Source organism: Gossypium raimondii, chromosome 3 (assembly GCF_025698545.1).
Source record: "Gossypium raimondii isolate GPD5lz chromosome 3, ASM2569854v1, whole genome shotgun sequence".
In the NCBI taxonomy this organism is placed as follows: domain Eukaryota; kingdom Viridiplantae; phylum Streptophyta; class Magnoliopsida; order Malvales; family Malvaceae; genus Gossypium; species Gossypium raimondii.
The window spans coordinates 36,803,133-36,875,221 of record NC_068567.1 but is presented as its reverse complement, the minus strand read 5'-3'; the positions used below and the strand labels follow the sequence as shown (position 1 = coordinate 36,875,221).

At 31.6% G+C, this 72,089-nt stretch overlaps 1 non-coding gene across 1 annotated transcript; it reads right to left on the bottom strand.

The window, feature by feature from the left end:
- Positions 1-41,318: 41,318 nt before the first annotated feature.
- LOC128040288 (small nucleolar RNA R71) lies at positions 41,319-41,425 on the bottom strand. Its single transcript, XR_008194944.1, has one exon. It is a non-coding gene; the product is annotated as a small nucleolar RNA R71 (small nucleolar RNA).
- Positions 41,426-72,089: the final 30,664 nt, after the last annotated feature.

Sequence of the window (72,089 nt, the reverse complement as noted above, 5' to 3'; positions counted from 1 at the left end):
AACAAAGATCTATGTATATATGTGTAACAAAGTCGGAAATAAAAAAATATAAATAATAATATCAATATATAACAAGACAAGTATGTATATATATATAAATAAAAACATGCATGTATATATATAAATTATAAATCATAAAATATGTAGGAATGTATATACATATAAAAATTCAAATACGTATAACTATGCAGACATGTATATAAATTATAAAGTCAAAAAACATAAGTAGGTATATATATGAGTAGAAGTATGTATGCAGAGATATATACATATGAATTATAAAATATAAAAATATAAGTATTTACATATATGTATATAAGTTAAATAAAATATAAAAGAAACATATGTATGTATATATGTATTGTAAAAGATTTAAAATATATATATAAATATATTTTAAAATATAAAGAACATATACAAAGTATGCATATATATATACTTTGAAATTATAAAATATGAAAGACATTTATATGTATGTATATGTATGAGTTATAAAATATACATGCATGTATATACATGTATTGTAAAAAGTATGTGTGTATGTGTACATATATGTATATATATAAGGCATAAAGTATAAATAATATATATAAGTATATATATATGCAAATAAATTAAAAATTATGTACGTATGTATGCATTTATATAACCAAATGAATGTATGTATATATAACAAAAATTTGAAATTAAGATAACATAAATAAGTAAATAATAACAATAATGATAATAATAATGTAATGTAGTAGCAATAATAATATTAAAATAATTAATTAAATAATAAAATAAGTAAAAACATGGACTAAATTGAAATAAAAACAAAAAAAACAGTGTAATTTCGAAATAAACAAAAGAGGAGGGACTGGTTTGAACGCGCGAATGAAATGGAGGGGCCAAAATAGCAAATATCCTGCCCTCCAAAACGCATCACTTTGGAGGGACTAAAATGAAACAGAATTAAAACTATGGGGCCAAATTAAAATAAAAGAAAAGAAAGAAAAGGGACCAAATCGCAACACGTTGCAAAAGCGGAAGGACCGCGCGAGAAAATAACCCTTTTTAAGAAAACACGCGGATCCTTGGTGGAGCGGGTCGGGTCGAGCTGATCCAGGGTCAAAACGATGTCGTTTGGGGCTTAAGGACGTCGACCAAAACGGCGTCGTTTTGTTTGGCTATAAAAGACGGATTTTTTTCAAAAAAAATCATTCCTCCTTTCTCACAAAAAAAAAAAACAACTGATATGCTCTCCCTCTCCCCTTCTCCGTTCATCTCTCTGGCCAAGAGTCCTGTCACCAGTCACCATGCCGGCTGTCGGTTGTCGGCGTCAGCACCGCCGTTCACGGTGGCCGGCGAGGGTAAAAAGGTATCCCCTCTTAGGTTTCGACCCCCTAAGTCCAAATCCGGCCTCAAAATACCCAAAAAACGAAAGGAAAAGGACCACCAAGCTTCTCAAGAACCGATTGTCACCGGAGAAGAAGACTCCGACGACAAGGACACGGCACGTTTTCGGTGAGTCCCTCTTTACATTCCTTTTGTTTTATTTTTGTATATAGATAAAACAAAAAAAATAAAAAAAATAAAAAAAATAAATGAATAAATAAAGGTGGCAGTGAACGAAAAAAACCTTGTAAATTCGTTTTTATTTCTTTTTTCTTCCTCTCTCTTTTACAGGTGTAAAGATCCATCCTTAAAACCGATTTTTTCCTCCTTTTTTTTACAATCTGTTTCCTTAGGCTTTTATAGCCAATTTTATTACAATATTTTTTTGCTTTTGTTGCTACTATTTGCTACTGTTCTGCTTTGCGTGTTTGCTTCATTTTCTGTCATTTTTGTAGGCGTTGACGGAGTAGGTTGTGGCAGGTGTGCGGCGCGGTGGCAGAGCAAGCGGACAGAGGGTGCAGCACCACTTGGGGGCTAGGGTTTCCCACTAGCTTAAGATAGTGGGCCATATGGGCCATTAGGGTTTTAATTTTTTTGGGCTGTAATTGGGTTTGTAAAATGGACTGGGACTGTTAATTTTTTTATTTTTAGGTTTTTTCGTTGGGCCCGGGCAAAAATAGGCTATTACATTTACTATTTGCATGTTCTAGCGTCCTAGATAGCCCGACATGATGGTTTTAAACCACTATATCAATGACCCTATGGCATGCCAACTAAAACCGACTCTGCTTGAGACAGTTAAAGGTAACTAACATTTCAACTACATATCATTACATGTTCCATATCATAGTTCCATACCATGCTCATCTTTAACTATATTCAATTCAATTATCAACATTCGATATCATCATGTATAAACTGAGTCATACGACATCATTACACTTACCTCAACATCTCATTTTGCATCAATCATTTATGTATGTATGCATATGTATATGTGTTAATGTATTGAACTCGAATCATAAAAGTAGAAACCAAATTTTTTTTGTCACTCATTTATGACTCTCACTTTTCATTTCTCTCGAGATGGTTCAGTTTCGTCTTTAGTTTGTCAATTTGGATCAAATTGAAAAAGAGAGAAACTTTCTCTTTTCTTTAACCATATATAGAAAGCTTGGAAGGAAGATGGTTATTTCATCTTTTTTTTTCACTAATAATTGTTTTTATATACTTAGTTAAGGTGTTATTAACTTTAATTAACTTAGTTTATTATTTATTAATCTTATTTATTTAAATAATTAACATTACTAATCATAAGTAAGTGAGTTACCTTCAATATCCACTAACTTTTACATAAAATTGGTTAAACAACAATTTTAGTCCTTTGGATAATTGCTATCTAGGTCCCTAAGCATTTCCTTGATTAAAACTCAATAGCGATTGAACTTTTACAATTTAGTCTCTAAACTTTAATTCATGGTTTTCTTGGTTAAATTACTTAACTGATCCTTAATATATTAACCATAACTCCGTAATTATCCCTATTTTATCTTAATAGACTCGGTTTACGGAAATAATATTTTGAAATTGTATTTTTCGACAGTACCTAAAATCATGTAATTACAAAATGCTTAAGAAAAGAGTGTTAAAGAAACACGATAATCATCTAAAAATAATATAAATCAAAACAATCCAAAAAAGCAAACCCCTACGGTGTGATACGCCATTCATAAATAGGCTTTGTATAATTGCATCCCAAGTCAAAACAACCTTAAAAAAATTCAATCATACTAGAAGTAAATCTGATAACAAAATAAGTTCCCCACTTGAAGTAAATCTAAATATGATCAGTTATCTTATCTTTTAAGATAGCAAGATAGAGTCCAAGTCGAATTATAACTCTTTTAATTCCTTCAAGGTTACCACCCCACTTGGATAAGAATTTAAACTTTTTTGTATCTAGTTCATTTGTACATAAAAACACATCATGTCACACCTCAAGTCTGGCAGACCTAAGATTTTGGCGTATAGTGCTAAAATGATTTATTTGACGAAGTGTAATCCGCTCATATGTTTCTTTTGGCATAAAGTGTGGGCATATAGCAATTGTCGTGTAAGTAAGTGAAGATTTTATTTCAAGATATTCTACTACTTAAAGGAAAATATAGTGTTAAGCGAAAAGGGGTAAGTATGATATGAATTATTTCCAAAGCTATAGTACACCTTGTTTGTATAAAGTACTATGCTAGTTAGGTTATAAAGTAACCTGGTTAGGAACCAACTATATAGACTAGTCTGATATTTATAATGTGAGATTCTCATTTATATTTCTATAGGAAACTATAGACCATTAAGAAAACAAATTTTGAAATCTGTGACACTTGTTAAGTTCTACTAGGTAGGATGGGTCATATTTATATGTGTGAGAAAGGTTTTGAGAAAGGTTCTTCTTCTTCCTTCGAGAGTACTTTTTGATTCTTTTTCTTAAATCCAATGGTATCTTTTCCTTATCAAGTTGGATGTTAAGGATTCTTGGTTTAAACAGTGATCATTCCATCTCTAGTTAAGTATTACAACTCTGCATGTTAGATGTTTTTGAAAGAGTGAGTCTATATGTGGTATATAAATAGTAAGTTGTAAGTATAAGGCTTTGCATGGGGGTTATCAGAGTTTGAGATGATAGTAAATTGTATGTAAATGAGTTTTAATAGCGATCCTATGTTCTGTAAGTAGTTGTTGCTACTGGTTCGAGATGGATATCTAAGTTTGGAGCTTCGAACTGCAGTAGGTGACTATCAAGTGAGTCTCAACCTTGACTCTCTTTTTTATGTAAACTTTTCAATTAGAAGAAAAAATATATATAGAAGACGATGATATTTATAATAATCGGTAAGGGTACGAGTATGGTAAAGAAGAGATAAGGGCTATGATGATATGTAATAAGTTCTATTAAGAGGAATATTGATTGATAAGTATGCAGGTAAAGTTTGAGATATGAAAAGTATGAGTCAGTCTGGAATGCAAATAAATCTGGGTAAGTAAATGAGGAGAAATGTCCCTTTGTGAAGCCTCTAGAAGGGTAGTTATATTGCTAACTAAATTGCCAAATCACTATATGAAAAAAAAGTGTAAGACCATGAGGTTGAGATCCATGGCATCTTGATATGATTTGGAAAAACTCATGGTGTAGCCTCCAGTAAGATGAAGATTGGACTGGTAGATCACAATACATGAATGTGTGTAAAACCATGTAGTTGAGACCCATGTCAAGATATGTTTGTATGAATGTTCATGGTGTAGCCTTTGATGATTTGTAAATCAAATGGGCAGATCACGATACATGAACAATATGTATAAGTCCATGAGGGAGAAACCCATGGCACCTTCTGTGAAAGTCTGTCGGGACAATAAACACACGATTTTATATGATGCCCTTATGGTGTATTCTATTTTGCCCTGCAGTGTACTTTGATAAATTTATCGGTAAAATGTACTTATCCGCCTTTATGGTAACTCTGGGTAAATCCTGATTGTTTTGTGATAAGTATTGCTAAGGAGGGTATTCGTCATGATAATCTGTTAGTTTTGAATATGGGCATATTCACAGTTGAGAGACATAAGGAATGTTTTATTCAGATTTTCCTGTGTTGTATAGTGTTAAAATCTAATTATCTAGTATATGTCATATTTGAATAGTATCATGCCTTCTTCTGAAATCTTATGGAGACTGAGTCATCGTATTTCCAGAGTATTTGGGGTTCCGAAATAAAGCGATGTGGAATTCATCTGAATGATCTATATAGTACACTATCAGTGTGAGTTTGTATGATATCAAACCAGAGTATAATTTTATTTGTAAATTAATGGCATGCAAATCTGAATGAGTATCCGCCAAATGTGTATGTGTTTGCCAACGGTTAGCATTTGTAAATAACTATTCTGGAATGAATGTGTTTGCGAAGAGTTGTTCTGTGTAAAGTGGGTTCTGAAGATATATTTTTTGAATGGTACATTGTTATGTTAAAAGTATGAAAGTTGACATGTAAGTGTATGTCGAAACTATAATAGTATCCGCCCGAAATGGAAGTAATTGGTTTAGATGGGTAGTTGGCATACAAATGTTCTTCAAACAAGACAAAGTATCTGCCAATGTATTTTCAGGATAAAGCTCACTATGTTCTCTTAAACTTATAGTGCTTGTTTTTTTTAGGTGTATGGGAAGAGAATGCTCCAGGAGGGACAATACCCTCGGTACGCTAAGGTACCGATGAAGTGGGTTATGATGCATACAGTGGAATAGTGGCATAGTTTAGGGTTATGCCCTAAGAATCCATCTATATTAAACTTTTATGTTGTATAAGTTGTAACGAGTTTGATGTAATGATTTATTTTTAATACTTTCCTTTGTTCTCAAATATTAAGTCTGCCAGTTAAATAATAAGAAAAATGCTTTCGGTAAGAAGTTTATGTCAACCATTTGGATAATTTTGTTAAGTATTCTGTGTAGTAACTCTTGAGATCTGGACTTGGTGAATCAGATTGGGTTTAGGGCGTTACACATTCAATATTTCCTACATTTTTTGCTTAATAAAAATATAAATATCCAACATTCATTTAAGTCAAAATTGCCAACAAAATAATATACACTTGGACTATCACAAATTGTTGTTGAAATTTCTATTTGAATAGAGAATAGAACAACTATATAAAATAGATAGTCAAAGTTCCTAACAATCTCTCCCTTGGCATTTTGACAAATCCATGTAGCAAATTATTAACACATATCAACAAAAGAACTAGATTATAACTCCCCATAAGAAAATGCATCACCAAGTATCATGTTTAAGAACTTTGATTATCTTGAGTTATCAATTCATCACCATGCATAAGAAGGAAGTACGCAACACCATCAATCACAGACAAAGTATATTTGTTTCTAATATTCTTCTTTCCTTTTTTGGTAAAGATGCTAAAGAGGCTCCCTCTTATCACATGATATTCAAAAACAAAAGAACTCCCCATTATCATGGGTTCTTTCTAAAATCATAAATTATTTTAGTAAATTTCATATTATTAACCAAATGCATCTAAATTACAATTTTGATGAAGTTCAACTAAAGCTTTAGAAGCAAAATAATTGAAAACAAAAAATAATTCCCTTTAAAATAACTCCAGTTAAGACTCAAGTAGTCCTTTTCAACCTTCAGTAAGTGTCTCACCTACCTCATCTATGTGTGTAAACTAGCATAATTGATATTAGATTTAGATGGAATTTTAGGAGTACCTGTATTATTTAAACCAAATTTCTCTATAAAAAAAAGGCTCTTCTACTATTTTATGTTTTGTTCCACTTTTTGTTATAACTGGATTTCGAATAGCTATGTTTTGTTTTTCAGTTGGGTCCCCTATTTCTTTATTCATTTCATCATGTGCATGTTGTTCTTCTAAAGTTTATTCAACCATCCTTTCAATTATACCATCAATGATTTTCTTTTGGACAAAAGGATCAACATTTGAAAGGGTTAGTGACAAAATAGAGCTTTTCTTAGTTTTACCAACATCAACTAAGAGAACTTTCTTATCAAAAATATCAATCGAGTTTGAAACTTCTCTTACCCTTATTTTTTTCGTTGCCTTCTCTCTACCAATATTTGTGGTTCTCAACATGGTTTCTGAGAACGTTTCAACAAAAATAAAAAACAATAACAAGCTCTCTTGATACAAAGAAAAGTCTTGAGAAAGTAAAAAAAATGTAAAGGATGTTTCAACCAAATAAATGAAAAAGTTTGAGTTGGGCACCACCTTCTCTCCTCAAAATTACAAATATTCCCTTCTACTAAAAACTTATCCTCTAAAAATATAAAGCCAAAAGTCAAAAGATAAGGCTAATTTAAATAAGCCACAAATTAAAATTAAATAACAACGTTAATCTTCAAAGTAATAGCTAAAAGAAAATTCATCTGTCACAGCCGAACTTTTTAAAGTCTTAAGTTACAAGGGAGACTCAAATGTTAAATTGGAAAGTTTTCGAATCTAACGGGTTCTTTTTGTGAATAAGAGTTTTTGGAAGGTTGGTTGAGAAAAAGTTGGATTTCAACTTTAGTTCAGTTATTTATGAACTAGATAGTTCTTAGTGGGAGACAAGATGATTAATATTATTCTAGGTGGTTGTTGATTTGGCGTTGGTGAAAGATGCATGAGAAGCTTATATATATAGGAGAGGTGTTATTCTCTAGGATTGTTCTTCCATTTTACCTATTCTTTCTTTATCTTGCCTCTAGTTTGCCATGGAAGAGAGAAGGCTTAAGGAGCATTTGTGTATGGAGGAAAAAACAGAGATTTGAGACTCAGAAACTGAAAAATTTTGTAAGTTGGTTAGCTTCTTAACCTTTCTATTCCAACGGATTTAAGAAAATAAAAGAAGGTTAAGGATTTTAGTTATCCGTCGAATATGTTTTGTTTTGGTTGAGGATTATAGTTAATTATTTTAATGGCCTTTACATGTAAGAAAAGTATGATTCTTATGATAATGAATTATCTTCAGTGGAATTCTAAAATGGTTGTTATGTTTGTAAGATGGAGGCTCATGTAGTAAGGTAGAAGCTTAGTAGATGGATTTGGCATCAACTTTCATGTGAGTTCTCGGACTTAGGTCGTAAAAGGATTTTTTTAGTGTTATTTGTGTACTGAATACGTTTGAATTAGTGTTTTACAAATGGTGAATCATCCTGTGGCTAAGTGTTGATGTCTTGTATGTGTATGTGGTGTTACATGCAAACACCTTTTGTTGTGATTCTGATCATGTTGAATAGATGAATGGTTTGGCGTAATGTATGTTGCGTAATGATATGCAATTGTATAAGTGTGAGTAAATATGATTATGATGTGTAAATGGAATGATAGGTGTGAAATATGCCATATGATAAATAGTATTTATTGGGGGAATAATTTGTGTGATGTGCATGTTAATTATAACTGTGGCTTTGCAAAGGTTTGGATGGAAATGCACGAAGACCACATATGCATTGATTTTTAACTGTGGCTTTGAGGGAGGTTCGGTTGGACTGAGTCAGGAAAGAAGTTTTGAATGGTATGGAGAAGGGTGCACCAAAGTATATTAAAGCCCTTAATGGATAGTGTAAGACTTTGGGAGTCTGAGGCTTTAAGTCGTATATGTGTAATCGAAGTCCATGGTCATGGCATTGCCGTAAATGTGGAAGTCCGTTAGGATTATCTCATATGTGGAAGTTCATCAAGACTATCTTATATGTGGAAGTATGTTAGGAACATCTTAATGGGGAAGTCCATCAAGACTAACTTATATGTGGAAGTCTATCAGGACTATCATATAAGTGGAGATCTTTCAAAGGCTATATTACAAATAGGATTCCACAACGAAGGGATCCACTTGTATGAGTCCACCAAGAATGAGTTATATCTATTGTAATCCACTGCTATGTGTGAGCTATCTATTTATGCAAAACCATATATGAAAAATATGGCAGTCTACCACAACTATCTCATATGTATGATTTCGTAAATAAGGGATTCTCTCTTAAGAATCTGCCTACATGTTATCTATTTCAAAGAGAAGACCACCAGGAATGGACTATCTGATTGCTAAACAGAGGTGAGATGAGATGTACCATTAGATTTGTCTACTTGATTGAGATAAGTAAACTTTCTATACTAAGTCGTAATAGAGTCTTCCTTATGAATCCAGGAAGATTGTAATATGAATCTGAGTTCGATAAGACAAACCGTTATTAACTGTCTGCACAGGGACTGTTCATTAATATTAACCTAATGTGAATATCTGTAATCATTGGTGTAAGGAATGTTATGAAAATTATTTATGTATAATCCTTTACACGTTCGCAAGTAAGAATTCGCGAGGATTTCCTTATTGAGGAAATAGATGCATAAGGAGCCATGAAAGCAACTAGTGAAAATAGAATTCATAGGGGAAAATTGCCAAGTAATCATTTAATATTATATCAATATTCTGGTCTTGCATCTATGAAATCTCATCTGAAGAAGTTGTATGTATATTAGGCTTCGTATAGCCAAACATGAAATCTTCTACTTTCAAGTCGTCAACAGTAGATCAGCTGCAATTAAACAAGATGAATTGTTCTTCAAATTGTAAGAATAAATAAGCGATGGTATCATTGAGGGTAATGTACGAAGTATAAGTAAACTAATTCGTGTGATGTAATTACTATGTCAATAAGATAAGTGTATTGTTCTAATACAGACAAGACAACGTAAAGTTCAAGTCATGAAGTGCAAACATGTTAGCGTTGTATTAATAAGGTATGAAAACTCACTAAGTTCTTTAGAACTTATACAGGTAAAGAAAGAAATTTGGAGTTTGAGAAGGGACAAGGCCAGAGTCCGCCGTGCAATGGAAATTTTGTTTCTTAGTTTTAATATGCATACAACGGGGAAACCCAGAGGTGGAGTCTCAGGGTTATAGTTAAGTTTGTAATTAGCCGTAATTAGAATATATTTTTAAACTTAAGCAAATACTCAGCATGTTAAAGACTAGTCTACCGTGTAAACTATTATGTGTGTTAGACCAAAGTATATAATTGGAAATAATTTTGTATACATTACAAGGTTAATTAAATGATTGTGCTTCTATAATATTTATATTATGTGATTATGAACTTCAAATGTATATGGTGAGGTCGATTAGATAGTCATGCTTTAATACTAGTTTCATTAAGTAGGAATGGTGGAATATATATATTTACTAATTAGAAATGTGTTGGAAATTTTAGATCTTGAGTGTAGCACCTTGTAACCCGAATCTGGCGATCAAGTCGGGTATGGGGTGTTACATCATCCTTACCACATGACATAGATTTATCAATAATACACCCCTGTATTCTTTTCACATGATTAAATTCTTCTATTATATTTTTTGTTTCAACATAATCTTCAATAAACTCTCTGTTGGCATAACCACATTTGACCATAGCTCTAACAAATTTACCAACAACATTTGGATATCAAAATTCAAACTAGCCTTTGAAGACAGTTGCCAAGCTTTCTTTACTCCAATATCATTCTCTCCTTTTCTCTATTCTTTCATTGTATGATTGTATCAATTTTATTGACGGGGATGAGGTGTTACATCTTCTATAATAAGGGTTGTTACTCGTGGAATAACAAGGATCTTTTCTATGAAATCTAGATAAAGTATGTTTCGTATTTGATATCTCATGTTTAATATGATCTTTATGAGCTGCAACCTCATGTTTTATTTGACCATCAATGTTTTGCTATTCTTTATAGTAAATATGTGATTAATATTTTCTCACTCAAATCTATTTTTGTTATGGTTTCCTTATTCCACTTGTAATTGCAACAAGTTTGGCAACAACTTTGAACTTCTTCCAATCACGCATCATCATAACAATGAGATTAGGTGTGTCCAGCCACCCTATAATCATAACAAATAGTGTTTTTAAAATTCTTGTTTCCTGCCTCAAACGTAAAAGAAAAATCCACTTATTTAACTTTAACAAAACTTGTAGGAGTGATAAGTTTCTACCTTTATTGATGTAACAAAGTCTTTTATAGCCTAGTTTAAAAGTCAAAATTTCATTAAGCTTCTCACTTTAACCTCCAAATTTCTTCAAAATAGCCTTGGCATCAACTAATTCCTTATCGATTATTTTTAGGGTAACATCTTTTTTTTAAACCACCTTTTTTAGCCTTTCTTTTTCCTCTTTTAGGATGACAATTTGTTCCCTTAAGGAATCATTCATCTGGTAGAACATTTCCATCTTTTTAACATATGAAAATAAGCATTTTCAAGTGAGTCAAATCACTACGATCTGAATCCTCATCTATTGCCTTTTGGAACATAAGTTTGAAAAGTTGTAGAGAAAGAAACATAGTTTTATTAGTTCTTCATCTGAGTCAAAGTTTCCACTTGCGATCTTTTGATTGGTGGATCTGTTGCTCTTAGTGTAGTATATTTGTTTGTAAACTTGTATTTTTTTCGAACAAATTGGTTAATAAAAAAATTTATTGATTACATTAATATACTTTGTAAATTTATCCTCACATGGTTTTTGCACGCAAAGCAAAGTGGAAGAAAATGTTGGTCATTGGTTGTCTAATGTTTAACTAATACTAAGTGATATTACGTGGTCGGGTTGTAGTATGGAAAGACAACTTGTATTAGTAAATAAACCTAAAAATGTCTGTAGTCTAATTAGAAATGAGCAAACTAATTAAGAGACTAATATGTTATCTATTAAGTCCAATTGGGGAGAATCCTTGTCTTGGGCATCAAAGCAGATGACTCCCAGAAGAAAGAAACATAGATGTGACTAACTGGACTAACAGTACATCTAATAGGACCCAAGTAGAATAGATCTTGAATCTGTTTATGGATTTATTCATATGTGACGTTCATAGTGTGGCATACATAAATCCTAAGTAAATAGCAGACTATGCATGTATGAGTCATACACCCTGAATTCAAATATATGAGGAACCAAAAGTTAGTGCATTGGGTGTACGACTTCTATAGTATGTAGCATCATTCAAAATAGTGGAATTCATATCCCAAAACATGGGTTAAATGATATCCTCTCAATGGATTACATGGTTGATGAAAAGTAAATATGGCCACAAGTCTTCCGTCTTTGTGATGGATTACTTGATCACTATTTGATAGTGATTGACTTTTCATGAAGGAAGATGTAATGGGTACCATGAGATAAAACAGGATCATATTGGGAGAACGAATATTATCCCAAAGATATCAAGGATATCTTATGAGAGTAACACACTTATAATAAGGTCATTGGACGAGCACTGAGTAATTTCTTTTGTAATGGTATGTCATTGGGGAGAGCTCAGTCACGATACTATAGTGGAATGACTTCATGAATAAATGAATTTATGATTAATAGGCAAAAATATGGAACTTAATTATAAATCATTTGAGCCTCAACTACATATTTCCATTCGGTCCTTCCGCTAGCCCGTTGAAACCATAAATGAATTGCGTATTTGAATAGAAATAAATAGAAGAAGAGAAATTGGAAACATTGAGGAATGATTATGGTCATTTGAAAATGAATATAGGTCTCCACAAATGGAAATGGAAATGATCCATTTGCAATCCTATATAGATTACTTAGAAAAATATCAGAAGAATGAGTTTATATTTTTAGATTATTTTGAAGCCCAAAAATGAAAATAAATCATTTGGTCATAGTGAACATGTTGGGTTGTGAAATATTAAACATATTTTCTTGAAATTTTACCATGGGCAAAATCATCAAAATTTTACCAAAGATAAATTCGTCAAAATTTTGCTAGGGTAAAATAGGGATGAAAAAATTATTTTATATATAAATATTAAAGTTTATTTTTGGAAATAGAAAAATTGAATCAGTTTGGATCACATTTCAGAGTATTGAGTCAAAAAGGCCCAAGAAATACTCGTAGTTGGACCTATTGCAAGAAAGGCCTAAAAACCTCTCATGGACATGAAAGTGGGCGGCATGCCTAGTAGGAATACTAGGGTGGACTGTCCACCCTAGTCCTATTCTATGTAGGATGTTGTTTTTTACTTTAAACAAACCACTACAACTCAACAAGGGTTCTACCTTCTTTTCATATAAATAGATGACACCGATAAAGTTATTAACACAATTCGAGAGACTGTTATTCTGCCAGAAAATAGAGAGCATTTATTCTCAACTATTACATATATTTTTTCGGAATAACAATTCTATTGATTTCTACTAAGAAGAGAGAATTTTCGTTTTCACCCCAAAAGGAGAGAAAACTTTTTCTAATTCTATTTTTCGATTCAAATGGTTCGAGCCCACACTCAAAGTAGTTCGTGGTACGAGAATAGTGGAGAAGATCGTTTGGTTGAAAATCGGGAACAAAAAACGTCTGCGAAGCCAATACCACATATACAAATTTAGTTAAGATTAATTGCTATAAATATCACAAACTGAGTCTATTTTCAAAATTTTAATTTTCCGCTGTGCAAGAAATTTATTTTCAAATCGAGAGTTTTCCAACATTAATTACTCTAATAATCTGTGAGTGACTTTTGCTTCTTTTTAGTATTAGTACATTGAAATTGAATGTAACCAAAACCCTTGCACTCATAGCATTAAATTGACTTTTTCTTGGGTTAAGAATTATCATCTTTCACATGGATTTTCTTGTTACTGCTTTTTCCAAGATCTGTATTAATTTCTTTCTTAGATAATTCTTTTAAAGCTTTAGTATGTGAAGCTAATTGCTCATTGATCTCACGAATAGCCTCCAATATTGAATTGTCTGTTGTAACAACTTTTTGAACATTGAATGCAATGTTATTTTTAGGTTTATTCTGGTCACATTTGGCCTCCTCCAAATGTAACTCAAAAGTCTCAAGTGAATCCATAAGCTCATCCAACTAGGGGTAAAGATGTCTTTAGCCTCCTCAATCGCATGACTTTGATAGCAAACCATTCTAGAAATGACCTCAAAACTTTGCGCACCAATTTGACCTACAAAAAAATTCACTAAGACTGGATGCTTCATTAGATATCTCACATAATCTTGCATGCAATTCTGAAATAGACTCATCTTCATGCAACTTTAAATTTTTTAACCTAGTTATTAATATATAAATTTTTGACATGTGAACGAAAAAAATTCCTTTTATGTTGATTCTGCAAAATTTCCCAAGCTTCCTTAATATATTCACATGATGAAATCAACTTGAATTTCTCCATATCAACTCCACTAAATATTGCATTTAAGGCTTTGGAATTGCCATGAGTAGCTTTATGCTCTTCAGTAGTGTATTTGCTCATCTTCTTTGGTTGTATGATGCCATCAGTGACAATAACTATAGTTCAAGTCCATCCATCTTCTACTACTAACCAAGCAATTTCGTCTATTGACATTATAAAAGCCTTCATACAAGCTTTCGAATAAGCATAATTTTATGGTCCAATTAGCAACGGGGCCTAATATGCCTTCATGGATTCCATGATTTCAAACCAACCACAAGATCTCCTTCATGTGTGTTAGAAGTCAACTATGATACCAATTGAAATTGCCTCCAATTTGCACTTTTTTCAAGTTAGGACAGGAAGATGGGACAAGGCAATGATGCGAGGATATGCAAGGAAAGAAAGAAATTCAACACAATAAGTTTGTTAATAGTTTGGTTTCAATAATCCTACCTCTGTGAACTTTCACTTAGAGAATGATTTTATTCAATAATTAACATAGTACAACTCTTCATTTAATCTCAACCTACCCTTATACCAATGGATAATTGTAGCCTCAAATTCGAATCTAAATTGTTACAACCACTCTCACTAATAACCTCATTAACAATCAATAAAAACTCTCCAAAGAATCCTTAAGAAAAGAGCATTTAAGAAATAGAATAATATATCACCAAATATGTTGTAAAACACTCCAAAAAAGCACACCATTGTTGTCTGATATGGTAACCTATAAATAGGCTTTGTATAATTTTATCCCGTGTCAAAAAAGTATAGGTCATCAACCTTCAATAAATTCAATTCTAGTTGAATTAAATCTAATCAACAAATAAGTCTCCCACGTGAAGTAAATCTAAATATGACGAGTTACTTATCTTTTAAGATAGTAAGACAAAGTCAAAATAGAATTAGAACTCTTTTAATTCCTTCAAGATTGTTACCCCAATTGAATAAGAACTTAAACCCTTTTAAGTCTATTTCCCTTGTACGTAAAAACACATCCAACATGTCGTACCTTTGCTTCCTAATAAAAAAACAAATATCCAAGATTAATTTAAGTAAAAATTGTCAAAACAACAAGATAGACTTTGATTGTCTCAAGTTGTTCAAATTGATGGTCGAACAGAGAATAAAACAACTACATGGAACGGTAAGTCCAAGTTCATAATAATATTCTTTAATTTCCTTACGTTTCTAAACCTTGGTACCGAATAAAATTTAAAAAGAAATGGTGAATTAGATAATGGAAGGGAAGCAAAAAAGAGAGAGGAGATTTTAGCAATGGGGTATTTGGGTATTGAGCGACCTACACCTGCTACTTGTTGCTAGGAGAGGTAAATTCCCTTTGATTTATTATTTTAAATTCAATTATAATAGTGGGTACTTGTTGATAATCAAAAACAATATTTACTTGTTACTATTACTTGAAAAATTGATCTTCTTTAGAAAAAAAACCTTTGTAAGAGATCTTATTAATTATTTATATTTTTAATTTGTTATAATTTTGAGATGTTTTGAAAATATTTATACATTTTTAATATTTTTTTTATTTTTCATATTTAAGACCAAATTGAGATAATATGTGAATGTTTAGGGTTAATTTTTTTAAAATTATGACTAAACCAACATAATATGTAAAAATTAAGGGCTAAATTTACTATTATATCAAATTTTCAACTGCCATTTCACTCCCCGTCAACCACTTAATGACACTTAATGAAAATGGACAAAAAAAAACCCCAAACCTGATTATTGGGTGATAATTTTGAAAGTTCTAAAAGTTGGGTGGTAGAAAAAACTTAATCATAGTTGAGTGACCTACAGTGTAATTTACCCATTTCTTAGTCCCGTTTGATATAATAAAACACTTAACTCTATAATAATTTATGCAAAACATAAAAGAAATCATAATTTTGCTGAATAATAATCATAATTTTGCTGAATAATTTTAATGTATATATTTATATATGAAAACGCATAAAAGACAATATAAATGTTTAAAATGTGAGATAGATAGCATATTCACGGAAAATTCACATATAAGACATGCATGAATATCTTGTTAAATTAAAAGGATAATCATCAATATTATTCGATCTCTATGTACAAAGTCATATAATTTTGCTATGTTATTAAAACTTGATCCCTTCGTTGTGTTTGTTTGTGGATTTCTTTTATTTGAAAAGGTATATACAAACCATATTTGAAGGCGTGTAATTATCCTCAAATCAATTAGGACAAATGGATTTTTTATGAATAAATTTGAGACATGCAAGTTAGAAGTGAATTCTAAATTATGCATTTCTTAACACTATAATGATTTTTAATTTTTTAGGGTAAACTATACCATGGCCACATTTGTTTACCTCAAGTTACATTTTAGTCACTTATGTTTGAAATGTTACGTTTTAGTCACTTACGTTATCATGTTGTGACATTTTAGTCATTGAGTTGTTAATTGTTGTTAATGGTGCAACGGTAAGCTGACGTGGCACGTTAAACTATCATTTCAAATAAAAATTTAGGTTAAATTATACAATTGGTCCCCATATTTTTCATTTTCAGCAATTTAATTTTTTTCTTTTATGATATTTTAACTTTCCTTTTTTTCCATTCTCTTCTGCTTCTCCCTCTGTTTTCCTACCTTCTCCATTTCTTTTAACGTATCAGGAAGTCGAATTGGCAATGAAGAAAAAAGAAAGAAGTTGAAAGCCATCATTGCCTATAACCAAAACCCATAAGCTCATACTATTTGGTAACTATCAAAATCCTCCACTACCACCCATCATCTTCATTTCATCCACTAATGCCTTCACAACTACCAGAACCTTATTCATGACAAACCCAACAATATTATCCCCTCACTAAATAAACTCACGTTCAAATCAATCAAGAATCCAAGTAAACAACAATTAATAAGCCCTTAAAAATCACAGAAAGCCAAAGATTAGACTTGCAACAAAGAAAAAAAAGTGCAAAAGAGTGAGAGAGAGAAATGGAGAAAAAAAGAGGAGTTAGATTCAGGTCAATGGGTTCGAGGTACTATGACAACTTTCTTATCCATCTTCACAATCTAGGAGGTATTGGTGAGGAGGAACACATATCAGAAAATCGAGCCGATCTAAAGGTCCATGATGGAGATTCAATCTTGGATAGTCCAAAAGTTGGGGATTTTTTTAGATGTTTTCGAAAGGAGGTCATGGTAGTGGTGAATGTGTTAGTGGATGAAATGAAGATGATGGGTGGTGGTGGAGGGTTTTATAGTTAGTAGATGGTATGGGTTTAGGTTATAAGTAATGATGGCTTTCAACTTCTTACTTCTTTCTTCACTATCAATTCGACTTTTTGATACGTTAAAAGAAATGGAGAAGGTAGGAAAATAGAGGGAGAAGTAGAAGAGAATGAAAAAAAGGGTTAAAAGAACATAAAAGAAAAAAATTAAATTGCTTAAAATGAAAAAATATGGGACCAATTGTATAATTTAACCAAAATTTTTGTTTAAAATGATGATTTAACGTGCCATGTCAGCTTACCGTTACACCGTTAATTGCAATTAACGGCTTAGTGATTAAAATGTTACAACACGATAACATAAGTGACTAAAACATAACATTTCAAACATAAGTGACTAAAATATAACCTGAGGTAAACAAAAGTGACCATGGGTGTAGTTTACCCTTTTTTTATGTATGAGATCCAACTATTGGTTAAATTCAAACTCTAATATTTGACTTGCATTAATACAGGGCGAAACTAGAAAAATATTTTAGGGGGCCGAAATTAAATTGTAATAATACAAGTTCATCATTTTAATAACCTATATCTTTATAATTTTTAAATGATTAAATCAAATTTTCATCATTTTATCTGGTCAAAGTGTAATTTTACCTTTACTAATTTAAAATTTTAAAATTTAAAAACCTAAATAAAAAATTCCCATAGGGAGTCCCTAGTTACGCTCGTGCATTAATAAGTGCTCAATCTACAAAGTCAATTCATTATGAATATCTTATTAAGTTTATGTCCATCATGATCAATATAAAGTTTTAATGTACTTTAAATTCTAATAGTTATTAGAATTAGATCTCTACTTCTATTATACTTTTATGCCTATAAATAGAGACTATAATAAAGCATTTTAATCATCCATTTGATCAATAAAGTATATTCTCAATTGCTTTCATATTTTCTTTATTCTTTATTCTCTCTATCTCTCTTTATTTTATAGCACGTTATCAGCACGATGATTCTCTATTTTTTTTCTTTTAAAATCTTTCGAAGTCGCCCCCAAATCTAATTCCTCTTTCATCTTAAACTTTCACCCTTACAACTTCATCTTCAGGATGTTGAAAGATTCAATCTCATAATGGATATGGTGATGACGATGATGTTAAAGATCTTCAAGTATATTTTAGTATATTTTATTTATTATATCATATTTATTATAATTGGAGACTAATCATGACAACATTAATAGATAGATTATGATTTAAAATCAACGCATGTTTGTGATGGTGATTATGAAATAAAGAATCTATTGGGATGTTTATAAGTTCGTCCTATTAGATTTGTTGCATTCCCCGAACTGAATGTAAACATAAAGAAAATTGAATATATAATCATGGACCACTAAAAGTGGGAATATAGTAATAAATAAGAGAACAATGAGAGTTTTCAATAGAACTCTTTAAAGGGTAAAGATAACTTATGTTATCAATGTGATATGAAAGATTATTGGCCACATATGTGGCATATGCCCAAATATTTTGTTTTGTTCATATTCTTTGAGGAAGGATATGAGAATTTAGTAATAAATTCAATCATTATAGATAAAAGTATTTATCTAATTTTGTACTAAAACAGACAAATATTATTTCAATATTTAATAGAACAAAATTAGTCGAAAACTCTAGAAAAGCTAATATATTAATATCTTGTGATGGTTAATCCATTGGTTTTAAAAGATATTTATAATGTATCTTATATTGAGATTGTTAATGAGGAAAATATTATATTTCATATGAATCACTATTACTATAAATATCTATTTTGAAAGGATGAAAAGAGAGGATTGGTTTATTAATTTATATTTATTTTATAATCTTTGTGATATTCTTTTGTCATCATCCCCATTAAGGGTTGGAAGCAAAATATTTTATTGTGAAAGATCTATTTATGAGCAAGAAAATATGATAATTCTATTTAAAACTCGTTATGGTTGGATGCACCTAAAGTTGCAAATTTTTTAGATATTTGAATATTTTGGCATATTCACAAGCGAGTATTGCATATTTTTGTTTAAAATTATATTTATTTTGTTGACTTAGTGATATTATAATATTCACATTGATTTAGACATTTCAGTAGTAAATGCCACAATAGCACTTATATGTGGATACAAAGTAAAAGGAATGATAGTAAAATTATTAGTTTGTTACAATTTAGTACACTTGAAACACATGCTAAAGTAAACTAGAAATTTCTTGATAGAAATGCATTTACTACTTGGCGTGACCAGTTAGACCATCTTGGATAATATGTGATGCAAAAATTAATTAAGAATTCATTTGGACTTCATTAAAGAACCAAAAGATTCTTTAATTTAAAATAAGTCCCATATGTTGTTTGTTCTAATGAAATTTGATTATTAGAAACTCACTAGCTAAAGTTGAGATTTAATGTCTTGCATTTCTGAAACGAAAATGGGACAATTTATCCACCATGTGGATGGTTTTGATATTATATGATATTGGTAGATGCATCTACAAAATAACCACATATGTGTTATCAATTTGCAACTTCTCGTATGCAAGATTACTTGTTTAAATAATTAATTTCAGGTCATGCGATTAAGACAATTCATCTTGCTAATTCTGGTGAGTTTATATCTCAGTCTTTTATTGATTGATTTTGAAAAAAATTTGTAAAATTTTTCACATGATAGTTTAAAGAAATTATTGATTGAACACCTCTGATTAATGTCTAAACCATTACTTATGAGAATTAAACTTCCTATTTCAACATCTTTGAATTTCTGTATGTGTGTATATGTTCCAATTGCTTCACCACAACGCACAAAGATGAGTGAATTCTCAAAGAAAGTCAGAATATATATTAATTACAAGTTTCTTTATATTATTAGATGTTTTGAATGCTTTGGAGATTCAATTATGACATTATTTGTGATTATAATTTTGATTCGATAGTTTTCCTAACATGAAGGGGAGAGAAATAATAACTTGTAATGAGTTAGAGGGAGAGTAGTTTGAACCAAAAGTTCAACAATGATAACTCATTACAAGTTAACTATCAGATGTATTTACAAAATTAATGAGAATAACCAAGTTAATATTTTAATTTGAACCAAAAGTCCCAGTAGGATAATCTGTTAGAATAAATAATAGATTGATCAGTTCCAAAGATGAAAATTCTTCTAGATGGTCATCTAGTGAAGGTGAGTGCTCTAGAAGAGACCCAAGACATAACTAATAAGTAAAACTCCAGAAGAGATTCAGGTACCTGAAACTAAATTTTAAAATAATGAAAACAAGATATCTCGATAGGTTATGTCAATTCGAGAAAATGTGGAACTGAATAATTAAAGTGGTCGACAATGATTTTGCATGCAATATTATTATTGAAATAATGAAATAAAAGGAAGATCTTGAATAAATCTATTGAGAAATACTGATATGGAATAAATTGATCAAAATAGAAAGACGCAACTCTAGTACAATTAAATTCGTAGAGTTTTTGGACCAGTAGTCCAAATATCTAAAGGTATAAAGCCAGTGAGGGTGCAATTGAAGTATTTTTGCAAAAGCGAAATAAAATATGAAGTTTTTCACTAAGTCCTAGGATTGATTTTGAAAAGACATAATATTCTTTTATGGTGGATGCAATAGCCTTTAGATATATTATTAAATTGACAATTCATAAAAAATTTAACTTGCGTCTAATGGTTATTGTCACAACCGTTTATGAATCACTATATAGTAAAGTTATATTAAAATCCTTGAAGGATTTAGGATGGTAGAAGCATATTGAAATTCTCAAGAAATTGTTCATTTATATGAATTGAAATAATTTGAACATATATGGTAAAATTGACTTAGTGAATAGTAGTTAAAGGAGGATTATAAAATCATCCAAAATACCTATTTGTGTTTTTATAAAAGAATCATGATTAAAGTTTGTTATGATTATTGTTGAATCTCTTGAAGAGATCAAAATATATTTCCCCAAATTTTCCTCACTCGTGACTTTTAAAAGAATGGTAATATAAATGCTTATCAAATACATTCAAATAGTCATTTGAAAAACTAGTATTCAAGATTGAATACGTAGAATATGAGAAAATATGTGATGTTTTCATGAGGGGGAGTAAATACGCGTTGCACTCTTTTTCCCTTAATCGAGGTTTTATCCCATTGGGTTTTCTTGGTAAGGTTTTGTAAGGACCCGATAGTCACAGGTGCCAGAAAGTGTATTTTTGAGACTCTATTGCCATAAATCAGATTCGTAAATATTTTAATAGATATTTACTAAGCTAGTTGTGTAGTTAATTAGGTTTTGGTTGGGTGAATTTGCTTGAATTAAGAGTAATTAGGTAAAATGACTAAATTGCATAAAGGGTGAAATTTGAATTATAGATTAAAAAATTAAAGGGACTAAATAAGCAATTATGCCAATGGTAATAATTGAGGTGGCATAACATAGATATTTATAAAACTCAAAGTTAAAATATATATTATAATATTATATCTTAATTATTAAGTATATATATTATATTATATATTATAATAAGTAAATATAATAAATAAAAGAAACAAAAGAAATAGAAAGAAACAAGATAGAAACGAAACAGGAGAAAAAGAAAGAAAAGAAAAAGGAAAGAAAGGAAGGAGAAATTAGGGTTTCAAAGTTCAAAACTTAATTGGTTAGTCAATTTAATCTATTTTCTTGTAATTTTACGTTTTGGAATCTCAATATTAAATACTACCCAACCCATGTCAAACTTTTAAAAATTATTGAGTTTTTAAGTGATGCCTTTGTTGAATAATTTTAGTATTAGGGATTAAATTAATATATTTTTCAGTTAGAAATGAAAAAAGATTGAATTGTAGAATAAATTGTAAATTTTGAGTAATAGAGACTAAATTGTGAAAATTTCAAAATTTAGGAATTGAAGTAAAATTAGGGAGTTAAATTTAGTTTAAAGTGGAATTTGTATAAAAATATAGGATTAATTGTAAAGAAATAAAGTTAGTCTCGGTTTAGGGACTAAATTGGAATTTAAGTAAATATTGAGGAAAAATTTAAAATATTAAATATGAGATTGAATTATGTTGTATTGATGAATTTTAATTATTTTAATTTCGTAGCTAACATCGTACTGGAACCCTAGACTAAAAAGGGAAAAGATAAAGTCGACGAGGAATAGCTCGAAATTTTCGGTTTGTATTTCTATAATTCGAAGCTAGTTATTAATTGTTGTAATATTTATTTAATGTATATGGTAAGTGTTGAGGTGGGTAAATGATATTTTGATAATTGATTGAATGAATTGAATTAGTAGATATATATATTGAATGGATTGATTTTTGAATTAAAATAATATATGTGTAATTATGTGATTATATGAAAAATCAGTATTGGATATTGATTATATCTGAAATGTGAGATTAAACCCTATTAACTGTATCGGGCTAAGTCGGATATAGATGGCATCACATAGGATTGGAAGAGTTTAGTGATTTCTTCGAATTCGAGTCGATGAGGCACTGGGTGCCAATTTACTTCGGTTTAGTCTATGGGACACTGGGTGCCAAATTATTACTTTGAATTATCCGATGAGGCACTGGGTGACAAACTGGTGTGTTCGGTTGGATCTGTGTATCCATCCGAGTCCGAGTCATTTTAATAGGGGTAATTAATTGAAATGCATTCTGATTGATGTTAGATGATATTGTATGTGAAATGAAAATGGGTCAATGAATTGAAATATGGATTGAGACACATGAATTGTGTATTCATGTATTGGATATGGAATGAACAAAATTATTTTTTAAATGATATGTATATTATATTGTGAAAAGCTATTTATATAGCAAATATGAGAATTGGATATTGTGAAACAAATGAAATGTGATATGGTTATTGAAATAATTAGATTGTATATTTGTGATTTCATATTTTTTATATTCAGATTAAAGAAATACCACTAAGTTTTTACTCAACGAACGGTTTTGTTTTCCGTGCACAGGTTAGGTACTTAATTTTGATCACCGATTCAGCATCCAACAACGGTCCCGAACTCAAACGTAGTGATGTTTTTCTTTTTGTCGGCATGTACCTAGGGTGTCTAAATATTAATCATTTCGTGGATTGTTTGTAAATAAGATTATAAGTTAATATTGGATGGTTATATACATATAAATATGTGTTTACATTTGAGATCATATTATGGCATAATTAAGTTAATGTTTAAATGAACATGGAATAGGGAAAATAGATTGAATTTGGCATGTTTACAAATTGGATTTGATTGATGTTTCATTGATATGTTTTGAGGATATAATTGTGGTACCTATGAGGGTACATTGGCTAGACATCTAGGATGATTGTTTTAACATGTTTTGGATATGTTCGATTGTGTTTTGAATTGGTTAAACGAATGGTTTTTGAGTTGCTTAGTGTGTAAGCTTGCAAGAAATGATAAACTTGTTCTTAGAGGTACATATTGAGTCCACATGGCTAGACACATGGGCGTGTGATTGGGCCATGTGAGACACATGGCTAGCACACAGGCATGTGAAGCCATTTTGATAGGGCACACGGTCTGGCACACGGGCGTGTGGCTTGGCCGTGTGACCCAAGTCAGAGAGGTACACGGGTATAAACAGTCCCGATTTGTTTCTATCATGTAGTTTGGGCCTCGAGGGCTCGAATAAGGGATAATATGTATGAGTTGATTGATTTTGACTTGAATATTATATGATATGAAATATTTTGAAATCATGTCTGTTTGATCGATAATGCTCCGAAACCTTATTCCGGTGACGGATGTGGGTTAGGGGTGTTACAGGTTTTTAATGAGGCAGCATATTATGCCTATTATAGATTGTGTACTCTTTTTCCTTCATTAGGTTTTTATCCCACAAGATTTTTCCTAATAAGGTTTTAACGAGGCACATTATCTATCAATGGACATCTAAGGGGGAGTGTTATGAATATCTTATTAAGTGGATGTCCATCATTATCAAAATAATGTTTTAATGTACTTTAAATTCTAATAGTTATTAGAATGAAATCTCTACTTCTATTATACTTCTTATGCCTATAAATAGAGACTCTGATGAAGCATTACAATCATCCATTTGATCAATAAAGTATATTCTCTATTGTTTTCATATTTTTTTTATTCTTTATTCTCTCCATCTCTCTTTATTTTATAACAAATTCATATTAGTTCAATATATTTTATTTTTAGTTTAATTGGATTTTTTTTTAAGAATACATCAATCACTTTAACCATATGAGAATATTTCACAATCTAAATTCACTCTCCCGATTTCTGTTTTGGAAACCAAGGGGCATATGGGACACATTATATCACATGCATGCAAATCCAATGTGAGGCTCAACGTTGAGGAGAAATAAGTGTTCACAGTTTACGGAATAATAAGCACTGTAGCAGCAGTGTTTTCAAGGTCCAGTATCTAGCCTCTGCTTTCAAGTGAATACAACATGTATATTCCCACAACTCCTCTTTCCCACGCAACAAAGAATTGGTCCATAGAAGTTGTAAATTTGGCACCACAAATAATATGGGCATGGTGATATATAAACGAATTTAGCTAAAAAATATGTGGAAGAGGTTTGGAGGAAGCCGATTGCTCACGGTTCTGCTCCTTTATTTAGTGATTTTAATTTTGATTTTGACAGTGCATAGCAAAAGAGAAAAACACTTATATATATTTATATTGGTAATAGGAAATTGGACAAGAGACATAATTATATAAATGTGGTGTCCTAGACTCGTGGGGCACCAAGTAACCACCAGAATTGAGGCACGTGTTCAACTGGGGCAAAAGGCCCCGTCCTTATTCAGTCAATGGGCAACAAACATTCAGCGGGATTGGTTGCTTTGCATATAAGCTCATGCGGAATAATAAATCATCAAGGCTACCCTGTACGTATTTCAACAAAATAATAAGAAAAAGGCTAACCTGTATGTAAGAGGCTGAGAATCACTGAATGTACTTTATCTTTCGAGAATGTGGTGGAAACTTTAATATCTATGCTACGGCATTTCCGAATTCATTCAATTTATTTGAAAAAGAATTAAACCAATAAGAAGAACACTTTGATACAGTACATTTTAATTACATTTTATTTTAAATTTTATTTTAAGCACGTAATCTGGATGAAAAGGAAAAGTGTATTTTATGCAACTGAGTGAAGAAATATTACAAGAAAAATCTATTGTCAAAATTTGAAGTCAAAAGCTTTGATACAGTATCTATAAAATTTCAACCATTCATTATTTATATCATTTAAAAATAGAAAAGTTAACTAAATTTTAATTCAATTGAAATTAATATTATTGTTACGTGACTTGAACACGTTAAAATTCGATTTTTTTGAAAAAGGGAAATTGATTTAAAACTCCAACAAGAATTGCTACTTAATTACCTATACAACCAAGATTGATTCAAGATAAATAAAATAGAAAATGAGATAGTTGTGCTTCAATATTAATTAAAATGGACTGCAGGCTCACCTAAGCCAATGATCCTCGCTAAATAATCAAAATAGAAGAGGGAAATCGCCATGTAATGAAATTTCAATCATCTATTTAAAGGAGTCGCGTAAATGGTCAGATCCTTTTTACTGATTAATGAAATTTGAATTTGGAAGCAGAAACAAGAGATTGGAAAATAAAAGGTCAAACAAAATTACTATTACATTTGAATGGACAATGGAATTCACATGGTTTTAGTATGTGATATTAATTGTATAAATTAATATGGATCTAATTTGATGATAAATTTATAAAGAAAAAACTTTCGTATCAATGAGAATATTGTAATCAGTGAATAAGATTCTTACGAGTTCGAAATACCTAAATTTTAGTTCGTTGTTCAAACGTAAATTAAATATCAGAAGAGGAAGGAATAAGTGTCACATATGGTGTCTAATTTTTTTCAAGAAGGAAGTCCCCCCGCAAATTATGGTTGTTGGGAAGTTAATTTCTAAACAATGTGCTTTTTAATATTAAATGATCTCGTCAACTATAGACGATGAGATCTGCCTAAATTTTTTACTTTAAACTTGTCATTCATAGGTGACGAATTCAGTCGGACCATTACATTTACTTTTAGACCTTACAAGCTACAATCTCCATTGACGCTTTTTTTTTTTTTGGTTCCCTTTTGTATCCTTGCTCCGTTTGATCTATATCCATACTCTTATGCCATGTTGAATCATTTTCATGTTTTCTTTCTATTTTACTCTTTTAATAAGTTAAATAATTTTCTAAATTTATTTTTAATTAACTAATATATATTTATCATTTAATATAACAAATAATTTTAAATTGTAATAAAATAATTAATTAAAATATTATAATAAATGTTATTAATTTTTTATATAAAATTAAATTTTCACGTATTTTAATAATTTCATAAAAATAAAATAGTTTACAACTTCTATTATATATAATTTTTAACAATGATAAAAAATATTATTTTTAATCTAATGTCTTTAATAGTTACTTTTTATTTTTACCTCTCCGCTACAACCAGTGGCGAAGCTAGTAGAGACCCAATGGGCTAAAATGGTAAATTTTTAACTTATGCCTTTTATAATTTATAAAATTTTAATTTAGTAATGGTAAAATTGCACTTGGACCTTCCAAAAATGATAAAAATTTGACTTAACCATTTAAAAATTATAAAGATATAAACTATTAAAATGATAAAATTGTGTTTTTACTAGTATAAAAATATACAATTTAATTTTGCATCCCAAAACAATTTTCTAGCTCCGCCATTGGCTACAGTTGTGTTTGAATCAATCTCATTGATATAGCATCCTATTTCACCTCTATAGTAACCAATCTCACCGTCACCGTTATTTTTAACCTCATAGGAGGCAAACACATCACCCATCCAAAAAAAACTTTACTGTCTTTAACTTGACACTATTAACAATCATGGGTGGTGAAGTCAACTAAAATACCATAAACCTATCCACTTTATTATTTCCACACCAAACCTAAAACCCAGACCCTCCCTTGATTTTCTACAAATTAATTTTTTTTAAATTCTTTCTTTACACAAACCCTTCAAGACAACTTCTAAAAATCTACACCTAATTCGATCAAAATTTTAAATCATAAAAATAACCCTAATCCTAATATTTTAATCCTTAAATCCAAATCCTAATATCTTTCAAAATCATATATATTGTTAAACTAAGCTTTACTTGGAAAATAATTTTGATATAACAAATTTTATGTTTTGAATAAAAATAATTTTAAAAATGTTGGGGACCAACCCGATTAAGCAATGAACAAGTAAAAATAGCGGAAGAAATTGACAAATTGAGCATACAAATTTAACGTGGAAAAACCCCTACAAAGAGGATAAAAAACTACGGATAAATATAATTTTACTATAATGGCAAAAAAATGAATAGTACAAAAGATGGAGATAAAAACTAAACCACGAAATTCGAAAACAAAGAACCCTCAAAATGAAACACAAAATTCTTCAAAAGTGTTATGAATTCTAATCTTTAACGGATGTATTTTTTGAGGATGTAAAAGAGTCTATTTATAGGATAAATTCGTAGGTCAAATAATAAAATAATCTAGACTAATTAGAGTTCGATTGGAACAAATAAACATAGTTTAACTGGGAGATTATCTCTGAAATTTGACTGAAATATGAGGCATAATCAACAAATCTCCACCTTGACTCGTATTTCCACAACGCCATCTTTGCCAAAGCCCACCACAGGCATATCTTGAACTATGTAGGGAGTTAACTGAGTCGAATTTATGCTTAGAAGTTGGAAGACTTCTAGCCTTCAACTTGCGCACTACCAAATCAAAACTAAACCGAGTCTAATTTTCACGAACACAGTGCCCTAGCTTTTCAAAACCTACATCCAAAAAAGAACCTCTCTTCAATGAAACGATTATATCTTTTTCCCTCCTATGACCAAGTTGCCTCCATTCCAAATGAGTTTAATTTGATTCCGTAACGGACGAGGGACGTCCAGTTTCTCCGGTCACTATAGATCTTTCTAGAATAAAAGATTCTCGATCCTTTTACCTTTTAACAAAATGAAAGCCCCACGAGACACTTTAATGCTGCTCGACTCGATGTCGATTCTGCAACCTTTCAAGTCTAAAATACTTAAGGAGATGAGATTTTTTCATAAATCAAATACATACCTGACATCTGAGAGTGTCCTAATCGTTCCATCGTGCATTCTAATTTTAACAATACCAATACCGATTACCTTACTAGATGAATCGTTTCCCATGCGCACAACTCCACCTTCAACCGAACTGTATGTAGAGAACCATTCTTTGTTGGAGTTCATGTGGAAAGAACATCCCAAATCTAGGATCCACTCAAACGTAAGCTCGAAATTATCGCCCGTTGACACTAACAAGAAATCATCACCACTTTCATCAACCAAATTAGCACCAGCTACATCTTCCTCATTACTCTTAGCAGTCCTTTTATTTTGCATTTTATAACAATCTATTTTAAAGTGACCTAACTTCTTACCATAGCAACACCTTTTGTCTCATTTCTTTAATGTTACCAAAATGGAAACTTGCCTATCTGCCTTTCTATCCGAACCAAACTCATCGTCGAGTTTATCTTTACTCAACAAATGACCCTACACATCCTCGAACGAGAGTTTATCTCTACCATAAATCAGGGTCTCCCTAAAAGACTTGTATGGAGATGGTAAAGAGCACAATAATAGCATAGCTTGATCTTCATCGTCAATCTTAACCTCAACATTATTTAAATCATTCAAAAGAGAAATAAATTAACTAATGTGATCTCTAAGAAGCTCACCTTCGTTCATGCGAAACGTAAATAGACGTTGTTTCAACACTAAACAGTTAGCTAGAGACTTAATCACATAAATAGTTTCTAACCTTTTTCAGAAGGCAGATGAGGTTCTCTCCATCAATATCTCCTGTAATACCCTATTTGCGAGGCAAAATTGGATTGCAAACAATGTCTTTTCATCAAGCTTTTCCCAATTTGTCTAATCTAGATTTTTAGGCTTTTTCTCGGTAATGACCTTTTCAGGCCAATCTGAACTAGAATTGCCATAATCCGATCTTGCCACAGATTGAAATTTGTGACACCATTGAAATTTTCAATGTCAAACACTATTGATGCTATCTTTGAACGGGTTGATCTACAAAAATTGAACTAACTCTGATACCACTTGTTGGGGATCGACCCAATTAAGCAACGAAGAAGTAAAAAATAGTGGAAGAAATTGAACACAAAAATTTAACATGGAACAACCCCTCTGAGTAAGACAAAAAGCCATGGACAAAAATAATTTTACTATAATAGAAAAGGAATGAAGAGTACAAAAGATGGAGATAAAAACTAAACCCTGAAACCTAAAAATAAAGAACCCTCATAACGTAAACAAAAAATTCTCCAAAAGTGTTATGAGTTCTAATATTTAATGAGTGTATTTTCTAAGGTTGTAAAAGTGCCTATTTATAGGCTAAATTCGTAGGTCAAATAAAAATAAAATAAACTAGACTAATTAGAGTTCGACTGAAACAAATGAACAGAGTTTAATTGGGAGATTATCTCTTAAAATTGACTAAAATATAAGGCATACTCAACAAAAACATACTTGACAAAAATTTATCTCAAATGATATCTTAAAAGAAAAATATTGAACTTATACTTAATAATTTTTTCAAAGCCAAGTTAGTTAAAACAAAGTCTTAGACATTTTTCAAACAAGCTAAAATTGATCCAAGTCAAAAAGTATTGATCCAATATCGATACTATTTTTCAAATATCAATAAATTTAAATGAGTATCAGTAGATTCACAAATTTATTGATACATTTTTTAGTATCGATACGAAAATGACATTCAATTTTCCAAAATGTTTACCAGCTCTCGATTCGGTATCGATGCCTTTTGTTAGGTATCGAGAAATTTATTTAAGTATCGATCAAGGTATACCTTATCGATAATTTTTTTAGTATCGATACGAAATTGACATTCTGGCTTGCAAAGTATTTATCAAGTTTCGATACGGTATCAATACCTTTTACTTAGTATTGATTAATTTCCATGGGTATCGATAGAAATGGTTCCAACGGCCACTAAATTAGGCATTAAATGCTATTGGTATTGATATTCGTAGAAAAAGTATCGATACCTGTTGTTGCAGGTGAAATTAATGCACTGGTATTTTCATCCCAAACAGTTTTATTCAATATCCCAACATTCAAAACGGTTGGAAATCAATTGGAATGTAAAAATATCAGCTTCCAAACGTCCTACAACAACAAGAGAGATTATTAAAGCCTAAAGATCAATCAAATAACCTTTGTGCTCAATTTTTCCATACTTTTCTTACATACACTTGTAAGTTTCATTGTTTTTCTATCAGCTCAAGTGTTTTTCTTTGTAATTATGCTTTATTGGAAAACACTTTGATCTTGTAAGAGTTATTTCTTTGTTTTCTTATTTGTTTCTCTTTAAAAGGGTTTGAGTCTTAAGATTTGTGTAGAAATCTTAAGGTAGTTGTAAGGTTAAACATTGTCCTCAAGTTTGATGAAATTAGTAAATTTGGGAAATCCTTAGTTATGGAAAGCTAAGGTAGTGGAGTAGGCAATTGGGGCAGAATCACTCTAAATCGCTGTGCCAATTGTTTCATCTTCTTTCATTGCTTCCACCAAATTTTTAAAAGGCCAATTATAATAACCTATTTTTTAGTGGTGCTAGAAATAGTAGTTTCGGGACCACAATTCTGATGAGAGAGTCCATAGATATATTTAATTAATATTTATGGTTTAAATATAGTATAATAGTGAATCATAATTTAATAGATTTTATTAATTGGTCAGTTAGTCAAGGTATAAGTGGTGTGTACCGAAAGTTAGTGGTTTTGGAAAATATAGTATCGGGACCTCGTTTTCAAAAACCAAAGTTGTAAATATTTTTATTTAATATTTAATAAGTGATTATATAATTAAATTGAATTTTAAATACGTAATTTTGCCGAATTAGTGACTAATTAATGTATAAGGACTAAATCATAAAAGTGATAAAAGTTTAATTATTATGAATCTTCCTACTAATTAGAATTGGAATAAGGACTAAAGTGAAAATTATACCACTTTAGTAATGATAGTGGATTGTGGCTTATGATTTTATAAGAAATAAGTTATAAAACTTAATAATTAAAATAATGATATGGTAATAATATTATAACGTATAATTAAGGCATGGTGGAAGGTGAGACAAACATTTTCTTCCTTCTTCCTCGTACAACCGAAACCACCATTACCAAAAATTGGAAGCTTCGACATAAGTTTTTTGAATTTCAAGCCTTTAATCAATTAGTTTAATTCAGTCATTTTCATGTAATTTTCATGTTTTTGAAATTTCGGAGGATTAATTTAGTTGATATGTGTGGTAATTTTTGAAACTGTTAAAGTTTATAAATATTTTTGTTGTTGAATCTTGAAGGTTTTGCTGTTATTTGGTTAGATTTTAAGCTTAGATAGAAAAACGACTAATTTGTAAAGTGAAAGCTGTTAATTTTGAACATAATGAATAAAGTGTAAATATTCCAAAACTAGTATGAAATTTTTATAATAATGGATAGTAGTGGGTTGTAAATGGATGAAATTGAGATCAATTTGAAATTGAGATCGATTTCAAAATTGAGGCTCGATTTAAAAGTGATAATTATTTCAGTTTTAGGGACTAAATTGAATAAAATGAAAAATTTAGGGATTCAAATAATAAAACTAATCGATATATACTTATAATAGGATGATATAAGACGTTTTGACCTTAAAATTACTGATTAGTCCTTAAAAAGTTGTTTTGTTGCTATTTTGACCAAGTAAGTTCATACGATATGCTTGTGTTAAATTGTTATGCATTTAGAATTATAATTGTTGTAATTATATTTAATTGAAATTTTAGTTGTTTACGATTCAGTAAAAAATGGTGAGATAGAGGATTAAATTGAATACGATGAATGGCAATTTGAAATAATTATGGAATTGACCTTAAATTGGTCTGAAATAAGATATGTTATGTGATGATGTGATGAAATGAGCTGAATTGATTTGATTTAGACAGATTGATAGTGATAAGGACCAAATCGAATATATGTGAAAGTATGATATTATTTTGTAAACGTAAAATTGAATCAGTATGGTTATGTGATGTGCTAATATATTTGAGAATTAGTTGTTTGGTTGATGAAAATATGTAATGAAATTGATAAACTGTTACATTATTAATTGTCGAGCAGAGTCAGATATAGTTGGCATGCCATAAGATAGGAAAAGTTCAGGGTTATATGACAACTTGTCTGGGAGTGCTAGACACCCCATTTTTCGGTTATACCGACCAGTGCTAGGTACACCTATTTTTTGGTTTTACCGACTAGCGTAGGGTGCAACTTATTATTTTTGGATTTATCCGAATGCATTGGGTGTCAAATTGGTGTTGGTTGGATCCGTGTATCCTTCTGAGTCCAAGTTAGGTTAATAGGGACATGTATATTATAAATGGAATAAATGATATTCATATTGAGTTGATATGATGATCAAATGATACATATACATGTTGAGAATCAGTTATACAAGCCTAGAGGGCCATTGTGAAAATGTGACAAATAGATGAATGTGATTCAGAATTTGTACTAAGAAACAAAGTAATAAGTGACATTCAATATCTATTTGGTATAAAGATGAATTGATATGACACGGGAATAAAGTTCATATGGTTTAATATGAATTAGATTGAGAAATTCAAATTATGAAATGGAAATAATATTTGGCATTAATCTTAAATGGGTTGCATTGTAAGTAAGTAAATTGTATGATATGATTAAGATAATGAATTGATTAAATGATTATTTGTTTTTGAATGGTAATGAAATGTTGAATAAGTGAATTGAAATGTTATATAATTGTTACTATATGGTATGGTAAATGTTGAACTGACCTTTTTGATATTTAATTTGCCATGATAGGAAAACTTTACCAAGCTAAGTAGCATGTAGTGTACATTCATAACCTGAGGTAAGTTATTTGGTTTAATACATATGAACTTACTAAGTATTGTATATTCTTGCCTTTTTTGTTTTTCCTTTTCCATATAGATTTCCAAATTACAAATCACGTCAAGCGAATCGTTCAAAGTGCACACTATCCCGGTATTGATTAAATAGTCTTTCTATTGTTTAAAACTTGGTTTTATGGCATGTATATAAGTGATTCATTTTTTGTCAATATTTAACATTGGTACTTTAGTTCTTGATTGTAGTTTATGTTTTCAATGGTTATATGTCATGTATATAGGTTATTTTGATATTATGTGGTAAATGTTGTAATGTGATCTATATGGTCTATATGTAATGTGTTCTCCAAGGTTATTTAGCATGTTTGACGGAATGAATGGTTTAAACATGCCTTTGAATGTGTGTTTATCCTTGAATCGTGAAAAAGATTATGAAATGGTAACGTTTTGATGAATGGTTGCTTATTAGTTCTATGAAATGTCTTGGATCATGAATGAATGAATGAATGGAAATTGAGGTTTAGATGAACATTACATGTTATAAGTTTAATTGTTTGCTTGAGACCTATTTGGTCAATATTGGTTTGTATTAAAGCATATTTTTGGTTGATAGAAAGATAAGATTTGGTAGGTATTTATGGTAAAATGCATAATGATGCTTATTTATACTTATATGAATGGTTAAGTTGTATGTTTAATATTTCAATCTGATGGTGCCATAATGACATATTGGTTAGGCATTACTCGGATGTATTATATCATGTTTTGAATTATGTTTATGAAGTGATTTAGGAAGGATATAATGCACCTAAACTTGTGCTTTAGTCTTGTGTAAAGGTTTGGATTTTATCATTCAAAAAATGGCCACTTTGAGGTTACACGGTCAGCCACACGATCGTGTGTCACATACGGTTGGTTGACATGGCCATGTGCCACTGGTAAATTAGATACAGGATTATTGACATGGTCCCAATCTCTTACATGGCCCGGCCACACGGCTGTGTGAAGGTTTGCAATGTTTATAATTAGGTCCATGATCGACTGTTTAATGTCACAGCAATAATGTGCGCGTACACTGTCGATGCAAGTATATTAGACAGATGTGAGTCTGTCAGATATCGATCCCACAAGGATGGTATTCTTTTTGTCTATTTATGTTGGTGCAATAACTGGATATAAACAAGATAAATTGTGAGGATAGTTGTCGATGCAATAACTTGAGAATAATAAAGTAAAATATGATAGTAATAAACTAGTATCCCCAACATGAATCTTTAGTAGAATACTAAGTGCTCATAACGTGCAAAAGTATAGGTGATTGTCGAGACAATAAAATGCAATGTATATCTTACCCAGCGTTGCTCCTCTATTTAATTTGAGACTTAAACATGCATATTAACCTCACCTTCTGATGATGGTAATATGGCACTATTAAGAACAAGTGGACTAAATTCCTCTAATCCTCACTCGACTTCTGTTGACATGCTTGTTGGCTCAAACTGTCATTGCACTTTCCAATGTCAGTGACTGCAATAACACTTCTGTGTTAAAAAACATTCAAACCCCAAGATTAAACAATAAAAACAAAATTAAATAAGATAACATTTCACCAAGAATTCATCAATACTTCCATACAATTAGAAATCATAGAGTAATCACATATATTTTGATATAATCAAACTTATACCATAATAGATTGTACTATAAAGACTAATGTTGGATATACCACAATCCATGTAGTGGGATATGATTGATCAAGATAGGATTTATCCCTCCTACATAATGGGAGCAATATCATAGGCCTCTTGATGGAGTGAGACAAGAAATGCATGGCCATGCTCAAATAAGTTGATATAAGATATCACACTTATTTGTTTATTGTAGTCTACTTATAAATATCAAGAAATATGAGATTGGACTATACAAGTGTGACTATTCCATGACTTGTGTCCAGTCTAGATATTAAAGATAAAATGATATAATACATGAAAAGATTATCACAGAAATGTTATGTCGAATCATGACTTCTTGTAACTCAGGTAGTAATGATGCATTGCTAGATGTCACTCATTGCCTGTAATGTTAGAAACGTTCTAGTATTACCACCAACATTACAAAAGCCTACAGGGTCACACCCTATAGTTGAAGTGAACATAATCCAAATATATTTGGTATTATATTTAGTTGTCACATGAATTAAAATATTTTCGATCAAAATATAAAAGGACATTGAAAGTGATATTCTTTTGGAAAGAATAAAATATTTTTTCTGACTTTCTGTTTGTTTCACTAATAATAAGGGAATAATCCCGTTTTTATTTTCTAATATGTTATATCAGATTAAATAAAAGGAAATGAACCCCTTAGTGTGTTAGGGTTACAAAGAAAATAAAAATAAAAGGTTTAACAGCTGTTCTTGAAAATTCCCTCTGAAAAGTTTCAAAGAATTTTGTTGTTCTTTCTTTGACTAGTGGATTACGTAAAGGCCAAGACGTTATTATTGCAGATTGGAATTGACATCTCCGAAAGGGATCATATCAACAACGTCATTCATCATTTTTTAGTTTTGAAAGGTATATTTTCGACCGTTGTTTCAACTCTATTCGTTCCTCATACACAGATCCTTGGTTGACGATCACCAGAATAATTTTTTCGCTGTGCCACTATGCGTACTAGTGATCCAACAAACTTATTGCTCGATCTCATCTAACCTATGATAACTTCCTAGGGTTATCAAGCCTAAGTTTTAAGAACCTATAATCTAAACAAAATAATCCTCTCGGGAAACCTTAAATCCTCCGTTAATCACGTTCCCATCCACTCGTTAATCTCCCCTAAAGGATTTAGTCACTCATGTTATGCATAATGTCAATCTCAATTAACATAAACATTAAAAGAACATAAATAAATCAATAGAGAGCAAAGATTCAAATAATCCTGGATTTGATATCAAATGGTGAACGGAGTATCAAATCTCTTGATCGGAATAACGAAATATGTCATTTGCAAAGAAGAAATAAAGTGAATACTTCAATAAAATAAATCTCTTGGATCGAAATCGATTCCAAGAGGAAAAACAAAGAGTTTAGAAAACTTGAAAGAAAACTAATCTAATCCTACTCCTAAACTACTAGGTTTTTTATTGTGTCTAAGACGACTTAGTTACATCGAACCCTAAGGTATTATTTATAGGAGTGTTGGCAAGCCAAATTAGGTCTTCGGGACGTCCTAGGTCTTCGTATAAATTTGATTATGTGGATGAAGATAACCCCGATAAACTTGCACAACAAGTCGACCTATGTTGCGCCATAACCCTTGCATGGCGCGACACAAGAGGTAAAATTTTCCTTATATGTTTTGTTTCATGCTTTAGCGTCTCGAAAAGCTTGTGCATCACTCGTCCCTTGCCTCCATGCAAGTTAGGTCTATAAATCATCATCCTACACACTCAATTGCACATATTAGAACTACATAAGGCCTATGTTGGACTAATAGGTCATAACACTCATAAAATGGGTTAAAACAACACTTATTTTACTAATATTTAATCCTAACTACAAAATACTGAAAACATAATATTAAATACTAAATTTCCTAGGAAACAAGATCCTTAAGTGTGGAAATTGACTGAATTAACTACTACATTTGACCGTAGGACAAATACCCCCACACTTAACTCTTTTCTTGTCCTCAAGCAAACTAACTAAAACAAAATAAAAACTGAAAACAATAAATAAACATGCAAGAAAAGAAAATGTACATGAGCTAGCTTGATATAGGAAATTGGATAGAATTATATTAACAAGATAGTGTAAATACACATATAACTCTAGCATGATATACAATTGACTCACAATTTCTAAAATTAGGCAAGTTAGTTCAATAAATTACAAAGCAAACAAAAAAAAGAATGTTAAGTATAGGTTTCCATCAAAACAAATATACAAATATATACATATGTTCAAATGAATAGAAGTGATAAAAACATCAAAACTTGGCACAATTTCATCCACATAAGGTACTACCTAAGTCACATAGGACTTGTAACACCCCTACCCAACCTGATAATTGGATCAGGGTAAGGAGTGTCACCACTAATCGGGTTATTACCTACTTGTAATTTACTAAATTAAAAGATTTAGTCAAACTAAGTTTCCTATTAAATTGAAATTTTTACAATAAAGTTTATAAAATTCAAACTAAAAGTCTATTATTTCAGCTCCAAACTCTAAAGACACTATTAGGTTACAACATTTTCGCCCCCTTGGTGAATATCCTAAAGGTTACCCCCTATCCTATGTGCATGACACTTTCAATCAATTCCCCTTGTCTCAGTACGATCTTGCTTGGTCCCTCCTCGAGTCTCTATTCCTACATCTCCTGCATTCACAGAACAACCCTTATAAGTTCAAACGAACTAAATGAGTTTCCACGATTTATAAGAAATCCCTCAACTTGTCAAGGTTTCATATGAGTAATAATAAATAAAATAAACTCCTTGTTTTTATAGATTATTTCTCTTAGAATGTTATAGTGGACTCGACCCTAATCCTGCTCCTATCCGCTAATAGATAAATTGATGAGCGATTTCCTTTTGGTCACTTTACCAACCTCTAATTAGCCTTGACAATTCCCCTAATTATCTTGTCATCCCGACAGACTCTACCATTTTCTTTGCCTATTTTCTTCATTCCACTTACCCTCATTTTAGGTTGTCTTCTTCCTACCATTTTCCGTGTTAATGTGCCATTCCACCTTACCCTTCTAAAGGCTCTTGGTAAATATTCTCACTCTATTTACTCTGTCCTCATCTCAACCCCATATGACTTAATCACCTTCCTTTCGTCGGTGTGAGTAAAAAGGTTCTACACCACTCTGCTGGACCAAGTCCTACTTAATTTAAAGTGTGGCTGGATTATTTCTTTGTGATCCATCTAAATTGCATTATCCCTACTTTAGGTGTAGCATAACCTTTTGCTACAGACCACTTTGGTCTACAAAACTCAATCACTAACATTGAGTGATCATTCAATCCTAGAGATTCTCTTACTCAACGTATTCCTAGAGTTTTGGCAAAAACTTCCTTATCGGTATTCTCCTTAAGAGGAATAGTCTTGCTAGACCCTTCTGTCATCCCGTATATTCACCTTTGCTAATGGGTTTTAACTACCCTTCCCTTCCACATAGGCTAACCGACATATATATGATACACCATTAGTCAATGCGATTTCTCTAAATGTCCTCGACGTTCCTTAATGGTAGATTCTATACACAATCCTTGGTTAATCTATTTCTCATTCACCTGAATATTAGGCACCACTGGTACATCCACTTTCTTAACTATTTCTTGACTAACATCCTTATTCCCCGCTAATACGTCTAAAATATATAGGTTTTTCAATAACCTTTTTACTTATAATCTATGCAAATTTTGAGTATATGGATAGCTAATTGAGTTGTTTTAGTTCATATTTAGACATTTGGCGTAGTTTTAGTACAATGTGTAATTTTATGAAATTAAGTAATAAATTTACATAAATTCACTATTTTATGCTACATATAATTTTTGTTTGCTCATTTTGTTACAGTTGGACCACTGAATTAAATAAATTTGGGAGCCAAGATACACATGGACATGAGCTAATATCCACACCATGCGGACGGTAACACAATAATTTTGACTAAGAAAATTTAATTAATCCCAGTCGAAAGTTGGTTGCTAATAATGGCTAGTCTGCTAGTTAGTTGGGTTGTCAAAACCATCCAACATGGAGGAGAATAGCCCAAATCGGCTAAGGCATGAAAGTTATCCCAAATTAGCTTTGGAATATTTGAATTGAAGGTCATTGCATGTGAAAAAATCAGAAATTTGCCCCCAACTAATCCCTTAAAAACTGTTCAACCCTTTGCATAATTCATGCATAAAATCAAGCATGAATCAAGCAACCACTCAACCTACTCTCCACATTACATGACTGGCCAGACAAGGGAGAAAAGCAAGGGATCTCCATGCTATTTTTAGCGAACTCCTAAGTCATTCCTCTAGTATAAATACCACCTCTCATATCTCATTTCAATCATCTCTCAATTAACATTTCTATCATCTTTCTCTTGTCTTTTTTCCCTTTATTCCACACATAAGCCATCCATTTCCCCATTTTCCTTTAGCTAGCATTTCCCTTGAGAAAACTCTCTTGGTCAACCAGCTTGAGAAGCAGATTACGAAGGAGCAATCACGAGAATGGGATGAAACCACCATGATCGGTCTTCGGAGAATCATCAAAATTATCCAGAGTTCCTTCTTCTTGATTCTTTATTTTTTTCTTAGTTATTCAAATATTTTTTGAAATTTTTTAATTGTTTTTCCATTAACGATGATGACTTAATTTTATTTTCGCTGGAATGATTGGAATAGTTTGATAAAATTCATTTGATTCATGTTTATGATGTTCAGTCATTCATGGTTACAATTAAAATCATTCATGTTATTCATGCACTAAAATATGTTTGGATGTATTAGAATTAGTTGATCAATCGTAATCAGATGGTGACTAAGGGATACATTAATTAGAAGGTGCATGCTTAATTTAGATCCTAATCATATTAAATTAAAGATTTGTAATAACTCGTGAGAGCTCTATTACCTTGCATAACCTTAGGTTTGTATGGTTAAATTGTTTCAAACCTAATCCATCCTTGCTACTTCATATGAATTCTATGGAATTCTTAGTTAAACATGGACATAGAAATTTAAATTGTTTCTAAGTATAAGGCTTTAAAAGAACTTATATTAGATTCCAAGTTAATGAAAGATCGAGTTACCATGGAATATTTTTCGGAACATTGTTAAACATGATGAAGAGTGAATTGAGTAAAGCGTTGTAATTATTTTAGCTTATTCATGTTATTGTTATTAAACTTGTGAAATTGCTACTAAACCATTGTATTGCATTTTTCATCTCACTTGCATTTAGTTAATTAACTTAATTTAACATCTATCATTCCAAATTATTGTGTTTCTTTACCAACTTATGAATATTATTTAATCACAGTCCCTGTCGAGACGATAACTCTTTTACTTACTTATTACTTGACAACGACTATGTACACTTGCACATTTCATCGCGAACCAAGTTTTTGGCACCGTTCTCAGGGACTATTAATTTAATAATTATTTGAGAAATTTTTTCTTACGATTTGGTTTATTTATTTTTTGTTTTTATTTAAATTTTCTTTATTTTTTTTGTGATTTTCTTTTGAGGTGTTTATGAGCATAGATCGAATCATCAATTTACTCTAGTAGACCCTGAAATTGAGCTAACATTTGGACAAAGAAGACTAGAAAGATTAGCCCAAAGACAAATAGTAAAGATGGACCTTGGAAATCAAAATAATGTTTAAGGGAATGGAGCCATTAATTCATGTAATCCAATCCTTATTGCTGATGATAGGGATCGAGCTATAAGGCAGTACGTTCTGCCACTTCTTAATGAGTTAAATCTGGGAATTAGGAGATGAGAGATTGAGGCACCAAAGTTTGAATTGAAGCTTGTGATGTTTCAGATGCTTTAGACATTGGGCCAATTTAGTGGAATGCACACAAAAGATCCCCACCTTTACCTTCAACTTTTCATGGAGGTGAGAAGTCTTTTAAGATTGTCGGTGTAACCGAAGATGCATTGAGGCTGAAGTTGTTTCCATACTCATTGTGAGATAGAGCACGAGCATGACTTAATTCATTACCACCTAGTTCAATATCTACATGGCAATTATTAGCTGAACGTTTTCTGGTAAAGTATTTCCCACCTAACAAAAATACTAAGTTGTGGAATGAGATCACAACTTTTCAGCAGTTGGATGATGAATCCTTATATGAGGCATGGAAGAGATTCAAAGAGCTACTACACAAATGCCCTCACCATGGGATTTGGCATTGCATTCAGCTAGAGACATTTTATAATGGTCTCAACGTGCACCCAAGGTTGGTGGTGATGCTTTTGCGAATGGTAATGTCCTATGTAAGTCTTATAATGAGGTTTATGAAATCATTGAAACAATAGCCAGTAACAATTACCAGCGGTTGGCAAGTCGAGCAACTTCAAGAAGACGAGTAGCAGAAGTGCATAAAATAGACACACTTACTTCACTTTCAGCTCAGGTATATTCTATCTCTTCAATGTTGAAACAATTTACTATTAATGGTTTGAATAATATTGCAACTCAACCATCTAGTCAATCTAACGATGTTTCCTGCGTATATTGTGGGGATGGACATTCATTTGAAAATTGTCCATAAAATCCCAAGTCTGTTTACTATATAGAGAATCAAAACCAGAATAGAAGTGGACAAGGACAACAGTTCAATTTCTATAATCCATCATGGGGAAACCATCCAAACTTTTTTTAGAGTAACCAAGGAGTTGGACTGAACAATAACTACATACAAAATTAATCAAATCAACCTCTTGGGTTCAATAAAAAAGTATAGAAACCACCACAAGCTGAATCATCGAACAGTTTGAAGAATTTGTTGAAGGTGTACATGGTGAAGAATGAAGCATTAATCCAAAGACAAGTAGCAACACTGAAGAATTTAGAGAACCAAATGGGTTAGTTAGCTATAGAGCTTTGTAATAGACCAAAAGAGCCTTGTCGAGTGACACAAAAACTTTGAGGAATACAGGTAAGTAACCGCAAAAAAATTGTTTTACGGAGTGGAAAGACTTTAGAACCCAAGGTAATTAATATTGAAGATAAACCTGCCAAAGAAGAGGAAAATCAACTGACTGCTGAAATTCCTACACCAGAAGAGCCAATCCAAACTAGTGAATTCTGATAAGCTACGACCTTATTCAGATGTAGATATAATTCCTCAGAAAAGTTGTCCAATCCAAACCAAAGTTCCACCACCTCCGTGTCCACAAAGACTCAAGTAGCAAAAATAGGAGGAGCAATTCAAGAAGTTTTTGGATATTCTAAATAAGCTTCACATCAATATCCCATTGGTAGAAGCCTTAGAACAAATGCCTAAGTAAGCCAAGTTCATACAGGACATTCTATCCAAGAAGTCTACGCTTAGTGAGTTCGAGACTGTACCATTAACAAAAGAATACAGTACGTTCCTACAGAACAAAATAACTCCAAAAATGAAGGACATCGGAAGTTTTACTATACCTTGTAATATTAAAGAATCTTACTGTGGTAAAGCTTTATGTGATCGAGGAGCAAGCATCAACTTGATGCCAAAGTCCTTTTTTAAGATGTTGGGCATAGGTGAAGTAAGACCCACAACTGTGACACTCTAACTGCAAGATCGTTCTTTAGCATACCCAAAAGGAAAGATCAAGGATGTTTTGGTACGTGTAGATAAGTTTATTTTTCCTACTAATTTTATTGTCTTAGATTTTGAAGCAGATAAGGAAGTTTCGATCATCCTAGGGAGACCTTTTCTAGCAAGGGGAAGAATATTAATAGATGTGCAGAAAGGTAAACTCACAATGAGATTTCAAGATGATCAAGTAACATTCAATATTCTTAAAGCCATGGAATTCCCTAATCCGACAGAGGGATGTTCAGTAATGGAGGAGCTAGAAATCTTAGTTTCTATGGAATGGAAAAGCAATTCTGTAGAAATCCCATTAGAAAAAACCTTACCGTCTGGGCTATCAGAAGATGAACAAGGTAAGGGAAATATGGCTTTGATATAAGCCAATTCGAGGGACTATCTTTAATCAGCACGGTTTGAACCATTAGAATTGGAAGCTTATGAATACACACAACTGAAGTTGTCAATTGAGGAACCACCTAAACTTGAATTAAAGGCACTTCCTTCTCAGTTGAAATATGTTTATTTAGGTAAATATTGTACTTTGCCTATTATTATTTCAGCAAAACTAACAGAACACCAAGAGGAGTAGTTGATCAAAGTATTAAAGAAATCTGAAAAGGCGGTCGGTTGGACCATATCTAACATTAGAGGAATAAGCCTGTCATTTTGTTTGCACAAGATTATCATAAAAGAGGACAGGCGAGCTAGAATTGATGGGCAAAGAAGACTCAATCCAATAATGACAGAGGTAGTTCGAAAGGAATTCATTAAATGGTTAGATGCGAGAATTATCTACCCCATCTTAGATAGTTCATTGGTAAGTCCGGTACAGTGTGTACCAAAGAAGGGTGGAATTATGATTATGGAGATGAACATAACGAGTTAATCTCAATGAGGTCGGTCACGGGTTGGAGAATTTGTATAGAATACAGAAAATTGAACAATGCCACTCGAATGGATCATTTTCTGCTGCCTTTTATGGATTAGATGTTGGATCGACTAGCAGTTCATTGGTAAGTCCGGTACAGTGTGAACCAAAGAAGGGTGGAATTATGATTGTGGTGATGAACATAATGAGTTAATCTCAATGAGGTCGGTCATGGGTTGGAGAATTTGTATTGACTACAGAAAATTGAACAATGCCACTCGAATGGATCATTTTCTGCTACCTTTTATGGATCAGATGTTGGACCGACTGGCAGGTAAAAAATATTATTATTTCTCAGATGAATATTCTGGATATAACAAAATATTTGTAGTCACGAAAGACCAACGCAAAATAACTTTTACTTAACTGTATAATACATTTGCTTTTAGGCGAATGACTTTCGACTTATATAATGCACTTGCAACATTTCAACAATGCATGATGGCAATATTTATTGATATCGTTGAAAGTTTTTTTGAGGTAGTCATGGATGATTTTTTTTTTTGGTAATTCATATGATGTTTTTTTAAATGATTTGACTAAGGTACTGAATAGATGTGAAGAGAAAAATTTTGTCCTTAACTAGGGGAAATGTCACTTTATGGTTAAGGACGGGATTATCTTAGGGCACAACATTTCCAAAAAAGGAATCAAAGTTAACAAAGCAAACGTGGATGTAATTGAGAAATTGCCACCAGCAGTCACTGTTAAAGGAGTTAGAATTTTTTTGGGTCATGTTGATTTTTACTGAAGGTTTATCAAAGATTTTTAAAAAATTCCCAAGCCTTTGTGTACTTTACTAGAAAAAGACACAACTGTTGAGTTCAACAAAGCATGCTTGGAAGCATTTGAAGAAGTGAAGTTGGTTAATCTTAGCCCCAATAATTGTTACACCAGATTGGAACTCTCATTTTTAGTTGATGTGTGACAAAAGCGATTTTGTTGTAGGAGCTGTGATAGGTCAAAGAAGAAACAAAGTGTTCTGTCCGATCTACTATACGAGCAGAACTTTGACATGAGCCCAACTTAATTACACGGCAATTGAAAAAGAACTCTTTACAATAATTTTTTTCTTTTGACAAGTTTCATTCATATGTTATAGGTACAAAAGTCACAGTCTTTATCGATCATGCGACCATCAAATACATACTCTCAAAGAAAGATGCTAATTTGAGGTTGATTCAATAGGTTCTTTTACTCCAAGAATTTGACCTTGAGATCCAATACAGAAAGGGAGTTGAAAACCAATTAGTTTACCATCTATAGTGATTGGAACAAAATGAGGTAACACATTCACTTGTTCCAATTAATGAAAAATTCCCATATGAGCATATTTTTTAGGTGAGTCAAATCCATGAAACTCATTGGTTTGCCGATTTTACAAATTATTTAACATGTGGAATAATGTCTTTTGGAATCACATACCAACAAACGAATAAATTCTTTTATGATTGTAGGTATTATTTCTAGGTAGAGTTGTTTATGTTTAAACAATGTGTAGATAATATAATCAAGAAGTGTGTAGCTGGAAGAGAGATTGACGAGAACCTATACCACTGCGATTCATCTCCAAGTGGGGGACACTTTGATGGTTCCCGTACTGCAGCAAAGATCTTACAAGCTAGATTTTTCTGGCCTACGGTATCTAAGGATGCATACTTATATGTGAAAATTTGTGATCGATGATAGAGGATTGGAAACATATGAAGGAGGAACGAGATGCCCTTGACAAAAATTTTAGAGATAGAATTATTTGATGTTTGGGACATTATTTTTTTAGGCCCGTTTCCCTCTTCTTATGGTAATAGGTATAACCTAGTGGCAGTTGATTATGTATCCAAGTTGCTAGAAGCTGAGGCATGCCCAAGAAATGATGTTAAGGTCGTCATGCGATTCCTACATAAGCATGTATTTATAATGTTTGGGACTCCTAGAGCTATAAGTAGCGATGAAGGATCTCACTTTGTAAATAAATGGCTTAAATGGTTCTTGACAAGCATGATGTGTAACACAAAGTAGCAACTACATATCATCCACAAATGAATGGGCAAGTTGAGCTTGTGAACAGTGAAATCAAAGGAATCCTTAAGAAGGTTGTACAACCTAATAGAAGAGATTGGTCCCAGAATCTTGATGATGCTTTATAGGCCTATCGGATAGCTTTCAAAAGATTGTTAGGAATGACTCCTTATCGGTTAGTCTTTAGAAGGCATTTCAGTTGCTGCTTGAGTTGGAAAATAAAGCTCACTAGGCCTTGAAATAATTAAATCTGGATCTAAAACAAGCCAGTGAGAGAAGAATGTTCCGGGTTGATGAGTTGCATGAATTAAGGCTGTTTTCATATGAGAATGCCAAGATGTACAAAGAAAAGACTAAGAGATGACATGAAAAATGTATACAACCTTAAGAATTCAGAGAAGGACAAAAAGTCTTGTTGTTCAATTTAAGGCTAAAGTTATTCCCTGGGAAGCTCAAATCCCGATGGACTGGACCATACCATTCACAAAGTCTATTCGTATGGAGTGGTGGAATTACAAGATAAAAAGAGAGGTACATTTAAAATTAGTGGTCAGCGTCTCAAGCAAATTTGAATAAATGGCTCAACTTTACCATCCCAATAGTGCTTAATTTTTTATGTAGTTAATTTGAATAAATGGCATGCTACGAATTTCTTTTTCTTGATTTAATAAATTAAATTAATTCTGTCTAAGGAGACTAGAACTTAAGCAGGACCATTTGTAACCCCTTCAACCTTTCCTTAGAATTTAATTTGATGTAATTTTTCAAGAAAAAAATTTCTAAGTAACCTAAAAGGAATTTTCATTTTCATTTTAATGTTTTATATTTAATAAAAGGATCAATGTTGGCCCAAGTTCTAATTTTCTTTTTTAATTTTATTTCAGTACAAGTAATAGAAAATTATCGTCCAAACTTCAAAATAATTTCTACCCCCATACATGTCATCCATAAGACCCCCCAAAACCCTAAAATTTCTACCAGATCTCCCTTCCCTCCATGCCTTGCCACCCAAGCATCTTCTTTAGCGAAATATTTGCTAAAAATTTTCCCTAGTTTACTACTATATAAACCTCTTGCTACCATTATAATCCCCACAGCTAAAAATAAAGAGCCTCAAACCGTAGCCTCAATATTTTTCTTTTTATTATCGTCCCCCTCCAAGCTCAAAAAAATTTTCTCTTTATTTTTTTTTCTTTCTTTCTTGTCATCACACCTTCTCCTTGCCACAACAAACTCTTCCCCTTTTTACCATTGTAACTTTATCATCGCCGTAATCTCCTTGCCGCCCACCTTTGTCACTTTCTAAATCTGTGCCGAAAAGTTATCTTGTCTCGAAAGAGAACTAGATCTTCAAAGACTTCTGTCGATAATCCAATTGTGATTCAAGACGAGGAATCAAGGGAAAATTTTGATTCCATCTTCTAAAAGCAGCCCATGATGTCGGAAAAAGGATTCAATTTAGAGAGCAATGACAAGATGATTGTACCTTTGTCAATTCAGAAAATAATTGAGTCCTTAAATTGGAATCAATTTTGTTACGATCACTTCTTGAAGAGGAATTAGTACAAGAGTTCTATGTCAATTTAACATTGCTAGATGTTTCTGAAGTTCTTGTTGTAACGACCCATTTTTGGTAAAATCGGAGCGATGGTTTTGGGACAAAAAATCTAACTTGTAAATATTTATTTTATCATTATTTTATTTTCTACGAAATATTAGTAAGGTCGTATAAAATTTTCGTTAAGAAATTTTGATGTTTGCATGATAAATTAAGTGAAAAGGACTAAATCGTAAAAAGTGTAAAAGTAGAGTTCTAATAGCTAAAGGTATCAAATAGCTATGAAACTTTAAAGTTAAAGGACTTAGATGGTAATTAGACCATTATTATATTTATTGGACAAAGAAGGAATGAAATTGATGTTTGAAGTAGTTTAAGTTAAAGGTTAATAAAGTAAATTAATAAATAAATTAAGTAAAAATAAGGCAAAAGAAGGTATCATCTTCTTATTTGAGAAACACCGCCAAAAATACAAGAAAAAAACACCATTTTATGGCTTTGAACATTCAACTACTTCCCCTTGCTTGCATGTAAGTAGTTTTAGTCTCGTTTTTAATGATTTTTATGTTTTTAAAGTCGTTGTAGCTTAATCTAGCTAGCCCATAGACCAATTTGCCAAAACTTTAGGTTTTTCCATGAATTTTTTGCATGATTTTTGAGGTATGAGGAAAGATTATGAGTCCTTCTTGCTAAATAAACAAGTTTAGTAAAGTGATTTTTTATGAAATTATCATTTAGGGACTTAGTTGTAAAAAATTATAAAATATTATGATAAATTTGTGAAATGTTGAACTGTATGAGGTTGTATAAGCCCCTAGGTAATTTGCCTATCATGAAAAGTGGATGAATTTGCATAAATGTCAATTTACGACCTTAAGGACCAAATTGTAAAGAAGTTAAAATATTAGGGAAAAGAATGTAAATTTTCAAAAATATGAATTTTGGACTAAATTGAATTGTATGTGTATTAAATAGATTTAATTTTCTTATTTAGATCAAGATACACCTCGTACGGATCTATATTGAGGAAAACCTAAAGTCTCAGATTAGTTATCCTATTTTGACCTTTCTACAATTGAGGTAAGTTCGTATGAGTTGTACTCGGTATATTGTTGTTTAAATTAAATGTTTATTATGTTGTTTTTAAGGCAAATTAATCAATATATATATAAATGTATCCACATTATGACAAATTAACGGTTATCGTGTCCCGTTTGAACCTTAGGAATACGTAGGATACAAATGGCATGTCATTAGGGTTACCATGTTTCCGGTGCTAGTCCTGAATGTCCTACTGATGGCTGAGTTCTAACATTTGTTGTGGGTACTCGTCAACTTCTATAAGTGGAATTGTGTAGCTACATTCCGACCATCAGATTGTGTGAACAGACCCATTTATGGCTCGAGTGACCAATGATGTAAAGGAAAAGGAAAAGGAATGGTTTCAGCCATATGTTTAGCACACTTTCTAAGTGGTTCTAAGTGGTTCAACAGACATGAAAGGGGAAGGAATGGTAAGTGTTCCTATGACTATGATATGAACTTATGGAAAGGTATGAATTTATAATGATCAAAGTAAGTATAACTATACTTATGGAAAGTATGAATTCAATTGTACAATGTTCATGAAATCGATCTTACCATGTGATTATTTTTGTTAACTTATGTATTAAAACACTAACTTGTGTTGTTGATGATGCTTAGGCTTGTGCCAATCTATGTTGGATTGATTCATGTTTAATTTATAACGTTTTGATGGTACTTGGATGCCTTGATGGTTGGTGTTATTATGGCTAAGTTGATACATGTTTTGAATGACCAATTTGGTATGTGATGGTGTAGTTTCAATGTAGTCAATTATGATATAATTTGCTATGGAATTAAACTAGATATGTATGGATGAATATGGCCAAATATGTATAAGATTAGATATACGTGCTTGATTGTGATTGAGGTGCTTATATGGCATATTGGTTTGATGGATAAGTAGCCTACTGAATTGGTCTTATTATGCATGTTTTGGTGCCTTGATTATATCTGCATACATGCTTGAATGGGTGAAAGAAATGGCTTGATTTTGGTCAATTTCTTGTCCACGTATCCTAAGACATGGACATGTGTCTCAGCCGTGTGTCCCCTATTGGTTTTAAAGGTTGCAAGTCAGGCAATTACACGGTCTAGCACACGACCTTATACACGTGCGTTTGAGGTCATTTCGGGAGTTACACAGCCTGACACACGGGCTTGTGGCTTGGTCGTGTGACCCAACTTAGAGAGTTACACGGGCACAAACACGGACTCGGACACGGTCGTGTGTCCCTATTTCAATTATTACACGGCCTGAGACACGAGCGTGTGTCTCAGCTGTGTGAGTCACACGGCCTGGGCACACGATCGTATGACCCCTATAGTTTGAATTTTTCTAGCTTTTCTCTAAATGTTTCAAATATTTCAGATTTAGTTTCGAATCGTTTCTAAATTGTTTTTAAGGCCTCGAGGGCTTGATTAAGGGACTATGTGCAGGTTTATGAATGAATTATACTATGTTATATCAATGTTTTGTAATGTATGTTTTATGTTACCGTTTTGTGGTAATTCTCTGTAACCCTATTCCGGAAACAGATACGGGTTAGGGGTTCTACACTTGTTCGTAAAAAGAAGGTACCCCTTACTTCTAAATCCATTAATGATTTGTTTAACCTGCCTAACATTGAAGAAGATGAATAGTCTACCATGATAACAAATATCAACTGGGATTTTCTTCAAAAAGTACTTAATGTTGTTGCAAATCTGGGATCCCAATGGATTATAAGAAAATACGATAGTCATTCTTTCCAAGTGGAGTACTTTAAACCAGTGGCTAATGTATGATTCTACTTTTTTCGATGTAGCTTCGTGCCTATCTTACATAGTTTCACCATCTTGATGGAACGAATGCTTTTGTTATATGCAATTATGAGAGAGAAGTCTATCAATGTTGGGAAAATTATTCTCAATGAATTCCAAGATTGTGCGAGGAAAAAGGCAGGAAGTGTTTATTTTTCATCATTGATTACTTTACTTTGCCTGTGGACCCAAGTTAAATCAAAAGTGAACCTAAAGGTTCGTTATGTTTAATGTTGCATAACAAGACATGAGCTCGAAAGGTTAGTGGAGAATGTTGAACAAATGAACTAGATCAAGCTAAACGAACCTGAATTTGATGAATCGTCAACCAAATATAAACCAGAAGCCAACTCATTAAATGAAACAAAAGAAGCAAAATTTGAAGGCGAACTGAATAGCCTTAAACTGAGAGTGGAACAAAATATTGTTGAACTAGTTGAGCCAAGTGTTGATCTTCAATTGACCATTCTGATAACCACTTCTTCAAACACTATGAATAAATTGGAATTTTCAACTATGATGGATAAGTGGAAATTTATGCATAACCAACAACAGGCTTATTGGAAATATGCAAAAATTAGAGATGATTCCATAAGGAATACTTTTAAGAATATATATAACAGTTTCATTCCTAAGTTCCCGATCATATCTTCGAGTCATGGCAAGAAGAAGGTGAAGGCATAGGAGCAAGACAAAGGGGATGATTCAAAATAATAAAAATGGGGAATTTCTTTCTCTTTTTTTCTTAGTATTCCTTTTAAGACATTTCTTTACTCTAGGAATATTTTATTTTATGCACAATAAATTTGAATAATTTGCAATTTATGAATAAACTAAACGAAATGCTCTTCCATTAATTTTTGTTCTCTAGTAAAGAACATAGTAGTGTGGCAATGTGAATGTACATGTCTAAGGATTGGATTTTCTTGAAAGACTTGGTACTTAACTAGAGGTCATGACTCACCAGTCTTTTCTGAGTCCTACCTGGTGTACAATTTTCATTCACTACTTTGTTATTTTACAATGAGGACATTACCTCTTTTTAAAGGGGGATAAAGGCCAATGTTGTATGATTTTTAAAATTTTTCAATCTTCACACATAAGTATGTTGGAATAAAGTGATGCTCAGAAACAATTTTTTTTAATAAGTTAGCCCATATGCCAATATAATTTCTGATTTTATTTAAGTTTTTGTTATATGTTAGCTTAGTTATGGTATGCTTGTATTTTTCATTAGTTTTGTACAATCTTTGCCATGAAAATTTACTTTCCTTAGAAATAGACATGCATGAAGGTTTAAGTCTTCAAAATTATCTTATTAACTTTCTTGAGGCAAAATCCTAAGAAGAATAAGAATCTAAATATGATTTAAGCACATTTTCTTTGGATCGTTTAAGCCTTTCAAGCCTACCATATGAATTTAACCCTTGAAACCTTAGTTTGACCCATATAGCCTATTTTATTGCTATTTACCTACATCATAAGCCATATTGTCATCTTTCTAAAATTTTACCCTATCTTGCACTAATCTTAACTATACTTTGGATCGTTTGAGCCTTTCAAGCCTACCATATGACTTTAACCCTTGAAACCTTAGTTTGAGCCATATAGCTTATTCTATTTCTATTTACCTACATCATAAGCCATATGGTCATCTTTTTAAAATTTAACCCTATCTTGCACTAATCTTAACTATACTTGTATTGGTGATTAAAATCTAGGGAAAAATTCAGAAAGATGTACATATTATGAAAAAAAGAAGAAGAAGAAAAGAAAAGAAAAATCTCTACTCAAGTGTTAAGATATTGTTGAGCATAAGTTTCAAAGTAAGTTTGGGGGTGTTTAAACCCATTAGTAGGAAGATTTTACGCCAAAAATATCTAAGACAAAGTTAGGGCTAAGATGATTTAGCCTAAAAATCACTTCCCTTTATCCTTACCTTGAGCCTAGCCCGATTACAACCTTATGAAAGACCTATTAATTTTGATAATTATGCTTCCGACATTAGTGGAGAGAAATTACTAACTGCAACATATGAAGACCAATAATTAAACCTTAGGATTTTTTTGTCTAACTGGAATGATTGCAAAAGTTTGATAACATTCATTTGATTCATGTTTATGATGTTTTGTGCCTCAGCCATTCATGCTTCCAATTAAAATATATCATGTTATTCATGCATTAAAATATGTTTGGATGCATTAGAATTAGTTCATCAATCCTTGTAACATCCCTAACTCGTATCCATCACCAGAATAGGGTTATAGAGCATTACCAGAGTTTACAAATTAATTTACAAACATTTCATTTCATCAAGCATTCATATTTATAACCAATCAAAATCAAAACATTAATGAGCTAACGTTGGCCAATTTAACTTATACATGCTATTATAACCAGAATCAAATCATCCAAAATTACTGATAGAACCAATGGATAGTGTGATATATCTCCGATAAGCTTCCAACCCAATCGAGCTTCCGATAATCATTTCAATGCATCTAATAATTATACATATTACCAATAATAATTCAATTCCAATAATAAAACACATATTTATATAATATTCATCACCAAATAACATTCACTTTAATTAAAATTATACAGAATATAGTTCATACGAACTTACCAGGCTAAATTGCAGAAATACCAAAATTAAGGGACATTTTGGTAATTTTCCATTTTTCTCGAATTTCCACCCAATCTTGATCTAAATTAATATTTTATTCAATTTATTAAGTTAAATAATAAAACAATTCATTTCATACAATTTGGTCACTTTTTGACATTTTACAAATTTACCCTTAAAATTTTACTTTTATTCAATTTAGTCCACGAACCTAAAACATGCAAATTAATCATTTTAATGAAAAATCATGCTAGTTGAATAATCATATATTTTATCCTCCTCTCCATTCCACATCCTTAATATATATAACATGCTTATCGTAACATTATCTATAATTTCACTATTTATTTATATGTTCATTCAAAGTCGTCCACTTGAGGCATAATCACTAAATTATTTATATCTTGAGATACGGAACTAAAAATTAATATCCTATAAATTTAAATGAAACTAGACTCACATATCTTCTTACCATAAAATTTTCAGAATTTATGGTTTAGCCAATAAGTGCAGTTTATTCTTTAAAGTCATCCCAGTTCTGTTGTCTAACAGTTTCGACCCTTCTTCACTAAAAATTAATTATCTCCTCATACGGGATTAAGATGATGTTACCATTTGTTTCTATTGAAAATATACTAATTAATTATTTAAAAATATAAATTTAAGCCCCTAATTATTTTTCTCAAATATTTGATGATTTTCCAATCAGAACAGGGGAACCCGAATTCATTCTGACATTGTCTCACAAAATTTATTATATATCATGATTTACAATTCCATTACTTCCACCGATTCTTCTAAGAGAAACTAGAATCAATAAGCTTTAATTTCGTATTTTTTTCATCCTCTAATTCGATCTTCAAAATTTATGGTGATTTTTCAAAATTAACCTACTTCTGCTGTCCAAAACTGTTTTAGTGCAAGATGTTGATTACTAAGTTTATAACTCCCTTATTCCCTTTCTCTATAATATTTCTCATCACTTTCACTTATTTCCCTTCACTAATATATCGAGAACATAAGATCTTAAATAAGAAAACTCTACTATAACATCATTTCTATGCTTTTTCAATAATATCAAACTTAAAAATATATTAAAATCTTGATGTTCTTTCCTTATCTTATTAGTTTCAACCTTTAACTTGATTTTCTCTCTCCTCCAGCTTCTCTTTCTTGAATCTAACTTTAGTGTAGCTCCCCATAGTCTCCTTGTTATTTTTCTCTCTTGATGGATATGGAAATTCTTCTGATTTCTTGGTGAAAATGGTGAATTTTTGGTGGAAGGACCAATTTGTAAAGAAAGCAAAACTTTCTTTCTTTCTCTCTTCTTCTCATGTTGGTGCATGGGAAAAAATGGTGGGATGGTGATTCTTCATCTTCCTTTTCTTATATATATACTAAATAAAATAATAATAAAATAATAAAATATTATTTAGAAATCAAATTAAAATATTAATAAACTAATATTTATTTAATTAATCTAAAATATCTCCAATATCATCATTGCCTTGTAGATTTCTCTCTCTTCCAATTGATCATTTTGCCCTTTATAATCTTTAAAAATTTCATCCTTGAGTCATCACTTAATTTGGTAAAATTGTAATTTAGTCCCTCAAAATTCTTCACCTTTTCAAATTGGTCCTAATTCATCCATTTTCCTTAGTTTCTAGATTATTCCACCCTTAAAATATTTCACCATTGGTCCTTCAAATTTTTCATATTTACACTTTATCCCCTCAAATTTTGAGTATTTACTCTTAATCAACAAAACTTTTCTCACTTTTGCGATTTAATCCTTTCTTGAATTAATATATCATAATATACTTCCCAATGTTTCCATAACTCAAAATTTCCCTTTTTGTCACTTTATTTCCTTATTTTACTATATTAAGGATACCTACTTTCTTACAGTAGTAATTTTTGGGGTATTACAGTAGTAATTTTCGGGATATTACAATCCTAATGAAATGGCGATTAATGGACACGATAATAGGAAGGTGCATGCTTAATTTAGATCCTAATATGATTGAATTAAAGGGTCGTAACAAATCAAGAGATCTCTATTACCTTGCATAACTTTAGGTTTGTGTGATTAAATTGTTTCAAACCTAATCTGTCCCTATTACTTCACATAACTTCTAATGAATCTTGAGTTAAATTTGTATATAGAAATATACATTTTTTCTAAGTATAAGACTTCGAAAGAACTTATATTAGATTCCAAGTTAATGAATGATCGAGTTGCCATGAAGTATTTTCTAGAACATTGTTAAACATGATGAAGAGTGAATTGAGTCATGTGTTGTAATTATTTTAGCTTATTCATGTTATTGTTGTTAAACTTGTGAAATTGTTGCTAAACCATTTCATTGTATTTTTCATCTCATTCGCAATTAGGTTAATTTGCATTTTCCATAGTTGAACTATGGCCTTACCTCCCTGATCTTCATGTTTATTGTCCCAATGGACTACCCTGTGTTTAACGTCCTTTCGGACTATCTTTGATGCCATAGCGTCTTTCATCTATGGTCTTACTCGTTTTATTATTAGTTTATCTTTAGATGCCAAAGAAACTTTCCATTATGGTTTTACTCATTTTAACCTCATGTTTACCGTCTCGATAGACTACAGTGGTGGCCATAGTCCAACTACGATCTTTCACCTTATGTGTTACTTGTGTTTATTATCCTAGTGGACTATCAAAGGATGCCATGACATCTTTCAACTATTGTCTTACTCCTGCTTAATATGATGTCATGGCGTCTTTCAATCATGGTCTTACTCATTTCAGTTATGATACCATAACATCTTTCAGCTATGGTCTTACTCAGTTTAGGCATATAGCCTTGGATTAGTCCCATGCCCTAGCCATGATCTTTCCTATCCACTCATACCATTTATTTTCATCCATTTCTCTGTTACACCATCCTATACATTGATGCTCAAACATCATAACGTCCCCTTTGTAAGGCCTAGAGCTTCGCATATCACAGTTTGCACTCAACAGTACCATATGGCGGTATCTAATAGAATCATCCCATGTTCCCATTCATAACTTCTTCTACTCCCTTCATTAATCCCATTTAATGATTTCCTATTTATTATGCATTCTAGACTAAAATGGTAGATACTAATAAACTTATGAAAGCATGGATCAAACTTTGGCAGTTCTACGTTTGAATACAAAAACTCACCAGATGCTTATTCTCCTTGTCTACTTAGCTTTCCCGAATGCTAGAGCTTCCATCCTCCTAGCAGCTAATCAAGACAACCAAATCATGGGTTAAACCCAGTGCTTTCACTTGAAACCTTAATTTTCTAGAAACATGCAGAACCCTTCAAAATGGTTTTTTGGAAATTTTAACTTGGTTTTCTAAGTCTTACATATATTGAAGGGCTTAGAACCTTACCAGCTTATTGGTTTCTCTACTTTTCCAACTTAAACCTCTTGATTGTCACTCTATGCAGAGCTTTCAATGATCATCACTTCCTCAAAGCAACCATGGAGGATGAGGAAGAGGAGAAAATGAAACAGACAAAGGAATTCTTCCGAGGTTTCATTTCTTAGCTATTTATAACCCTTTTTGAGTGATTTCCAACCACATATCAACCATTCATCTATAATCATTCCAGAGTATGCATATGCTCACCACCTCATATGCACTTCCCTCACCTTCCTTATTTCTCCATTTACTAAGGCATCATATAGTATCTACAAGTACAATCACCCAAGCTCATAATATTTTTTTTAAATGTGAGCGTACTATTTTTTTATTGAGATTTTCTTGGCACTTTGCCTTATTTTTCTATAAGATCAAAATTTGATACTCACCATACCATACAATTCCTTAGTTCACTCAATTTTTTCTCTTTTTGAAGCCACCAAGATACATCTACCTAATCCCTCAATATCAATGGTTGAATGTCTAAATCCATGCAAGGACCAAGAAATTAAAGGATCAAATAAAATATTTTTTAGGCTTAGGGTTTCATTTATGGTTCATCAAGAAAATGGATTCAACCTCAAAATAAATGCTAGGAAAAATATTTATGTATAACAAAGATAGTTTATTTGGCTCAAAAAATTGTCTGCCACACAATGCCTTAAGTAGTCCCTAGGTAATTCTATACATGGATTAAAAATCGATCAAGTCTAGCAATTTCAGCAACCTACAATTCAATTAAACATGCATGCTATTTATATATCTATTTATTATGTGCTATACTTAACATCTTAAATCTATTCACAGTGTAATAAATTGAACTAAGTAGTCTAAAATTAGAAATTTTAGAATCATTTATTATCAGACTGAATTTAAAATTTATTCACAAAATCCTATTAACATGATCCTAACCAATCACTTGTATTTCTACAAACTCAAGCACATAGAAAACATCAAAAGCTAAAAATTGAAAAACTATTAAAGACTAGAGATTCTAAATTTATTTACATTTGAAGATTTTGATATGGAGGGTATAATCGGTTATTTGACAGAAGGGCATAGTGAGTGGACTCGCCAAGTCAATTCTGAGGTGCCAGTGAAATTTAACACGACCATCATGTTCCCATTGGCCAAGATATAGATGCAATTCATTTGCACCCGCTTGGCCCCAACTCACAATGCTTTTGTCGTTACTACCTATCGAGTGGTTATGTTGTATTCTATTTTACAAAGAGGGTAGATTTCATCAGCCACTAGATTTACGAGGAAATGGTCAAGTGCATACAGAGTCGAAATTAAAGCAAGTACTTCTGTATTTAATCACTGATCTATGCCACCATGCTGACATTTGCATTCCCCCGATTGAGCCATTCATGAGACCTACGAGGAGCATGATTGAGGAAAACTTATACAGTTAGTTCATCGAACTCCAAAGGAAGCAAAATCGGGAGAAGGAGCAACGGACTAAACATTGGAGCGATACCCAAGGGCCGATAAAGAGAAAGATTAAAGTACATAAGTCGAAGATGACGATACTCCTGGATATGCGTATCTCAGAACGGAAAACCCAATAAATGTAATATATAGCTGACATTCTGATTCGCATTGTAGAATTGAATGGAAGGCCCACACCAGAACCACTACTAGACATGTTCAAGAGATTTCCACCACTAGACGAGGACGGCCCCAATAATAAAGATGATGACGATAATAATAAAGAGGAGATCCCGATTGTGCCACCAGATTATGAGAGAGTATTTCCAGACCATTCATTAATGAAGGGTATGATGATTCGCGACCCGAGCCATCATAGGCTAACCCAGATTTTGGGAAGTCAGGCTACTAAAGCGTCAACGACGCGCAAGAGGGGCAAGGCACTGATGATGGAGGAGTCAGACACTGATTTCGACTAATTCTGAACATTTCTAAATTTTTAATTTGGACTTCATACTTTAATTTTTATTTAGGACAATTTTTAATTTTTTTTAGTTTTTAATTAGTTATGATTTATTAGTTATATATATTTGTGTGTTTTACTTTTTGTTTGTAGGAACCCCATAACTTTTAATGGCACTACAACTATAAGTCAATACTAGAGAGGAGGAGTAGTCCCATCAATTGAGTTGCACGAATCACGCCAATCGGGTAACCTCTTTTCTTTATATTTTTATTGTACATTAGGGACAATGTGTTGAATAGTAGGGGTAACTTAGGAAAATTTTAATTTTAATTTTTTCTTTTATTTCCTTTATTTTATGTATTTTATGTATTTTAATTTTATATGTTTTCTATGTGCTTGAGTTTGTAGAAATACAAGTGATTGGTTAGGAGCATGCTAATAGGATTTTGTGAATAAACTCTAATTTTAGTTTGATAATAATTGATTCTAAAATTTCTAATTTTAGACTACTTAGTTCAATTTATTACACTGTGAGCGGATTTAAGATGTTAAGTATACCACATGATAAATAGATATATAACTAGCATGCATGTTTATATGAATTATAGGTTGTAGAATTACCTAGGGACGACCTAAGGCATTTTTAGGTAGACAATTTCTTGAGCCTAAAAGCTATCTCGTAAACATTTTCCCTAGTACCTATTTTAAGCCTGAATCCATTTTCTTGATGAACTGTAAATAAAACATTAAGCCTAAAGAATATATATTTGATCCTTTAATTTTTTTGGTCCTTGAATGAATCTAGATGTCCGACCATTGATATTGAGGGATTAGGCATATGCATCTTGGTGGTTTCAGAAGAAAACAAAATTTGAGTGAACTAATGAATTATATGGTATAGTGAGCATAAGATTTTGATCTTGTAGAAAAATAAGGCAAAATGTTAATAGAGAAAATCTTGATGAAAAATAAAAACAAAGTGAGTTAGAAAAAAAGTACTCATCTTTGATTAAAAAAATTTTACGAGCTTGGATGACTATACTCATGAATACTATATGATGCCTTAGTAAGTGGAGTGATAAGGAAGGTGAGGGAAGTGGATATAAGGTGGTGAGCGATATGTATACTCGAGGGAGTATCAGGGACAATACAATGTGGCAAACTACTTTCGTGCTTAGTTGTTTTGTTGAGCCTATTCTTTGAATTCCAAACCAACCTAAACCGCAAAACATTACAAGCCAAAAAGTGTTATGTAACTTAGGTAGTACCTTATGTGGATGAAATTGTGCCGAGTTTTGGTGTTTTTACCACTTATATTCATTTGAACATACGTGTATAGTTGTATATTTGTTTTGATAGAAACCTATACTTAAAATTATTTTAGTTGTTTGTTTTTTAATTTATTAAACTAACCCATCTAATTTTAAAAAGTTGTGAGTCAATTGTATATCATGCTAGAGTTATATGTTTATTTACACTATCTTGTTAATATAATTCTATCCAATTTCCTGTCTCAAACTAGTTCAAGTACATTTTCTTTTCTTGCATGATTATTTACTATTTTCAGTTTAGTTAGTTTTTAGTTTTTATTTTGTCTTGGTTAGCTTGCTTGAGGACAAGCAAACACTTAAGTGTGGGGGGGGGTATTTGACCTGCCATCAAATGTAGTACTTAATTTAATCTATTTTCACACTTGAGAAGCTTGTTTTATAGCCAATTTAGAATTTAATATTATATTTTCGGTATTTAGTAGTTAAGATTAAATATTAGTAAAATAAGTGTTTTTTAACACATTTTATGAGTTTTGTGACCTATTAGGCTGACACAGACCATAGGTATTTCTAATATGTGTAATTGAGTGTGTAGGATGATGATTTATAGGCCTAATTGATGTAGAAGCAAGGGACGAGTCATGCAAAAGCTTCTTGAGATGTCAAAGAATGAAATGAACCATACAGGGAGAAATTAACATGTCATGCTGTGCCATAAATCTTATATGGCATGACATAGGTCAACATGCTGCCCAAGTATGTTGGGGTTATTTTCTTCCACACAATCGAATTTATACGAAGACCTAGGACGTGCCAAAGACCTAATTTAGGTTGCCAAGACTCCTATAAATAAGACCTTAGGGGTTTGATGTAACTAAGTTGTTCTAGATGAAATAAAAGACCCTAGTATTTTAGGAGTAGGATTAGGTTTACTTTTCTTTCGACTTTTATAAACTCTTTGTTTTTCCCTCTTGGAATCGGTTTTGATCCAAGAGTTTTTCTATTTAATTAAATTATTTAGTTTATTTCTTCTTCGCGAGTGACATTATTCGATAATCCAATCAAGAGATGTACTACTCCATTCTCCATTCGATATCAAATCCATGATTATTCTAATCTCTTTTCTCTTCCAAATTATTCGTGTTCTTTTACATGTTTATTTCAATTGAGATTAACATAATGAATAACGTGAGTGGCTAAATCCCTAAGGGAAGATTAATGAGTGGATGGAGATGTGATTAATAGAGTATCTAGGGTTTCCTGAGAGGATTAGTTAGTTTAGATTACGCGTTCTTAAACCCTAGGCTTAATAACCCTAGGATGTTATCATAAGTTAGATGAGATCGGAAGATAAGTCAAACTGAGTAAATCGTAGTTTATCCTCGTTGAGAAAGTGAGGTCGGGAGATAAGCGAGTATCAACCAATCAATTAATTACTTTAAGGCCAAGAGGTAATAATTGGTTAATCAATAACTAATCCACCTTAAAACCCTAATTTGAAGTTAATTACAAACCCTGAAACAAGTTAATCTTCCTAATTGGTTTTATTGGTTTAAGTCATTTGTTTATTTTCTTGTTTATTTATTTTAGTTATATAATATCTCTCATTAATGTATTTTATGATTTTTCATAATATATGAATTAATTATTACTATTTATACTTATTATTGTTAAAAAGATTTTTATAGTTTTATCCCATCCTCTCTTCGGTACGATCCTCGGAATACTTCCAAGTGTTTCATTGTAAACTATACTATATTGCAATTTGACCCGTGCACTTACAGACACCGTCAATTTAATTTCTAGTATTTTTTGTGTTATTTTTACTATAAACTACAACTCATTTATAGGCGGTGAAGGACGAGCTAAACCAGAGCTGTGATACCAATAAAATTGTAGCACCCCATACCCAACTCGATCGCCAAATCCAGACTACAAGGTGCTACACTTCATTAACTAACTATCTAACACATACCTATCTTGATACCGAAAGTTAGAAATGACATTCTATATGTCTCGTTCTATATGTCGATGACATTCTACACGTTGGAAATGACGTAGGGACATTTTCGTTGGTTAAACTATGGTTAACTCAACAGTTTAGCATGAAGGACTTATGCGAAGTTAATTTTATTCTAGGTATTCGAATCCTAAGGGATCGAAAGAACAAAATGATAAAATTATCCCAGGCTTCATGCATAGACAAGATATTGGAACATCATGCAATGAAAAATTCTAATAAGGGAACTCAACCCTCTGTATCGAGATTTCATCGTTCTTTGGAGGACTATCCTAAGACAACAAAAGAAAGTGAAAACATGAGAAAGGTTCCTTATGCTTTTACAGTAGGAAGTCTTATGTTGTTTCATAGAAGGGTTGGTGAGTCGATATCAAGATATCAAGCGAATCCCGATCCAAAACATGGTAAACAGTTAAGCATATACTCAAGTATTTACGGTGAACAAAGGATTATATACTTGTGTATTCCAGAGGAGATCTTACTCCTATTGGATATACTAATTCTGACTTCTAAACGTGTTAGGATTCGAGGAAATTGACATTGGGTTGTGTCTTTGTCCTACGTGGCAGGTCCCTAGTGTGAAAAAGTGTCAAGTAGGGATACACTACTAACTTCACTATGAAGGCCGAATGTGAGATATGGAAACTGCTATGACACTATAACAATGTAGATATAGCTAAACACCAAAGAAACCACATGAGGACAAAACACATTGATAGAAAGTATAATAAGGGAGATGGTAGTGTTTGATGAAATAATGGATATAGTGAAAGACCGCATTTGAGGACAAACCCAATGGATTTGTTTACTAAGACTCCTAACCAGAGAGTTTTTTGGGAAACATATGGAGGGCATAGGAATAGGAAACATGACTCGTCTAGTCCAATAAGGCAAATGGGAGACTATTGGATCTAGTGTCCTAAGTATAGTATTTTCATCTATATACGTTAGATATTTTTTTGAACAGATTGGTTAATAAAATTATTCTTGAATTATATCAATATCCTTTTTATAATGTCCTCACATGGCTTTTGTATGAAAAGAATAGTAGAAGTAAATATTGGCTCACTAGTCTAATGTTTAACAAATACTAAGCGATATTTTGTGATTGGGTCGTAATACGGAAAGACAACTTATATTAGTAGATGAACCTAAACATGTCATTAGTCTAATCGATAATGAGAAAACTGATTGAAAGACTAATATGATGCTCATTAAGTCTAATCGGGGAAATACTTTGTCTTGGGCATCAGATCGGATAACTCTTAGAAGATAGAGACGAAGATGTGACTAATTGGATTTATAGTACATCAAATTGGACCCAAGTTGAATTGATCCTAAATCCATTTAAGAATTTATTCAACTGTGATGTTCATAGTGTGGCATATCTTAATCCTTAGTGGCTGATGGACTATGTATGTGTGACTCGTATACTTTGATGTAAATAAAAGTTTGAGTTCAAATAAATAAGGAATTGAAAGTTGGTGCATTAGGTATACTACTTCTGCAGTATGTAGCATCATTCACAATAGTGTAATTCATAGCCCAAGAAATGGATAAATGATATCCTCTCATTGGCATTGCATGATAAATAAAAAGTAAAATGTGATCATGGGTCGTTTGTCTTTGTGATGAATGACTTAATTATTATTTGATAGTAGTTTACTTTTCATGAAGGAAAATATAATGGTTACCATGACATAAAATATGATCATATTGGGAGAACATATTTATCCCGAAAAGATTAAAGATATCCTATAAGGGTAACACAATTATGATAAGGTCATTGGATATACAATGAATGAGTAGCTTTCGTCATGGTATGTAATTGAGGAGAGCTCAGTCATGATACTATAGTAGAATGACTTCGTGACTAAATGAGTTTATAATTAATAGGAGAGAAGTTAGAACTTAATTATAAATCATTTGAGCCCTAATTACATATGTTCAATCAGTCCCTCCGCTAGCTCATTGAAACCATAAATGAATTGCATGTTAAATCAGATTAACAAAAATGGATAGGAATGATAAAGTTAGAGAAATGGGTTACATTAAAAAATGAATATGGTTTTCTCACTAAGTATGGAAATTACATGATAATTAATTTATGGCTTTTCAATTATTAATTAATTAATTAATTAATTGAAGTTTGAAAATGAATTTAAATTAATTAGTTATTGTGAATCCGTTGAATGTAGAAAATTTTAATGTATTTTCTCATAGATTCCTTTACGGTAAAGTTGTCATGATTTTAACGATATTAGAACTGGGTTGAGAAAATTATTTAATAGGATATAGCAAATAATATTTAATTTGGGAAATAGAAAAAAACATGTATTGGGTTGGAATAAATTATAAAGTGTTAGGCTAAAAGTCGAAGATGCACATATAATTGGACCCAATATAGGGGAGGCCCAATTCCCCTTGTATTCCATACAAGGGGACGACAAACTTTATTATTTTACTTAGGGTTGTCGCCTCACTCCCTAAATAATAAGGAGCTAGGAGTTTTTTCTATTAAATTAATATCATTTGGCTTCTACTAGTTCAACCAAGATCCTCTCAACTCTTAGTATAAATAGATGGCACGGGTAGCCTTCAAATCACACGTTAGAAAAGAGAGAAACACAAGTCTTTTAAGGTTTAAATATTCCTATTCTGCCAGAAATTAGTGGAAATTTATTTTCTAGAACAAATTCTATTTTTGGGAATTGCAATTCTACTGGTTTCTATTTAAGAGAATGTTTTACTTTCCCACTGAAAGTAAAGTAATTATTTTTGGTTTTGTGTTTGATTAAAATTTGTTTAATCTACACTTGAATCAGTTCATGGTATGAGAATAGCAAAGAAGCTCATTTGGTTGAAAGGTGAGAATGACAAGGATCTGTTTAGACCAAAACACAAGTGCAATTTCTGGAAAAATTTTATTTCTATAAATATCACAAATAGGCTAAGTTTTCAAATTTTTTATTTGTTCGCCATGCAAGAAAACTATTTTTTAACAAAATTATTTCCAATAGTAAGTAGACCTACAAGAAGAAGAGAAATGTAAAGAAAAAACATTGAAACCTATAAGGCTAGACTTGTGGCAGGAGGCTACACACAATAAGAAGGTAGCAGTTACAAGGACACCTTTTCTTTAGTAGTGATGCTTAAGTCGATTAACATTTTGTTATCCATTGTAGCGATTCTTGATTACAGGATCTAGCAAATGGATGTCAAGACAACATTTTTGAACAACTTGAAGAAATTATCTACATGGTGCAACCCACTAGATGTATGGCTAAATGAAACAAGCATAAAGTTTGCAAACTACTTAGGTCCATATATAGAGTTAAGCAAGCATACTGGTCTTGAATTAAATATTTGACCAAGCAGTCAAAACTTTTAGATTTGAGAAAAATTTAGATGAACCTTGTCTTTATAAATGTATTGTGGATGGATAGGTGGTCTTTCTAGTTCTATATGTCAATGACATACTATTCATAGGGAATGATGTAGGGACTGAGCACAAAAGTGCTATATCAATCTAAAGAATCGAAGTGTTGATTCACAATTAAGTAATAAAGTGCTGATAACAATTGAGCACTGAAGTTCTATTCACGCAAAAGCACCCAAGTCCCAAGCACACTTGAGCGCCTTATGGTATTCCTAATGGCATGTCATCTATATCCAACAAGTTCAATCATCATCTGTTAGGGGAAATTTTATAACAATTTTTTTATTTAAACACATTTATTTCAAATAATAATCACATAATCACTTTTTCATATTTTCACTACATATTTCTCACATTTTAATTTAGCATTTAATATGTTATTATTTTGTATGATTACTCATTTACTACTAGTTTCTTTCATATTATCATTTCATATGATTCCTTTCATATTAGCTATATATAAAATAAGTTTATATGATTACCATAATTAATTTCACGTACATTTCATTTAAACCCTTAAGTGGCAAGATGAATTCTTACCAAGTACTTACTTGGAATTGGCTTGAATATGCTTCATAAGCCTTCTCTATGATCTTTTAAATTACTTGTTTTCCTTTCTCAACACCACTTGGGTCAATTTATTTTTCATTCTCTTCATTTACATATCAATAACACAAAGTATACATAACCAAAAAATTTGTCCAATATCACTTTTATACACTACTAATTGAAATAAACGTGATAACATAACTAAATCATGAAATTCTCACCTTGTGCTTGCTATGTTGTTAGAAACTTAATTGTACTAGAAATTCTAATGAGAAATCAAAGGTTTTGAGTGAGGTTTGATGTTATGAGATGAGAAAGATGAAAAGAAAGAAAGGTTTTTCTGCTTTCTTTTAAGCGATGGAAAAATGAAGATGATTAAAAGATGACGAAAGTTCTTCATTTTTTTCATTAATAATGTCAAAATAATTAAAAAATAACTATAATAATTTTAAATCCAATTTCTAAGATTAAATTCTAACCAATTCTTATGGCCAAAAATATGCCAAAATTTATTTAATTTCCTAATTTCGTAATTCCATATTTCTCTTCTTGAGAAATTATTTTTTGCCCTTTAATAACCTTTATATTCACTTTTGGGTTGTTATTCACTATTTGGTAAAATTTTATTCTAATCCTTCCACATTTTTCTACCAATTCAATTTAATCAAATATATTTTGAAATTTACAATTTAACCTCTCTACTTTTCGCAACTTTACAATTTAGTCTATACCCTAGATTTATATTTCACAACAAATCAATTTTTTAACTTTTTCTAATGTCCAACTACCTTTTCTACTATTATTAATAAACCATAATTCATTTACCAGGAAAATATACTACTTTTATTTTCGAAAGATTACTACTTATAACTTAAGGGCTTTAAGAGTGTTACAATCTAAGAGGGGATCGTTGTTTTGGATAGCATTAGCTCATAATGTCTCATCGAATTTTTTGTTTTCGTAAAGGCCTTTTTGCTTTCTAATAATTTTGGCATATACTTAGGTCTCTAGAGTGCCTATGTGGATGTTTGTTTTGTAGACTTATTATGGTTTGGTTATGTAACATACTGTTACATGTTAGTGACACTTATACTTAGGATGCTTAGTATTTAGACATGTTGTGGATTATTCAATATGCAAATAGTTGTAAAGTTCTTTTATTTACTTGAGGGTTAATTTTTATTTTTATTTAGTTGTTAATTAATCAAATATTCATGTTTTGGTTAAGTTTTTCTATGACATATATGTCAATCTTATTTTAGTTTAATGTCTAGCATGTTTGAATAATCTTTGAAGCATGTTTAAATGAATTAGAACCTTATTTTTCTATAATTATGAGCATAAGTCTCGAGACAGGATGAACATATCCTGAAAAATGGTTGTTGTTTCGATTTAATTAATGCATTTTTAAGTTTAAGTCTCAAGACTGGTTCAACATGTCTCAAGATAAGGCTCCCATGTCTCGAGACTTCTTAAGTTAGAAGTCAAGTTAGACATAGGGGAAGAAAGCCTCAAGACATTATACTATGTACTGATTTAAAGGTAAAAACTCTCTAAAATTTTATATTATTATAACTTATAAATAAAAAAAGTTAAATAGGTATTTTTAAAAAAATATATCCATAAGTAATAATTTGAAAAATTCATATTTTTATTAAATAAAAATAACGTGTGTTTTCCTCATCTTTGTAAACTATTCTAAAATTTGGAATACCCTATATATTGTTTAATTTTTTATATGTTTTTGTGGTGTGTATTTCAAATTTTTTAATTATATTAAATGCATTTGTTACAAATGTAGGTATATATCATTTTATCTGCTTAAAAATTTGACAAAACTTTAACAATTATCTTTTATTAATATAGTTTTTAAAAAGAAATTATCCCAACAATTATTTGAGCAATATACTTTATTTTTAAACAAACATTATCCAATAAAATTTTAAATAAAAATTAAAAATTTTCCAATTTAACTTGTGTATGTATTAATAAAATATATTAAATTAATTTATAGGTTTTTTTTTAAAGGAAGAAGGCAATCATTTCCCATATAGCCAGTCTTAAGAATCCTCTTAATCGAGAATAGAATACATAATAACATCAAAGGAAATTAATAAAGCAACACTAGCAGGAAGAACCTCCAACTCAATACGGTTAACATACAATAAATAGATAGAAGATAAAATGCAGTTAACATACAACACTAGCAACACTAATTGTTGGAAATAATGCTATTGCAAAAAAAACTCGTTAGCATTGGCCTGATAAAATAAATAGAACGTAAACAAAAATGAAGTAATCACTGCACCATGGAAGAACCACTGCTTTAAAAGTAAATTAGTCATCATCAGTGTAATCAATTAACAGCGTCACCCCCAAGATTAACACAGTACTTTTATATTCGTACACCCGAATAGAGAAAGTGGAACAACGATAGAAATTGTTCTTCTCAAAAGCAACGGGAAATAAACTGAAAGAAATTTGAATAAACCAAAATAGGTTGAATTTCCAGGAAAGATTGAAAGGGCCACAAACGGTCCCACTTAAAACTCAATCTCCTAGACAAAATATCACACTATCGTAATTTAGTAAAAGAACGAAATTTTAGACAGCAAGAATGAGAGAAATAAGAGAACTATGTTTTCTTATTTTCTATGTTGTGAAAAATGAAAGAACTGACCCCTTATTTATACAGTTTATTGAAGGGAAAAGTACTAAAAACGCAGGGAAAAAAGGTAAAACAACATGTGACAGTTCTCTAAAAATAGTGTAACATTCAAAAATATAATCTAGTGACCAAATTTTCCTGTAAAAATTTTCGGAACCTAAACAAGTTAATTTTCAGAAAAATAAAATAGATTTTTTATCCAAGAATAAATACGTGATGTATGTGTCATGGACACAAACACGGGCACGAAAATGGGTCGGGTCGGGCGGTGCCTGTGTGCGTTTAGCTCTAATTACTCGATAAGGGAAAGAAGCAAGTCTATATATGAACCCTCTTAGAAGCTTATGCCTAACCAATGAAGGGTTGCCCTTTTCTTTTGTATTACCAACATTACCCCACTAATGCAAAAGAATCATAAAATTTGATAAACATGAAAAATGGTAAAACATGAGAAGAGCAATAGCGAAATTAGCCGCTTATCCGATAGTATCTTATGGATTTGAAGTAGTACATAGTGAAATGAGTGATTATTCTCTTTAACAAGTGAACAAATCTTGAACATGTTAAGATAGGGGTTAACTCATGACACACGACTAATCTCAGAACTAATTGATGTTCCGTTATAGATCAACAAGTTTTAGCAAATACACCTCAGGATGTTGGTAAGTGCTCTAGAAAGACTGCCCAATCTCTTTCATAGAAGGTGTTTAATTCTTCACACTTACGTAAGTGGTTTCCTCAAGTCTATACTATGAAATCATTAAGAACATTTTACTAAGCTCATCCTCTAAAATCTAAGTTCGGTGAATTCATCAAATCTGTCTCAATAGGACTACTTAAACTCTGGGATATGAACTCATTAAGAGTAAGAAACTCAACCTCACATGTCGATGAATTCATCAAGTTCATCTCGATAGGATCACTGAAACTCTGGGCTATGAATTCATGAAGAGTAATAACTTAACCTTATTCATGTACATGATTCACCATAAGGATAGGTAAAATGTATACTATGAGTCTTTCCATGGCTTTGTTTGACCACATTGAACTTAGGAAACTAAGTTGGGTATCCATCATGAACTCCTCAACCACTAAGCTCAAGACCCAACCCCCTCGACAAATCAAGAACCATTTTCCTACTTAACCCTTTTGTTAGTGGATCAGCTAGGTTCTTTTCAAACCTCACGTACTCCAAAGTGAGTACTCTATATTTTATTAAGTATCTCACAGATTCATGTCTTATTTGAATATGTTTTTTCTTACCAATGTAAGCTTGTCTCTTAGCCATGTAAATTGCAGCTTGTGAGTCACATAATAGAGATATGGAAGGTTTCAGTTTTTCCTATAAAAGAATCTCTGCAAGTAGATTCCTAACCCATTCGACCTCTTGCATGGCTAAGTCAAGAGCTATAAGCTCTGACTCTATCATGAGGCGAGCAATACAGGTTTGTTTAGCTAACTTCTAGGAAATAGTTGCTCCACCCAAAGTAAAAACATACCTACTTGTAGAGCTAACTTCATCATTGTCAGTTACCTAGTTCTCATCACAATATCCCTCTAGGACTCTAAGGTATCCGATAAATTCCAACTCCCAACCTATTTTACCTTTAAGGTATTTAAGCAAAGGCTTTAGAGCATTCCAATGCTCATTGCTAGGATTATGAGTATATCTACTCAGTTTACTAACTGCATAAGCAATGTCAACCTGAGTATAATTATCAAGAACATAAGACTGCCAATAATTTTAGCATACTGTTTTGGGAAACACTATTTCCTTTATTCATTAGCTTTATTCATTATCAATTGTATGCTAGAATGAAAATAAGTTTTCACATATTGAATGATCATGCAAAGTGTAACACCCCTTACCCAAGACCGTTGCTGGAGTCGAGCACGATGTGTTACTTGACTTAACTTACTAGTTTGAGGCATAAAAATTTGCTTTTAAAATTAATTTCACTATTTACAACAAATCTGTCCAATCGCGTAACAGTTACTAAATTAATTATAACTCGAGATACGAAACTTGAAATTTAGATCCGTAAATTTTGCCATGAAACCAGACACATTATCTTCTTACCATAAATTTTTCAGAATTTTTGTTTTAGCCAATTAGTACAGTTTATTAGTTAAAGTCTTCCCTGTTTCACTATTCGACTGTCTTGACCTCTCATCACTAAAATTCAATTTTCTCATTGTATGATTTTAATATGGTGTTCTCACTTGTTTCTAAAAAAAATATACTCATTAAGGAATCTATACATATAAATTAAAACTCATAACTATTTTTGTACAATTTTTAATGATTTTCTAAAGTCGAGCAGGGGACTCAAAAATAGTTCTAACCATATCTAACTAAAATCCACATATCTTAGAATATAAATTCCTTTTTCTACACTGTTGTTTTTCTATGAAAATAGACTCAATAATATTTAATTATATATATCATTAACCCTATAATTCATTTTATACTATCCTTGGTGATTTTTCAAAGTCACGTCACTGCTACTGTCTAAAATCTGTTTCATTGCAAATTTATACTTTTTCAGAATTTCTAGGTATAAACTATCACCTAGGCATTCATAATACCGAACATATTCTTACTTAGCCATTTTAATAGCTAAAAATTATCACATATTTACACATCATCCTTTAGCATTATCATAAGGACATACATTCAAAATGATTAAGTCCCTATACATGCCATAGTTCAACATTGATCATCATAAAATACCGAGTTGTTGTGGTTGTTAGTATGGATGCTCTCCGACGTCTTTAAGATCCCTGAAGTAGCTTTGCAATACTATAAAAGAAAGAAAAATAAAAGAAGTAAACATAAAGCTTAGTAAGTTTACAAGTAAATAAATAACAACACTTAACACAAATAATTATACTCAAGTAACATGATCCCTAATTTCCTCTTTACTTAATCTCTTACTCGTTCTCTTGCTTGTTTGCTCAGCTAACTCATGATTATAACTTACTCTTCTCTTGTTGAAATGTTGGTTCTCAATTGATAACATAATATGTTCTTAACTCTTATAACTCACCTGAATTTGCTATTTATGCTTTTCCCTGAACTTTCATGGAACATAATTTGTTTACTAGCCCGTTGAGCCACATTGGAATAATAAGGATACTTGGGTCTCTTTTCTAATAATAACATGCCAAAGCCATGTCCCAGACATGGTCTTACATGGGATGTTTCGTGTACTGCCAATGCCATATCCCAGATATGGTCTTACATGGGAGTTCTCATATCGGTGCCCATGCCATGTCCCAGACATGGTCTTATGGGGGACCTCTCATCTCGGTGCCAACGCCATGTCCCAGACATGGTCTTACATGGGACCTTTCATAATCTCAATGATGCCAATTCCATGTCCGAGACATGGTCTTACATGGGATCTCTTTACCCAAATGTCATGACATTTGTATCCGATACATTACTAATGTTTCAACGGGACTTTTTAATACTAATTCTCTGTCATCTCATACTTGAGTCAACATTAAATATTTTCATGAAATAAATACATAATTGCTGAAAAACAACAGCATTAATAATAATTATCAAAATATTGCATTTATTTACCGTAAACTTACCTCGGTACAAAATATAGCCAAATCCACCCACTTAGTCTTCAACATTATTCTTTCCTTTGTCTAACCTCAGATTTCGTTCTTCTTGATCTATAATACCAAATTTAGTTTATTTAATACTCACATTTACCAAAACAGCCCTCGACTATAACTTTGGCAAAATTATGATTTTGCCCCTAAACTTTTATATAATTACACTTTTGCCCCAAAGCTCGGAAATTAAACTTCATATCTTATTCTTATGTTTTAGAACATGCCAAAAATTTTTCCCTTCTATGACAACATCAAATTCTTACTCTAACACTTATGACCATTAGGTATTTTACTGATTATGTCAATTTACTCATTTTCAC